Consider the following 70,016-nt stretch of genomic DNA (forward strand, 5'->3'; position numbering starts at 1 on the left):
AGTGTCCCGGGTTCGGTTCTGTTTACTGCCACAGTCTCACAGATCCGGTGACCTGGGTTCGGTTCTGTTTACTGCCACAGTCTCACAGCTCCAGTGACCTGGGTTCGGTTCTGTTTACTGTCACAGTCTCACAGCTCCAGTGACCCGGGTTCAGTTCTGTTTACTGCCACAGCCTCACTGCTCCAGTGATCTGGGTTCAGTTCTGTTTACTGCCACAGTCTCACAGCTCCAGTGACCCGGGTTCGGTTCTGTTTACTGCCACAGTCTCACAGCTCCGGTGACCTGGGTTCGGTTCTGTTTACTGCCACAGTCTCACAGCTCCAGTGACCTGGGTTCGGTTCTGTTTACTGTCACAGTCTCACAGCTCCAGTGACCCGGGTTCAGTTCTGTTTACTGCCACAGCCTCACAGCTCCAGTGATCTGGGTTCAGTTCTGTTTACTGCCACAGTCTCACAGCTCCAGTGACCCGGGTTCGGTTCTGTTTACTGCCACAGTCTCACAGCTCCAGTGACCCGGGTTCGGTTCTGTTTACTGCCACAGTCTCACAGCTCCAGTGACCCGGGTTCGGTTCTGTTTACTGCCACAGTCTCACAGCTCCAGTGACCCGGGTTCGGTTCTGTTTACTGCCACAGTCTCACAGCTCCAGTGTCCCGGGTTCGGTTCTGTTTACTGCCACAGTCTCACAGCTCCCGTGACCCGGGTTCGGTTCTGTTTACTGCCACAGTCTCACAGCTCCAGTGACCCGGGTTCGGTTCTGTTTACTGCCACAGTCTCACAGCTCCAGTGACCCGGGTTCGGTTCTGTTTACTGCCACAGTCTCACAGCTCCAGTGACCCGGGTTCGGTTCTGTTTACTGCCACAGTCTCACAGCTCCCGTGACCCGGGTTCGGTTCTGTTTACTGCCACAGTCTCACAGCTCCAGTGTCCCGGGTTCGGTTCTGTTTACTGCCACAGTCTCACAGCTCCCGTGACCCGGGTTCGGTTCTGTTTACTGCCACAGTCTCACAGCTCCAGTGACCCGGGTTCGGTTCTGTTTACTGCCACAGTCTCACAGCTCCAGTGACCCGGGTTCGGTTCTGTTTACTGCCACAGTCTCACAGCTCCAGTGACCCGGGTTCGGTTCTGTTTACTGCCACAGTCTCACAGCTCCCGTGACCCGGGTTCGGTTCTGTTTACTGCCACAGTCTCACAGCTCCAGTGTCCCGGGTTCGGTTCTGTTTACTGCCACAGTCTCACAGCTCCCGTGACCCGGGTTCGGTTCTGTTTACTGCCACAGTCTCACAGCTCCCGTGACCCGGGTTCGGTTCTGCTAACTGCCACAGTCTCAGAGCTCCAGTGACCTGGGTTCGGTTCTGTTTACTGCCACAGTCTCACAGCTCCAGTGTCCCGGGTTCGGTTCTGTTTACTGCCACAGTCTCACAGCTCCAGTGTCCTGGGTTCAGTTCTGTTTACTGCCACAGTCTCACAGCTCCAGTGTCCTGGGTTCGGTTCTGGGGACTGCCACAGTCTCACAGCTCCAGTGACCTGGGTATGGTTCTGTTTACTGCCACAGTCTCACAGCTCCAGTGACCTGGGTTCGGTTCTGTTTACTGCCACAGCCTCACAGCTCCAGTGACCCGGGTTCGGTTCTGTTTACTGCCACAGTCTCACAGCTCCAGAGACCTGGGTTCGGTTCTGTTTACTGCCACAGTCTCACAGCTCCAGTGACCCGGGTTCGGTTCTGTTTACTGCCACAGTCTCACAGCTCCAGTGACCTGGGTTCGGTTCTGTTTACTGCCACAGTCTCACAGCTCCAGTGACCTGGGTTCGGTTCTGTTTACTGCCACAGTTTCACAGCTCCAGTGACCTGGGTTCGGTTCTGTTTACTGCCACAGTCTCACAGCTCCAGTGTCCCGGGTTCGGTTCTGTTTACTGCCACAGTCTCACAGCTCCAGTGTCCTGGGTTCAGTTCTGTTTACTGCCACAGTCTCACAGCTCCAGTGTCCTGGGTTCGGTTCTGTTTACTGCCACAGTCTCACAGCTCCAGTGACCCGGGTTCGGTTCTGTTTACTGCCACAGTCTCACAGCTCCAGTGTCCTGGGTTCAGTTCTGTTTACTGCCACAGTCTCACAGCTCCAGTGTCCTGGGTTCGGTTCTGTTTACTGCCACAGTCTCACAGCTCCAGTGACCCGGGTTCGGTTCTGTTTACTGCCACAGTCTCACAGCTCCAGTGACCTGGGTTCGGTTCTGTTTACTGCCACAGTCTCACAGCTCCAGTGACCTGGGTTCGGTTCTGTTTACTGCCACAGTCTCACAGCTCCAGTGTCCCGGGTTCGGTTCTGTTTACTGCCACAGTCTCACAGCTCCAGTGTCCCGGGTTCGGTTCTGTTTACTGCCACAGTCTCACAGCTCCAGTGACCTGGGTTCGGTTCTGTTTACTGCCACAGTCTCTAAGCTCCAGTGACCTGGGTTCGGTTCTGTTTACTGCCACAGTCTCACAGCTCCAGTGTCCCGGGTTCGGTTCTGTTTACTGCCACAGTCTCACAGCTCCAGTGTCCCGGGTTCGGTTCTGTTTACTGCCACAGTCTCACAGCTCCAGTGACCCGGGTTCGGTTCTGTTTACTGCCACAGTCTCACAGCTCCAGTGACCCGGGTTCGGTTCTGTTTACTGCCACAGTCTCACAGCTCCAGTGTCCCGGGTTCGGTTCTGTTTACTGCCACAGTCTCACAGCTCCCGTGACCCGGGTTCGGTTCTGTTTACTGCCACAGTCTCACAGCTCCAGTGACCCGGGTTCGGTTCTGTTTACTGCCACAGTCTCACAGCTCCAGTGACCCGGGTTCGGTTCTGTTTACTGCCACAGTCTCACAGCTCCAGTGACCCGGGTTCGGTTCTGTTTACTGCCACAGTCTCACAGCTCCCGTGACCCGGGTTCGGTTCTGTTTACTGCCACAGTCTCACAGCTCCAGTGTCCCGGGTTCGGTTCTGTTTACTGCCACAGTCTCACAGCTCCCGTGACCCGGGTTCGGTTCTGTTTACTGCCACAGTCTCACAGCTCCAGTGACCCGGGTTCGGTTCTGTTTACTGCCACAGTCTCACAGCTCCAGTGACCCGGGTTCGGTTCTGTTTACTGCCACAGTCTCACAGCTCCAGTGACCCGGGTTCGGTTCTGTTTACTGCCACATTCTCACAGCTCCCGTGACCCGGGTTCGGTTCTGTTTACTGCCACAGTCTCACAGCTCCAGTGTCCCGGGTTCGGTTCTGTTTACTGCCACAGTCTCACAGCTCCCGTGACCCGGGTTCGGTTCTGTTTACTGCCACAGTCTCACAGCTCCCGTGACCCGGGTTCGGTTCTGCTAACTGCCACAGTCTCAGAGCTCCAGTGACCTGGGTTCGGTTCTGTTTACTGCCACAGTCTCACAGCTCCAGTGTCCCGGGTTCGGTTCTGTTTACTGCCACAGTCTCACAGCTCCAGTGTCCTGGGTTCAGTTCTGTTTACTGCCACAGTCTCACAGCTCCAGTGTCCTGGGTTCGGTTCTGGGGACTGCCACAGTCTCACAGCTCCAGTGACCTGGGTATGGTTCTGTTTACTGCCACAGTCTCACAGCTCCAGTGACCTGGGTTCGGTTCTGTTTACTGCCACAGCCTCACAGCTCCAGTGACCCGGGTTCGGTTCTGTTTACTGCCACAGTCTCACAGCTCCAGAGACCTGGGTTCGGTTCTGTTTACTGCCACAGTCTCACAGCTCCAGTGACCCGGGTTCGGTTCTGTTTACTGCCACAGTCTCACAGCTCCAGTGACCTGGGTTCGGTTCTGTTTACTGCCACAGTCTCACAGCTCCAGTGACCTGGGTTCGGTTCTGTTTACTGCCACAGTTTCACAGCTCCAGTGACCTGGGTTCGGTTCTGTTTACTGCCACAGTCTCACAGCTCCAGTGTCCCGGGTTCGGTTCTGTTTACTGCCACAGTCTCACAGCTCCAGTGTCCTGGGTTCAGTTCTGTTTACTGCCACAGTCTCACAGCTCCAGTGTCCTGGGTTCGGTTCTGTTTACTGCCACAGTCTCACAGCTCCAGTGACCCGGGTTCGGTTCTGTTTACTGCCACAGTCTCACAGCTCCAGTGTCCTGGGTTCAGTTCTGTTTACTGCCACAGTCTCACAGCTCCAGTGTCCTGGGTTCGGTTCTGTTTACTGCCACAGTCTCACAGCTCCAGTGACCCGGGTTCGGTTCTGTTTACTGCCACAGTCTCACAGCTCCAGTGACCTGGGTTCGGTTCTGTTTACTGCCACAGTCTCACAGCTCCAGTGACCTGGGTTCGGTTCTGTTTACTGCCACAGTCTCACAGCTCCAGTGTCCCGGGTTCGGTTCTGTTTACTGCCACAGTCTCACAGCTCCAGTGTCCCGGGTTCGGTTCTGTTTACTGCCACAGTCTCACAGCTCCAGTGACCTGGGTTCGGTTCTGTTTACTGCCACAGTCTCACAGCTCCAGTGACCTGGGTTCGGTTCTGTTTACTGCCACAGTCTCACAGCTCCAGTGTCCCGGGTTCGGTTCTGTTTACTGCCACAGTCTCACAGCTCCAGTGTCCCGGGTTCGGTTCTGTTTACTGCCACAGTCTCACAGCTCCAGTGACCCGGGTTCAGTTCTGTTTACTGCCACAGTCTCACAGCTCCAGTGACCTGGGTTCGGTTCTGTTTACTGTCACAGTCTCACAGCTCCAGTGACCCGGGTTCAGTTCTGTTTACTGCCACAGTCTCACAGCTCCAGTGACCCGGGTTCAGTTCTGTTTACTGCCACAGTCTCACAGCTCCAGTGACCTGGGTTCGGTTCTGTTTACTGTCACAGTCTCACAGCTCCAGTGACCCGGGTTCAGTTCTGTTTACTGCCACAGTCTCACAGCTCCAGTGTCCCGGGTTCGGTTCCGTTTACTGCCACAGTCTCACAGCTCCAGTGACCCGGGTTCGGTTCTGTTTACTGCCACAGTCTCACAGCTCCAGTGTCCCGGGTTCGGTTCTGTTTACTGCCACAGTCTCACAGCTCCAGTGACCTGGGTTCGGTTCTGTTTACTGCCACAGCCTCACAGCTCCAGTGTCCCGGGTTCGGTTCTGGGGACTGCCACAGTCTCACAGCTCCAGTGACCTGGGTTCGGTTCTGTTTACTGCCACAGTCTCACAGCTCCCGTGACCTGGGTTCGGTTCTGTTTACTGCCACAGTCTCACTGCTCCAGTGACCTGGGTTCGGTTCTGTTTACGGCCACAGTCTCACAGCTCCAGTGACCTGGGTTCGGTTCTGTTTACTGCCACAGTCTCACAGCTCCAGTGACCCGGGTTCGGTTCTGTTTACTGCCACAGTCTCACAGCTCCAGTGTCCCGGGTTCGGTTCTGTTTACTGCCACAGTCTCACAGCTCCAGTGTCCTGGGTTCGGTTCTGTTTACTGCCACAGTCTCACAGCTCCAGTGTCCTGGGTTCGGTTCTGTTTACTGCCACAGTCTCACAGCTCCAGTGACCCGGGTTCGGTTCTGTTTACTGCCACAGTCTCACAGCTCCAGTGACCTGGGTTCGGTTCTGTTTACTGCCACAGTCTCACAGCTCCAGTGACCTGGGTTCGGTTCTGTTTACTGCCACAGTCTCACAGCTCCAGTGACCCGGGTTCGGTTCTGTTTACTGCCACAGTCTCACAGCTCCAGTGACCCGGGTTCAGTTCTGTTTACTGCCACAGTCTCACAGCTCCAGTGACCCGGGTTCGGTTCTGTTTACTGCCACAGTCTCACAGCTCCAGTGACCCGGGTTCAGTTCTGTTTACTGCCACAGTCTCACAGCTCCAGTGACCCGGGTTCGGTTCTGTTTACTGCCACAGTCTCACAGCTCCAGTGACCCGGGTTCTGTTCTGTTTACTGCCACAGTCTCACAGCTCCAGTGTCCTGGGTTCGGTTCTGTTTACTGCCACAGTCTCACAGCTCCAGTGACCCGGGTTCAGTTCTGTTTACTGCCACAGTCTCACAGCTCCGGTGACCCGGGTTCGGTTCTGTTTACTGCCACAGTCTCACAGCTCCAGTGACATGGGTTCGGTTCTGTTTACTGCCACAGTCTCACAGCTCCAGTGACCCGGGTTCGGTTCTGTTTACTGCCACAGTCTCACAGCTCCAGTGACCTGGGTTCGGTTCTGTTTACTGCCACAGTCTCACAGCTCCAGTGTCCCAGGTTCGGTTCTGTTTACTGCCACAGCCTCACAGCTCCAGTGACCCGGGTTCGGTTCTGTTTACTGCCACAGTCTCACAGCTCCAGTAACCCGGGTTCGGTTCTGTTTACTGCCACAGTCTCACAGCTCCAGTGACCTGGGTTCGGTTCTGTTTACTGCCACAGTCTCACAGCTCCAGTGTCCCGGGTTCGGTTCTGTTTACTGCCACAGTCTCACAGCTCCAGTGACCTGGGTTCGGTTCTGTTTACTGCCACAGTCTCACAGCTCCAGTGACCTGGGTTCGGTTCTGTTTACTGCCACAGTCTCACAGCTCCAGTGTCCCGGGTTCGGTTCTGTTTACTGCCACAGTCTCACAGCTCCAGTAACCCGGGTTCGGTTCTGTTTACTGCCACAGTCTCACAGCTCCAGTGACCTGGGTTCGGTTCTGTTTACTGCCACAGTCTCACAGCTCCAGTGACCTGGGTTCGGTTCTGTTTACTGCCACAGTCTCACAGCTCCCGTGACCCGGGTTCGGTTCTGTTTACTGCCACAGTCTCACAGCTCCAGTGACCCGGGTTCGGTTCTGTTTACTGCCACAGTCTCACAGCTCCAGTGACCCGGGTTCGGTTCTGCTAACTGCCACAGTCTCACAGCTCCAGTGTCCCGGGTTCGGTTCTGTTTACTGTCACAGTCTCACAGCTCCAGTGACCCGGGTTCAGTTCTGTTTACTGCCACAGTCTCACAGCTCCAGTGACCCGGGTTCAGTTCTGTTTACTGCCACAGTCTCACAGCTCCAGTGACCTGGGTTCGGTTCTGTTTACTGTCACAGTCTCACAGCTCCAGTGACCCGGGTTCAGTTCTGTTTACTGCCACAGTCTCACAGCTCCAGTGTCCCGGGTTCGGTTCCGTTTACTGCCACAGTCTCACAGCTCCAGTGACCCGGGTTCGGTTCTGTTTACTGCCACAGTCTCACAGCTCCAGTGTCCCGGGTTCGGTTCTGTTTACTGCCACAGTCTCACAGCTCCAGTGACCTGGGTTCGGTTCTGTTTACTGCCACAGCCTCACAGCTCCAGTGTCCCGGGTTCGGTTCTGGGGACTGCCACAGTCTCACAGCTCCAGTGACCTGGGTTCGGTTCTGTTTACTGCCACAGTCTCACAGCTCCCGTGACCTGGGTTCGGTTCTGTTTACTGCCACAGTCTCACTGCTCCAGTGACCTGGGTTCGGTTCTGTTTACGGCCACAGTCTCACAGCTCCAGTGACCTGGGTTCGGTTCTGTTTACTGCCACAGTCTCACAGCTCCAGTGACCTGGGTTCGGTTCTGTTTACTGCCACAGTCTCACAGCTCCAGTGTCCCGGGTTCGGTTCTGTTTACTGCCACAGTCTCACAGCTCCAGTGTCCTGGGTTCGGTTCTGTTTACTGCCACAGTCTCACAGCTCCAGTGTCCTGGGTTCGGTTCTGTTTACTGCCACAGTCTCACAGCTCCAGTGACCCGGGTTCGGTTCTGTTTACTGCCACAGTCTCACAGCTCCAGTGACCTGGGTTCGGTTCTGTTTACTGCCACAGTCTCACAGCTCCAGTGACCTGGGTTCGGTTCTGTTTACTGCCACAGTCTCACAGCTCCAGTGTCCCGGGTTCGGTTCTGTTTACTGCCACAGTCTCACAGCTCCAGTGTCCTGGGTTCGGTTCTGTTTACTGCCACAGTCTCACAGCTCCAGTGACCTGGGTTCGGTTCTGTTTACTGCCACAGTCTCACAGCTCCAGTGACCTGGGTTCGGTTCTGTTTACTGCCACAGTCTCACAGCTCCAGTGACCCGGGTTCTGTTCTGTTTACTGCCACAGTCTCACAGCTCCAGTGACCCGGGTTCAGTTCTGTTTACTGCCACAGTCTCACAGCTCCAGTGTCCTGGGTTCGGATCTGTTTACTGCCACAGTCTCACAGCTCCAGTGACCCGGGTTCTGTTCTGTTTACTGCCACAGTCTCACAGCTCCAGTGTCCTGGGTTCGGTTCTGTTTACTGCCACAGTCTCACAGCTCCAGTGACCCGGGTTCAGTTCTGTTTACTGCCACAGTCTCACAGCTCCAGTGACCCGGGTTCGGTTCTGTTTACTGCCACAGTCTCACAGCTCCAGTGACCCGGGTTCAGTTCTGTTTACTGCCACAGTCTCACAGCTCCAGTGACCCGGGTTCGGTTCTGTTTACTGCCACAGTCTCACAGCTCCAGTGACCCGGGTTCAGTTCTGTTTACTGCCACAGTCTCACAGCTCCAGTGACCCGGGTTCGGTTCTGTTTACTGCCACAGTCTCACAGCTCCAGTGACCCGGGTTCTGTTCTGTTTACTGCCACAGTCTCACAGCTCCAGTGTCCTGGGTTCGGTTCTGTTTACTGCCACAGTCTCACAGCTCCAGTGACCCGGGTTCAGTTCTGTTTACTGCCACAGTCTCACAGCTCCGGTGACCCGGGTTCGGTTCTGTTTACTGCCACAGTCTCACAGCTCCAGTGACATGGGTTCGGTTCTGTTTACTGCCACAGTCTCACAGCTCCAGTGACCCGGGTTCGGTTCTGTTTACTGCCACAGTCTCACAGCTCCAGTGACCTGGGTTCGGTTCTGTTTACTGCCACAGTCTCACAGCTCCAGTGTCCCAGGTTCGGTTCTGTTTACTGCCACAGCCTCACAGCTCCAGTGACCCGGGTTCGGTTCTGTTTACTGCCACAGTCTCACAGCTCCAGTAACCCGGGTTCGGTTCTGTTTACTGCCACAGTCTCACAGCTCCAGTGACCTGGGTTCGGTTCTGTTTACTGCCACAGTCTCACAGCTCCAGTGTCCCGGGTTCGGTTCTGTTTACTGCCACAGTCTCACAGCTCCAGTGACCTGGGTTCGGTTCTGTTTACTGCCACAGTCTCACAGCTCCAGTGACCTGGGTTCGGTTCTGTTTACTGCCACAGTCTCACAGCTCCAGTGTCCCGGGTTCGGTTCTGTTTACTGCCACAGTCTCACAGCTCCAGTAACCCGGGTTCGGTTCTGTTTACTGCCACAGTCTCACAGCTCCAGTGACCTGGGTTCGGTTCTGTTTACTGCCACAGTCTCACAGCTCCCGTGACCCGGGTTCGGTTCTGTTTACTGCCACAGTCTCACAGCTCCAGTGACCCGGGTTCGGTTCTGTTTACTGCCACAGTCTCACAGCTCCAGTGACCCGGGTTCGGTTCTGCTAACTGCCACAGTCTCACAGCTCCAGTGTCCCGGGTTCGGTTCTGTTTACTGTCACAGTCTCACGGCTCCAGTGTCCCGGGTTCGGTTCTGTTTACTGCCACAGTCTCGCAGCTCCAGTGTCCCGGGTTCAGTTCTGTTTACTGCCACAGTCTCACAGCTCCAGTGTCCTGGGTTCGGTTCTGTTTACTGCCACAGTCTCACAGCTCCAGTGTCCCGGGTTCGGTTCTGTTCACTGCCACAGTCTCACAGCTCCAGTGTCCCGGGTTCGGTTCTGTTTACTGCCACAGTCTCACAGCTCCAGTGACCTGGGTTCAGTTCTGTTTACTGCCACAGTCTCACAGCTCCAGTGTCCCGGGTTCGGTTCTGTTTACTGCCACAGTCTCACAGCTCCCGTGACCCGGGTTCGGTTCTGTTTACTGCCGCGGTCTCACAGCTCCAGTGTCCAGGGTTCTGTTCTGTTTACTGCCACAGTCTCACAGCTCCAGTCTCCCGGGTTCGGTTCTGTTTACTGCCACAGTCTCACAGCTCCAGTCTCCCGGGTTCGGTTCTGTTTACTGCCACAGTCTCACAGCTCCAGTGTCCCGGGTTCTGTTCTGTTTACTGCCACAGTCTCACAGCTCCAGTGTCCCGGGTTCGGTTCTGTTTACTGTCACAGTCTCACAGCTCCAGTGTCCTGGGTTCGGTTCTGTTTACTGCCACAGTCTCACAGCTCCAGTGTCCCGGGTTCGGTTCTGTTTACTGTCACAGTCTTACAGCTCCAGTGACCTGGGTTCGGTTCTGTTTACTGTCACAGTCTCACAGCTCCAGTGTCCTGGGTTCGGTTCTGTTTACTGCCACAGTCTCACAGCTCCAGTGTCCTGGGTTCGGTTCTGTTTACTGCCACAGTCTCACAGCTCCAGTGTCCCGGGTTCGGTTCTGTTTACTGTCACAGTCTCACAGCTCCAGTGTCCTGGGTTCGGTTCTGTTTACTGCCACAGTCTCACAGCTCCAGTGTCCCGGGTTCGGTTCTGTTTACTGCCACAGTCTCACAGCTCCAGTGTCCCGGGTTCGGTTCTGTTTACTGCCACAGTCTCACAGCTCCAGTGTCCCGGGTTCGGTTCTGTTTACTGTCACAGTCTCACAGCTCCAGTGTCCTGGGTTCGGTTCTGGGGACTGCCACAGTCACACAGCTCCAGTGACCCGGGTTCGGTTCTGTTTACTGCCACAGTCTCACAGCTCCAGTGACCTGGGTTCGGTTCTGTTTACTGCCACAGTCTCACAGCTCCAGTGACCCGGGTTCGGTTCTGTTTACTGCCACAGTCTCACAGCTCCAGTGTCCCGGGTTCGGTTCTGTTTACTGCCACAGTCTCACAGCTCCAGTGTCCCGGGTTCGGTTCTGTTTACTGCCACAGTCTCACAGCTCCAGTGACCTGGGTTCGGTTCTGTTTACTGCCACAGTCTCACAGCTCCAGTGACCTGGGTTCGGTTCTGTTTACTGCCACAGTCTCACAGCTCCAGTGTCCCGGGTTCGGTTCTGTTTACTGCCACAGTCTCACAGCTCCAGTGTCCCGGGTTCGGTTCTGTTCACTGCCACAGTCTCACAGCTCCAGTGTCCCGGGTTCGGTTCTGTTTACTGCCACAGTCTCACAGCTCCAGTGACCCGGGTTCGGTTCTGTTTACTGCCACAGTCTCACAGCTCCAGTGTCCCGGGTTCGGTTCTGTTTACTGCCAAAGTCTCACACCTCCAGTGTCCCGGGTTCGGTTCTGTTTACTGCCACAGTCTCACAGCTCCAGTGACCCGGGTTCAGTTCTGTTTACTGCCACAGTCTCACAGCTCCAGTGTCCCGGGTTCGGTTCTGTTTACTGTCACAGTCTCACAGCTCCAGTGACCCGGGTTCAGTTCTGTTTACTGCCCACAGTCTCACAGCTCCAGTGTCCCGGGTTCGGTTCTGTTTACTGCCACAGTCTCACAGCTCCAGTGACCTGGGTTCGGTTCTGTTTACTGCCACAGTCTCACAGCTCCAGTGACCCGGGTTCAGTTCTGTTTACTGCCACAGTCTCACAGCTCCAGTGTCCCGGGTTCGGTTCTGTTTACTGCCACAGTCTCACAGCTCCAGTGACCTGGGTTCGGTTCTGTTTACTGCCACAGTCTCACAGCTCCAGTGACCTGGGTTCGGTTCTGTTTACTGCCACAGTCTCACAGCTCCAGTGACCTGGGTTCGGTTCTGTTTACTGCCACAGTCTCACAGCTCCAGTGACCTGGGTTCGGTTCTGTTTACTGTCACAGTCTCACAGCTCCAGTGACCCGGGTTCAGTTCTGTTTACTGCCACAGTCTCACAGCTCCAGTGTCCCGGGTTCGGTTCTGTTTACTGCCACAGTCTCACAGCTCCAGTGACCTGGGTTCGGTTCTGTTTACTGCCACAGTCTCACAGCTCCAGTGACCTGGGTTCGGTTCTGTTTACTGCCACAGTCTCACAGCTCCAGTGACCCGGGTTCGGTTCTGTTTACTGCCACAGTCTCACCGCTCCAGTGACCTGGGTTCGGTTCTGTTTACTGCCACAGTCTCACTGCTCCAGTGACCTGGGTTCGGTTCTGTTTACTGCCACAGCCTCACAGCTCCAGTGTCCCGGGTTCGGTTCTGGGGACTGCCACAGTCTCACAGCTCCAGTGACCTGGGTTCGGTTCTGTTTACTGCCACAGTCTCACAGCTCCAGTGACCTGGGTTCGGTTCTGTTTACTGCCACAGTCTCACAGCTCCAGTGACCCGGGTTCGGTTCTGTTTACTGCCACAGTCTCACAGCTCCGGTGACCTGGGTTCGGTTCTGTTTACTGCCACAGTCTCACAGCTCCAGTGACCCGGGTTTGGTTCTGTTTACTGTCACAGTCTCACAGCTCCAGTGTCCTGGGTTCGGTTCTGTTTACTGCCACAGTCTCACACCTCCAGTGTCCCGGGTTCGGTTCCGTTTACTGCCACAGTCTCACAGCTCCAGTGTGCTGGGTTCGGTTCTGTTTACTGCCACAGTCTCACAGCTCCAGTGTCCTGGGTTCAGTTCTGTTTACTGCCACAGTCTCACAGCTCCAGTGTCCCGGGTTCGGTTCTGTTTACTGCCACAGTCTCACCGCTCCAGTGACCTGGGTTCGGTTCTGTTTACTGCCACAGTCTCACTGCTCCAGTGACCTGGGTTCGGTTCTGTTTACTGCCACAGCCTCACAGCTCCAGTGTCCCGGGTTCGGTTCTGGGGACTGCCACAGTCTCACAGCTCCAGTGACCTGGGTTCGGTTCTGTTTACTGCCACAGTCTCACAGCTCCAGTGACCTGGGTTCGGTTCTGTTTACTGCCACAGTCTCACAGCTCCAGTGACCCGGGTTCGGTTCTGTTTACTGCCACAGTCTCACAGCTCCGGTGACCTGGGTTCGGTTCTGTTTACTGCCACAGTCTCACAGCTCCAGTGACCCGGGTTTGGTTCTGTTTACTGTCACAGTCTCACAGCTCCAGTGTCCTGGGTTCGGTTCTGTTTACTGCCACAGTCTCACACCTCCAGTGTCCCGGGTTCGGTTCCGTTTACTGCCACAGTCTCACAGCTCCAGTGTGCTGGGTTCGGTTCTGTTTACTGCCACAGTCTCACAGCTCCAGTGTCCTGGGTTCAGTTCTGTTTACTGCCACAGTCTCACAGCTCCAGTGTCCTGGGTTCAGTTCTGTTTACTGCCACAGTCTCACAGCTCCAGTGACCTGGGTTCAGTTCTGTTTACTGCCACAGTCTCACAGCTCCAGTGACCTGGGTTCGGTTCTGTTTACTGCCACAGTCTCACAGCTCCAGTGTCCCGGGTTCGGTTCTGTTTACTGCCACAGTCTCACAGCTCCAGTGTCCCGGGTTCGGTTCTGTTCACTGCCACAGTCTCACAGCTCCAGTGTCCCGGGTTCGGTTCTGTTTACTGCCACAGTCTCACAGCTCCAGTGACCCGGGTTCGGTTCTGTTTACTGCCACAGTCTCACAGCTCCAGTGTCCCGGGTTCGGTTCTGTTTACTGCCACAGTCTCACACCTCCAGTGTCCCGGGTTCGGTTCTGTTCACTGCCACAGTCTCACAGCTCCAGTGACCCGGGTTCAGTTCTGTTTACTGCCACAGTCTCACAGCTCCAGTGTCCCGGGTTCGGTTCTGTTTACTGTCACAGTCTCACAGCTCCAGTGACCCGGGTTCAGTTCTGTTTACTGCCACAGTCTCACAGCTCCAGTGACCTGGGTTCGGTTCTGTTTACTGCCACAGTCTCACAGCTCCAGTGACCCGGGTTCAGTTCTGTTTACTGCCACAGTCTCACAGCTCCAGTGTCCCGGGTTCGGTTCTGTTTACTGCCACAGTCTCACAGCTCCAGTGACCTGGGTTCGGTTCTGTTTACTGCCACAGTCTCACAGCTCCAGTGACCTGGGTTCGGTTCTGTTTACTGCCACAGTCTCACAGCTCCAGTGACCTGGGTTCGGTTCTGTTTACTGCCACAGTCTCACAGCTCCAGTGACCTGGGTTCGGTTCTGTTTACTGTCACAGTCTCACAGCTCCAGTGACCCGGGTTCAGTTCTGTTTACTGCCACAGTCTCACAGCTCCAGTGTCCCGGGTTCGGTTCTGTTTACTGCCACAGTCTCACAGCTCCAGTGACCTGGGTTCGGTTCTGTTTACTGCCACAGTCTCACAGCTCCAGTGACCTGGGTTCGGTTCTGTTTACTGCCACAGTCTCACAGCTCCAGTGACCCGGGTTCGGTTCTGTTTACTGCCACAGTCTCACCGCTCCAGTGACCTGGGTTCGGTTCTGTTTACTGCCACAGTCTCACTGCTCCAGTGACCTGGGTTCGGTTCTGTTTACTGCCACAGCCTCACAGCTCCAGTGTCCCGGGTTCGGTTCTGGGGACTGCCACAGTCTCACAGCTCCAGTGTCCTGCGTTCGGTTCTGGGGACTGCCACAGTCTCACAGCTCCAGTGACCTGGGTTCGGTTCTATTTACTGCCACAGTCTCACAGCTCCAGTGACCTGGGTTCGGTTCTGTTTACTGCCACAGTCTCACAGCTCCAGTGACCCGGGTTCGGTTCTGTTTACTGCCACAGTCTCACAGCTCCGGTGACCTGGGTTCGGTTCTGTTTACTGCCACAGTCTCACAGCTCCAGTGACCCGGGTTTGGTTCTGTTTACTGTCACAGTCTCACAGCTCCAGTGTCCTGGGTTCGGTTCTGTTTACTGCCACAGTCTCACAGCTCCAGTGACCCGGGTTTGGTTCTGTTTACTGTCACAGTCTCACAGCTCCAGTGTCCTGGGTTCGGTTCTGTTTACTGCCACAGTCTCACAGCTCCAGTGTCCTGGGTTCAGTTCTGTTTACTGCCACAGTCTCACAGCTCCAGTGTCCTGGGTTCAGTTCTGTTTACTGCCACAGTCTCACAGCTCCAGTGACCTGGGTTCAGTTCTGTTTACTGCCACAGTCTCACAGCTCCAGTGTCCCGGGTTCGGTTCTGTTTACTGCCACAGCCTCACAGCTCCAGTGACCTGGGTTCGGTTCTGTTTACTGCCACAGTCTCACAGCTCCAGTGACCTGGGTTCGGTTCTGTTTACTGCCACAGTCTCACAGCTCCAGTGACCCGGGTTCGGTTCTGTTTACTGCCACAGTCTCACAGCTCCGGTGACCTGGGTTCGGTTCTGTTTACTGCCACAGTCTCACAGCTCCAGTGACCCGGGTTTGGTTCTGTTTACTGTCACAGTCTCACCGCTCCAGTGTCCTGGGTTCGGTTCTGTTTACTGCCACAGTCTCACACCTCCAGTGTCCCGGGTTCGGTTCTGTTTACTGCCACAGTCTCACAGCTCCAGTGTCCTGGGTTCGGTTCTGTTTACTGCCACAGTCTCACAGCTCCAGTGTCCTGGGTTCAGTTCTGTTTACTGCCACAGTCTCACAGCTCCAGTGTCCCGGGTTCGGCTCTGTTTACTGTCACAGTCTCACAGCTCCAGTGACCCGGGTTCATTTCTGTTTACTGCCACAGTCTCACAGCTCCAGTGTCCCGGGTTCGGTTCTGTTTACTGCCACAGTCTCACAGCTCCAGTGACCTGGGTTCGGTTCTGTTTACTGCCACAGTCTCACAGCTCCAGTGACCTGGGTTCGGTTCTGTTTACTGCCACAGTCTCACAGCTCCAGTGACCCGGGTTCAGTTCTGTTTACTGCCACAGTCTCACAGCTCCAGTGTCCCGGGTTCGGTTCTGTTTACTGCCACAGTCTCACAGCTCCAGTGACCTGGGTTCGGTTCTGTTTACTGCCACAGTCTCACAGCTCCAGTGACCTGGGTTCGGTTCTGTTTACTGCCACAGTCTCACAGCTCCAGTGACCTGGGTTCGGTTCTGTTTACTGTCACAGTCTCACAGCTCCAGTGACCTGGGTTCGGTTCTGTTTACTGCCACAGTCTCACAGCTCCAGTGACCTGGGTTCGGTTCTGTTTACTGCCACAGTCTCACAGCTCCAGTGACCTGGGTTCGGTTCTGTTTACTGCCACAGTCTCACAGCTCCAGTGACCTGGGTTCGGTTCTGTTTACTGCCACAGTCTCACAGCTCCAGTGACCTGGGTTCGGTTCTGTTTACTGCCACAGTCTCACAGCTCCAGTGACCTGGGTTCGGTTCTGTTTACTGCCACAGTCTCACAGCTCCAGTGACCTGGGTTCGGTTCTGTTTACTGCCACAGTCTCACAGCTCCAGTGACCCGGGTTCAGTTCTGTTTACTGCCACAGTCTCACAGCTCCAGTGTCCCGGGTTCGGTTCTGTTTACTGCCACAGTCTCACAGCTCCAGTGACCTGGGTTCGGTTCTGTTTACTGTCACAGTCTCACAGCTCCAGTGACCCGGGTTCAGTTCTGTTTACTGCCACAGTCTCACAGCTCCAGTGTCCCGGGTTCGGTTCCGTTTACTGCCACAGTCTCACAGCTCCAGTGACCCGGGTTCGGTTCTGTTTACTGCCAAAGTCTCACAGCTCCAGTGTCCCGGGTTCGGTTCTGTTTACTGCCACAGTCTCACAGCTCCAGTGACCTGGGTTCGGTTCTGTTTACTGCCACAGCCTCACAGCTCCAGTGTCCCGGGTTCGGTTCTGGGGACTGCCACAGTCTCACAGCTCCAGTGACCTGGGTTCGGTTCTGTTTACTGCCACAGTCTCATAGCTCCCGTGACCTGGGTTCGGTTCTGTTTACTGCCACAGTCTCACTGCTCCAGTGACCTGGGTTCGGTTCTGTTTACTGCCACAGTCTCACAGCTCCAGTGACCCGGGTTCGGTTCTGTTTACTGCCACAGTCTCACAGCTCCAGTGACCTGGGTTCGGTTCTGTTTACTGCCACAGTCTCACAGCTCCAGTGTCCCGGGTTCGGTTCTGTTTACTGCCACAGTCTCACAGCTCCAGTGACCTGGGTTCGGTTCTGTTTACTGCCACAGTCTCACAGCTCCAGTGTCCTGGGTTCGGTTCTGTTTACTGCCACAGTCTCACAGCTCCAGTGACCCGGGTTCGGTTCTGTTTACTGCCACAGTCTCACAGCTCCGGTGACCTGGGTTCGGTTCTGTTTACTGCCACAGTCTCACAGCTCCAGTGACCCGGGTTTGGTTCTGTTTACTGTCACAGTCTCACAGCTCCAGTGTCCTGGGTTCGGTTCTGTTTACTGTCACAGTCTCACAGCTCCAGTGACCTGGGTTCGGTTCTGTTTACTGCCACAGTCTCACAGCTCCAGTGACCTGGGTTCGGTTCTGTTTGCTGCCACAGCCTCACAGCTCCAGTGACCTGGGTTCAGTTCTGTTTACTGCCACAGTCTCACAGCTCCAGTGACCCGGGTTCGGTTCTGTTTACTGCCACAGCCTCACAGCTCCAGTGACCTGGGTTCGGTTCTGTTTACTGTCACAGTCTCACAGCTCCAGTGACCTGGGTTCGGTTCTGTTTACTGCCACAGTCTCACAGCTCCAGTGACCCGGGTTCAGTTCTGTTTACTGCCACAGTCTCACAGCTCCAGTGACCCGGGTTCTGTTCTGTTTACTGCCACAGTCTCACAGCTCCGGTGACCCGGGTTCGGTTCTGTTTACTGCCACAGTCTCACAGCTCCAGTGACCCGGGTTCGGTTCTGTTTACTGCCACAGTCTCACAGCTCCGGTGACCCGGGTTCGGTTCTGTTTACTGCCACAGTCTCACAGCTCCAGTGACCCGGGTTCGGTTCTGTTTACTGCCACAGTCTCACAGCTCCGGTGACCCGGGTTCGGTTCTGTTTACTGCCACAGTCTCACAGCTCCAGTGACATGGGTTCGGTTCTGTTTACTGCCACAGTCTCACAGCTCCAGTGACCTGGGTTCGGTTCTGTTTACTGCCACAGTCTCACAGCTCCAGTGACATGGGTTCGGTTCTGTTTACTGCCACAGTCTCACAGCTCCGGTGACCCGGGTTCGGTTCTGTTTACTGCCACAGTCTCACAGCTCCAGTGACCCGGGTTCGGTTCTGTTTACTGCCACAGTCTCACAGCTCCAGTGACCCGGGTTCAGTTCTGTTTACTGCCACAGTCTCACAGCTCCAGTGTCCCGGGTTCGGTTCTGTTTACTGCCACAGTCTCACAGCTCCAGTGTCCCGGGTTCGGTTCTGTTTACTGCCACAGTCTCACAGCTCCAGTGTCCCGGGTTCGGTTCTGTTTACTGCCACAGTCTCACAGCTCCCGTGATCCGGGTTCGGTTCTGTTTACTGCCACAGTCTCACAGCTCCCGTGACCCGGGTTCGGTTCTGCTAACTGCCACAGTCTCACAGCTCCAGTGTCCCGGGTTCGGTTCTGTTTACTGTCACAGTCTCACAGCTCCAGTGTCCCGGGTTCGGTTCTGTTTACTGTCACAGTCTCACAGCTCCAGTGTCCTGGATTCGGTTCTGTTTACTGCCACAGTCTCAGAGCTCCAGTGTCCCGGGTTCGGTTCTGTTTACTGCCACAGTCTCACAGCTCCAGTGTCCCGGGTTCGGTTCTGTTTACTGCCACAGTCTCACAGCTCCAGTGACCCGGGTTCGGTTCTGTTTACTGCCACAGTCTCACAGCTCCAGTGACCCGGGTTCGGTTCTGTTTACTGTCACAGTCTCACAGCTCCAGTGTCCTGGGTTCGGTTCTGTTTACTGCCACAGTCTCACAGCTCCAGTGTCCCGGGTTCGGTTCTGTTTACTGTCACAGTCTCACAGCTCCAGTGTCCTGGGTTCGGTTCTGTTTACTGCCACAGTCTCACAGCTCCAGTGTCCCGGGTTCGGTTCTGTTTACTGCCACAGTCTCACAGCTCCAGTGTCCCGGGTTCGGTTCTGTTTACTGTCACAGTCTCACAGCTCCAGTGTCCTGGGTTCAGTTCTGTTTACTGCCACAGTCTCACAGCTCCAGTGTCCTGGGTTCGGTTCTGGGGACTGCCACAGTCACACAGCTCCAGTGACCCGGGTTCGGTTCTGTTTACTGCCACAGTCTCACAGCTCCAGTGTCCCGGGTTCGGTTCTGTTTACTGTCACAGTCTCACAGCTCCAGTGACCTGGGTTCGGTTCTGTTTACTGCCACAGTCTCACAGCTCCAGTGACCTGGGTTCGGTTCTGTTTACTGCCACAGTCTCACAGCTCCAGTGACCTGGGTTCAGTTCTGTTTACTGCCACAGTCTCACAGCTCCAGTGACCTGGGTTCGGTTCTGTTTACTGCCACAGTCTCACAGCTCCAGTGACCTGGGTTCGGTTCTGTTTACTGCCACAGTCTCACAGCTCCAGTGACCTGGGTTCGGTTCTGTTTACTGCCACAGTCTCACAGCTCCAGTGACCTGGGTTCGGTTCTGTTTACTGCCACAGTCTCACAGCTCCAGTGACCCGGGTTCAGTTCTGTTTACTGCCACAGTCTCACAGCTCCAGTGTCCCGGGTTCGGTTCTGTTTACTGCCACAGTCTCACAGCTCCAGTGACCTGGGTTCGGTTCTGTTTACTGTCACAGTCTCACAGCTCCAGTGACCCGGGTTCAGTTCTGTTTACTGCCACAGTCTCACAGCTCCAGTGTCCCGGGTTCGGTTCCGTTTACTGCCACAGTCTCACAGCTCCAGTGACCCGGGTTCGGTTCTGTTTACTGCCAAAGTCTCACAGCTCCAGTGTCCCGGGTTCGGTTCTGTTTACTGCCACAGTCTCACAGCTCCAGTGACCTGGGTTCGGTTCTGTTTACTGCCACAGTCTCACAGCTCCCGTGACCTGGGTTCGGTTCTGTTTACTGCCACAGTCTCACTGCTCCAGTGACCTGGGTTCGGTTCTGTTTACTGCCACAGTCTCACAGCTCCAGTGACCCGGGTTCGGTTCTGTTTACTGCCACAGTCTCACAGCTCCAGTGACCTGGGTTCGGTTCTGTTTACTGCCACAGTCTCACAGCTCCAGTGTCCCGGGTTCGGTTCTGTTTACTGCCACAGTCTCACAGCTCCAGTGACCTGGGTTCGGTTCTGTTTACTGCCACAGTCTCACAGCTCCAGTGTCCTGGGTTCGGTTCTGTTTACTGCCACAGTCTCACAGCTCCAGTGACCCGGGTTCGGTTCTGTTTACTGCCACAGTCTCACAGCTCCGGTGACCTGGGTTCGGTTCTGTTTACTGCCACAGTCTCACAGCTCCAGTGACCCGGGTTTGGTTCTGTTTACTGTCACAGTCTCACAGCTCCAGTGTCCTGGGTTCGGTTCTGTTTACTGTCACAGTCTCACAGCTCCAGTGACCTGGGTTCGGTTCTGTTTACTGCCACAGTCTCACAGCTCCAGTGACCTGGGTTCGGTTCTGTTTGCTGCCACAGCCTCACAGCTCCAGTGACCTGGGTTCAGTTCTGTTTACTGCCACAGTCTCACAGCTCCAGTGACCCGGGTTCGGTTCTGTTTACTGCCACAGCCTCACAGCTCCAGTGACCTGGGTTCGGTTCTGTTTACTGTCACAGTCTCACAGCTCCAGTGACCTGGGTTCGGTTCTGTTTACTGCCACAGTCTCACAGCTCCAGTGACCCGGGTTCAGTTCTGTTTACTGCCACAGTCTCACAGCTCCAGTGACCCGGGTTCTGTTCTGTTTACTGCCACAGTCTCACAGCTCCGGTGACCCGGGTTCGGTTCTGTTTACTGCCACAGTCTCACAGCTCCAGTGACCCGGGTTCGGTTCTGTTTACTGCCACAGTCTCACAGCTCCGGTGACCCGGGTTCGGTTCTGTTTACTGCCACAGTCTCACAGCTCCAGTGACCCGGGTTCGGTTCTGTTTACTGCCACAGTCTCACAGCTCCGGTGACCCGGGTTCGGTTCTGTTTACTGCCACAGTCTCACAGCTCCAGTGACATGGGTTCGGTTCTGTTTACTGCCACAGTCTCACAGCTCCAGTGACCTGGGTTCGGTTCTGTTTACTGCCACAGTCTCACAGCTCCAGTGACATGGGTTCGGTTCTGTTTACTGCCACAGTCTCACAGCTCCGGTGACCCGGGTTCGGTTCTGTTTACTGCCACAGTCTCACAGCTCCAGTGACCCGGGTTCGGTTCTGTTTACTGCCACAGTCTCACAGCTCCAGTGACCCGGGTTCAGTTCTGTTTACTGCCACAGTCTCACAGCTCCAGTGTCCCGGGTTCGGTTCTGTTTACTGCCACAGTCTCACAGCTCCAGTGTCCCGGGTTCGGTTCTGTTTACTGCCACAGTCTCACAGCTCCAGTGTCCCGGGTTCGGTTCTGTTTACTGCCACAGTCTCACAGCTCCCGTGATCCGGGTTCGGTTCTGTTTACTGCCACAGTCTCACAGCTCCCGTGACCTGGGTTCGGTTCTGCTAACTGCCACAGTCTCACAGCTCCAGTGTCCCGGGTTCGGTTCTGTTTACTGTCACAGTCTCACAGCTCCAGTGTCCTGGATTCGGTTCTGTTTACTGCCACAGTCTCACAGCTCCAGTGTCCCGGGTTCGGTTCTGTTTACTGCCACAGTCTCACAGCTCCAGTGTCCCGGGTTCGGTTCTGTTTACTGCCACAGTCTCACAGCTCCAGTGACCCGGGTTCGGTTCTGTTTACTGCCACAGTCTCACAGCTCCAGTGACCCGGGTTCGGTTCTGTTTACTGTCACAGTCTCACAGCTCCAGTGTCCTGGGTTCGGTTCTGTTTACTGCCACAGTCTCACAGCTCCAGTGTCCCGGGTTCGGTTCTGTTTACTGTCACAGTCTCACAGCTCCAGTGTCCCGGGTTCGGTTCTGTTTACTGTCACAGTCTCACAGCTCCAGTGTCCTGGGTTCAGTTCTGTTTACTGCCACAGTCTCACAGCTCCAGTGTCCTGGGTTCGGTTCTGGGGACTGCCACAGTCACACAGCTCCAGTGACCCGGGTTCGGTTCTGTTTACTGCCACAGTCTCACAGCTCCAGTGTCCCGGGTTCGGTTCTGTTTACTGCCACAGTCTCACAGCTCCAGTGACCTGGGTTCGGTTCTGTTTACTGCCACAGTCTCACAGCTCCACTGTCCCGGGTTCAGTTCTGTTTACTGCCACAGTCTCACAGCTCCAGTGTCCTGGGTTCGGTTCTGGGGACTGCCACAGTCACACAGCTCCAGTGACCCGGGTTCGGTTCTGTTTAATGCCACAGTCTCACAGCTCCAGTGTCCCGGGTTCGGTTCTGTTTACTGCCACAGTCTCACAGCTCCAGTGACCTGGGTTCGGTTCTGTTTACTGCCACAGTCTCACAGCTCCACTGTCCCGGGTTCAGTTCTGTTTACTGCCACAGTCTCACAGCTCCAGTGTCCCGGGTTCGGTTCTGTTTACTGCCACAGTCTCACAGCTCCAGTGTCCCGGGTTCGGTTCTGTTTACTGCCACAGTCTCACAGCTCCAGTGTCCCGGGTTCGGTTCTGTTTACCGCCACAGTCTCACAGCTCCAGTGACCCGGGTTCGGTTCTGTTTACTGCCACAGTCTCACAGCTCCAGTGTCCCGGGTTCGGTTCTGTTTACTGCCACAGTCTCACAGCTCCAGTGTCCCGGGTTCAGTTCTGTTTACTGCCACAGTCTCACAGCTCCAGTGACCCGGGTTCAGTTTTGTTTACTGCCACAGTCTCACAGCTCCAGTGTCCCGGGTTCGGTTCTGTTTACTGTCACAGTCTCACAGCTCCAGTGACCCGGGTTCAGTTCTGTTTACTGCCACAGTCTCACAGCTCCAGTGACCCGGGTTCGGTTCTGTTTACTGCCACAGTCTCACAGCTCCAGTGACCTGGGTTCGGTTCTGTTTACTGCCACAGTCTCACAGCTCCAGTGACCTGGGTTCGGTTCTGTTTACTGCCACAGTCTCACAGCTCCAGTGACCTGGGTTCGGTTCTGTTTACTGCCACAGTCTCACAGCTCCAGTGACCTGGGTTCGGTTCTGTTTACTGCCACAGTCTCACAGCTCCAGTGTCCCGGGTTCGGTTCTGTTTACTGCCACAGTCTCACAGCTCCAGTGACCTGGGTTCGGTTCTGTTTACTGCCACAGTCTCACAGCTCCAGTGTCCCGGGTTCGGTTCTGTTTACTGCCACAGCCTCACAGCTCCAGTGACCTGGGTTCGGTTCTGTTTACTGCCACAGTCTCACAGCTCCAGTGACCTGGGTTCGGTTCTGTTTACTGTCACAGTCTCACAGCTCCAGTGACCTGGGTTCGGTTCTGTTTACTGCCACAGTCTCACAGCTCAAGTGACCCGGGTTCGGTTCTGTTTACTGCCACAGTCTCACCGCTCCAGTGACCTGGGTTCGGTTCTGTTTACTGCCACAGTCTCACAGCTCCAGTGACCTGGGTTCGGTTCTGTTTACTGCCACAGCCTCACAGCTCCAGTGTCCCGGGTTCGGTTCTGGGGACTGCCACAGTCTCACAGCTCCAGTGACCTGGGTTCGGTTCTGTTTACTGCCACAGTCTCACAGCTCCAGTGACCCGGGTTTGGTTCTGTTTACTGCCAGAGTCTCACAGCTCCGGTGACCTGGGTTCGGTTCTGTTTACTGCCACAGTCTCACAGCTCCAGTGACCCGGGTTTGGTTCTGTTTACTGTCACAGTCTCACAGCTCCAGTGACCTGGGTTCGGTTCTGTTTACTGCCACAGTCTCACAGCTCCAGTGTCCTGGGTTCGGTTCTGTTTACTGTCACAGTCTCACAGCTCCAGTGACCTGGGTTCGGTTCTGTTTACTGCCACAGTCTCACAGCTCCAGTGACCTTGATTCGGTTCTGTTTACTGCCACAGTCTCACAGCTCCAGTGACCCGGGTTCGGTTCTGTTTACTGCCACAGCCTCACAGCTCCAGTGACCTGGGTTCGGTTCTGTTTACTGTCACAGTCTCACAGCTCCAGTGACCCGGGTTCGGTTCTGTTTACTGCCACAGTCTCACAGCTCCAGTGACCCGGGTTCAGTTCTGTTTACTGCCACAGTCTCACAGCTCCAGTGACCCGGGTTCGGTTCTGTTTACTGCCACAGTCTCACAGCTCCGGTGACCCGGGTTCGGTTCTGTTTACTGCCACAGTCTCACAGCTCCAGTGACCCGGGTTCGGTTCTGTTTACTGCCACAGTCTCACAGCTCCGGTGACCCGGGTTCGGTTCTGTTTACTGCCACAGTCTCACAGCTCCAGTGACATGGGTTCGGTTGTGTTTACTGCCACAGTCTCACAGCTCCGGTGACCCGGGTTCGGTTCTGTTTAATGCCACAGTCTCACAGATCCAGTGACCCGGGTTCGGTTCTGTTTACTGCCACAGTCTCACAGCTCCGGTGACCCGGGTTCGGTTCTGTTTACTGCCACAGTCTCACAGCTCCAGTGACCCGGGTTCGGTTCTGTTTACTGCCACAGTCTCACAGCTCCAGTGTCCCGGGTTCGGTTCTGTTTACTGCCACAGTCTCACAGCTCCAGTGTCCCGGGTTCGGTTCTGTTTACTGTCACAGTCTCACAGCTCCAGTGTCCTGGGTTCAGTTCTGTTTACTGCCACAGTCTCACAGCTCCAGTGTCCTGGGTTCGGTTCTGGGGACTGCCACAGTCACACAGCTCCAGTGACCCGGGTTCGGTTCTGTTTACTGCCACAGTCTCACAGCTCCAGTGTCCCGGGTTCGGTTCTGTTTACTGCCACAGTCTCACAGCTCCAGTGACCTGGGTTCGGTTCTGTTTACTGCCACAGTCTCACAGCTCCACTGTCCCGGGTTCAGTTCTGTTTACTGCCACAGTCTCACAGCTCCAGTGTCCTGGGTTCGGTTCTGGGGACTGCCACAGTCACACAGCTCCAGTGACCCGGGTTCGGTTCTGTTTAATGCCACAGTCTCACAGCTCCAGTGTCCCGGGTTCGGTTCTGTTTACTGCCACAGTCTCACAGCTCCAGTGACCTGGGTTCGGTTCTGTTTACTGCCACAGTCTCACAGCTCCACTGTCCCGGGTTCAGTTCTGTTTACTGCCACAGTCTCACAGCTCCAGTGTCCCGGGTTCGGTTCTGTTTACTGCCACAGTCTCACAGCTCCAGTGTCCCGGGTTCGGTTCTGTTTACTGCCACAGTCTCACAGCTCCAGTGTCCCGGGTTCGGTTCTGTTTACCGCCACAGTCTCACAGCTCCAGTGACCCGGGTTCGGTTCTGTTTACTGCCACAGTCTCACAGCTCCAGTGTCCCGGGTTCGGTTCTGTTTACTGCCACAGTCTCACAGCTCCAGTGTCCCGGGTTCAGTTCTGTTTACTGCCACAGTCTCACAGCTCCAGTGACCCGGGTTCAGTTTTGTTTACTGCCACAGTCTCACAGCTCCAGTGTCCCGGGTTCGGTTCTGTTTACTGTCACAGTCTCACAGCTCCAGTGACCCGGGTTCAGTTCTGTTTACTGCCACAGTCTCACAGCTCCAGTGACCCGGGTTCGGTTCTGTTTACTGCCACAGTCTCACAGCTCCAGTGACCTGGGTTCGGTTCTGTTTACTGCCACAGTCTCACAGCTCCAGTGACCTGGGTTCGGTTCTGTTTACTGCCACAGTCTCACAGCTCCAGTGACCTGGGTTCGGTTCTGTTTACTGCCACAGTCTCACAGCTCCAGTGACCTGGGTTCGGTTCTGTTTACTGCCACAGTCTCACAGCTCCAGTGTCCCGGGTTCGGTTCTGTTTACTGCCACAGTCTCACAGCTCCAGTGACCTGGGTTCGGTTCTGTTTACTGCCACAGTCTCACAGCTCCAGTGTCCCGGGTTCGGTTCTGTTTACTGCCACAGCCTCACAGCTCCAGTGACCTGGGTTCGGTTCTGTTTACTGCCACAGTCTCACAGCTCCAGTGACCTGGGTTCGGTTCTGTTTACTGTCACAGTCTCACAGCTCCAGTGACCTGGGTTCGGTTCTGTTTACTGCCACAGTCTCACAGCTCCAGTGACCCGGGTTCGGTTCTGTTTACTGCCACAGTCTCACCGCTCCAGTGACCTGGGTTCGGTTCTGTTTACTGCCACAGTCTCACAGCTCCAGTGACCTGGGTTCGGTTCTGTTTACTGCCACAGCCTCACAGCTCCAGTGTCCCGGGTTCGGTTCTGGGGACTGCCACAGTCTCACAGCTCCAGTGACCTGGGTTCGGTTCTGTTTACTGCCACAGTCTCACAGCTCCAGTGACCCGGGTTTGGTTCTGTTTACTGCCAGAGTCTCACAGCTCCGGTGACCTGGGTTCGGTTCTGTTTACTGCCACAGTCTCACAGCTCCAGTGACCCGGGTTTGGTTCTGTTTACTGTCACAGTCTCACAGCTCCAGTGACCTGGGTTCGGTTCTGTTTACTGCCACAGTCTCACAGCTCCAGTGTCCTGGGTTCGGTTCTGTTTACTGTCACAGTCTCACAGCTCCAGTGACCTGGGTTCGGTTCTGTTTACTGCCACAGTCTCACAGCTCCAGTGACCTGGGTTCGGTTCTGTTTACTGCCACAGTCTCACAGCTCCAGTGACCCGGGTTCGGTTCTGTTTACTGCCACAGCCTCACAGCTCCAGTGACCTGGGTTCGGTTCTGTTTACTGTCACAGTCTCACAGCTCCAGTGACCCGGGTTCGGTTCTGTTTACTGCCACAGTCTCACAGCTCCAGTGACCCGGGTTCAGTTCTGTTTACTGCCACAGTCTCACAGCTCCAGTGACCCGGGTTCGGTTCTGTTTACTGCCACAGTCTCACAGCTCCGGTGACCCGGGTTCGGTTCTGTTTACTGCCACAGTCTCACAGCTCCAGTGACCCGGGTTCGGTTCTGTTTACTGCCACAGTCTCACAGCTCCGGTGACCCGGGTTCGGTTCTGTTTACTGCCACAGTCTCACAGCTCCAGTGACATGGGTTCGGTTGTGTTTACTGCCACAGTCTCACAGCTCCGGTGACCCGGGTTCGGTTCTGTTTAATGCCACAGTCTCACAGATCCAGTAACCCGGGTTCGGTTCTGTTTACTGCCACAGTCTCACAGCTCCGGTGACCCGGGTTCGGTTCTGTTTACTGCCACAGTCTCACAGCTCCAGTGACCCGGGTTCGGTTCTGTTTACTGCCACAGTCTCACAGCTCCAGTGACATGGGTTCGGTTCTGTTTACTGCCACAGCCTCACAGCTCCAGTGACCCGGGTTCGGTTCTGTTTACTGCCACAGCCTCACAGATCCAGTGACCCGGGTTCGGTTCTGTTTACTGCCACAGTCTCACAGCTCCAGTGACCTGGGTTCGGTTCTGTTTACTGCCACAGTCTCACAGCTCCAGTGACCCGGGTTCGGTTCTGTTTACTGCCACAGTCTCACAGCTCCAGTGACCTGGGTTCGGTTCTGTTTACTGCCACAGTCTCACAGCTCCAGTGTCCCGGGTTCGGTTCTGTTTACTGCCACAGTCTCACAGCTCCCGTGACCCGGGTTCGGTTCTGTTTACTGCCACAGTCTCACAGCTCCAGTGACCGGGTTCGGTTCTGCTAACTGCCACAGTCTCACAGCTCCAGTGTCCCGGGTTCGGTTCTGTTTACTGTCACAGTCTCACAGCTCCAGTGTCCTGGGTTCGGTTCTGTTTACTGCCACAGTCTCACAGCTCCAGTGTCCCGGGTTCGGTTCTGTTTACTGCCACAGTCTCACAGCTCCAGTGTCCCGGGTTCGGTTCTGTTTACTGTCACAGTCTCACAGCTCCAGTGTCCTGGGTTTGGTTCTGTTTACTGCCACAGTCTCACAGCTCCAGTGTCCCGGGTTCGGTTCTGTTTACTGCCACAGTCTCACAGCTCCAGTGTCCCGGGTTCGGTTCTGTTTACTGTCACAGTCTCACAGCTCCAGTGTCCTGGGTTCGGTTCTGTTTACTGCCACAGTCTCACAGCTCCAGTGTCCCGTGTTCGGTTCTGTTTACTGCCACAGTCTCACAGCTCCAGTGTCCTGGGTTCGGTTCTGGGGACTGCCACAGTCACACAGCTCCAGTGACCCGGGTTCGGTTCTGTTTAATGCCACAGTGTCACAGCTCCAGTGACCCGGGTTCGGTTCTGTTTAATGCCACAGTGTCACAGCTCCAGTGACCTGGGTTCGGTTCTGTTTACTGCCACAGTCTCACAGCTTCAGTGACCCGGGTTCGGTTCTGTTTACTGCCACAGTCTCACAGCTCCAGTGTCCCGGGTTCGGTTCTGTTTACTGCCACAGTCTCACAGCTCCAGTGACCTGGGTTCGGTTCTGTTTACTGCCACAGTCTCACAGCTCCAGTGACCCGGGTTCGGTTCTGTTTACTGCCACAGTCTCACAGCTCCAGTGTCCCCGGTTCGGTTCTGTTTACTGCCACAGTCTCACAGCTCCAGTGTCCCGAGTTCGGTTCTGTTTACTGCCACAGTCTCACAGCTCCAGTGACCTGGGTTCGGTTCTGTTTACTGCCACAGTCTCACAGCTCCAATGTCCCGGGTTCAGTTCTGTTTACTGCCACAGTCTCACAGCTCCAGTGTCCCGGGTTCGGTTCTGTTTACTGCCACAGTCTCACAGCTCCAGTGTCCCGGGTTCGGTTCTGTTTACTGCCACAGTCTCACAGCTCCAGTGACCCGGGTTCGGTTCTGTTTACTGCCACAGTCTCACAGCTCCAGTGTCCCGGGTTCGGTTCTGTTTACTGCCACAGTCTCACAGCTCCAGTGACCTGGGTTCGGTTCTGTTTACTGCCACAGTCTCACAGCTCCAGTGTCCCGGGTTCGGTTCTGTTTACTGCCACAGTCTCACACCTCCCGTGTCCCGGGTTCGGTTCTGTTTACTGCCACAGTCTCACAGCTCCAGTGACCCGGGTTCAGTTCTGTTTACTGCCACAGTCTCACAGCTCCAGTGTCCCGGGTTCGGTTCTGTTTACTGTCACAGTCTCACAGCTCCAGTGACCCGGGTTCAGTTCTGTTTACTGCCACAGTCTCACAGCTCCAGAGTCCCGGGTTCGGTTCTGTTTACTGCCACAGTCTCACAGCTCCAGTGACCTGGGTTCGGTTCTGTTTACTGCCACAGTCTCACAGCTCCAGTGACCCGGGTTCAGTTCTGTTTACTGCCACAGTCTCACAGCTCCAGTGTCCCGGGTTCGGTTCTGTTTACTGCCACAGTCTCACAGCTCCAGTGACCTGGGTTCGGTTCTGTTTACTGCCACAGTCTCACAGCTCCAGTGACCTGGGTTCGGTTCTGTTTACTGTCACAGTCTCACAGCTCCAGTGACCTGGGTTCGGTTCTGTTTACTGTCACAGTCTCACAGCTCCAGTGTCCCGGGTTCGGTTCTGTTTACTGCCACAGTCTCACAGCTCCAGTGTCCCGGGTTCGGTTCTGTTTTCTGCCACAGTCTCACAGCTCCAGTGACCTGGGTTCGGTTCTGTTTACTGCCACAGTCTCACAGCTCCAGTGACCCGGGTTCGGTTCTGTTTACTGCCACAGTCTCACCGCTCCAGTGACCTGGGTTCGGTTCTGTTTACTGCCACAGTCTCACAGCTCCAGTGACCTGGGTTCGGTTCTGTTTACTGCCACAGCCTCACAGCTCCAGTGTCCCGGGTTCGGTTCTGGGGACTGCCACAGTCTCACAGCTCCAGTGACCTGGGTTCGGTTCTGTTTACTGCCACAGTCTCACAGCTCCAGTGACCCGGGTTCGGTTCTGTTTACTGCCACTGTCTCACAGGTCCGGTGACCTGGGTTCGGTTCTGTTTACTGCCACAGTCTCACAGCTCCAGTGACCCGGGTTTGGTTCTGTTTACTGTCACAGTCTCACAGCTCCAGTGTCCTGGGTTCGGTTCTGTTTACTGTCACAGTGTCACAGCTCCAGTGACCTGGGTTCGGTTCTGTTTACTGCCACAGTCTCACAGCTCCAGTGACCTGGGTTCGGTTCTGTTTACTGCCACAGTCTCACAGCTCCAGTGACCCGGGTTCGGTTCTGTTTACTGCCCCAGCCTCACAGCTCCAGTGACCTGGGTTCGGTTCTGTTTACTGTCACAGTCTCACAGCTCCAGTGACCTGGGTTCGGTTCTGTTTACTGCCACAGTCTCACAGCTCCAGTGACCCGGGTTCAGTTCTGTTTACTGCCACAGTCTCACAGCTCCAGTGACCCGGGTTCGGTTCTGTTTACTGCCACAGTCTCACAGCTCCGGTGACCCGGGTTCGGTTCTGTTTACTGCCACAGTCTCACAGCTCCAGTGACCCGGGTTCAGTTCTGTTTACTGCCACAGTCTCACAGCTCCAGTGACCCGGGTTCGGTTCTGTTTACTGCCACAGTCTCACAGCTCCGGTGACCCGGGTTCGGTTCTGTTTACTGCCACAGTCTCACAGCTCCAGTGCCCCGGGTTCAGTTCTGTTTACTGCCACAGTCTCACAGCTCCAGTGACCCGGGTTCGGTTCTGTTTACTGCCACAGTCTCACAGCTCCGGTGACCCGGGTTCGGTTCTGTTTACTGCCACAGTCTCACAGCTCCGGTGACCCGGGTTCGGTTCTGTTTACTGCCACAGTCTCACAGCTCCAGTGACATGGGTTCGGTTCTGTTTACTGCCACAGTCTCACAGCTCCGGTGACCCGGGTTCGGTTCTGTTTACTGCCACAGTCTCACAGCTCCAGTGACCCGGGTTCGGTTCTGTTTACTGTCACAGTCTCACAGCTCCGGTGACCCGGGTTCGGTTCTGTTTACTGCCACAGTCTCACAGCTCCAGTGACCCGGGTTCGGTTCTGTTTACTCCCACAGTCTCACAGCTCCAGTGACATGGGTTCGGTTCTGTTTACTGCCACAGCCTCACAGCTCCAGTGACCCGGGTTCGGTGCTGTTTACTGCCACAGCCTCACAGCTCCAGTGACCCGGGTTCGGTTCTGTTTACTGCCACAGTCTCACAGCTCCAGTGACCTGGTTCGGTTCTGTTTACTGCCACAGTCTCACAGCTCCAGTGACCCGGGTTCAGTTCTGTTTACTGCCACAGTCTCACAGATCCAGTGACCGGGTTCGGTTCTGTTTACTGCCACAGTCTCACAGCTCCAGTGTCCCGGGTTCGGTTCTGCGTACTGCCACAGTCTCACAGCTCCAGTGACCTGGGTTCAGTTCTGTTTACTGCCACAGTCTCACAGATCCAGTGACCGGGTTCGGTTCTGCGTACTGCCACAGTCTCACAGCTCCAGTGTCCCGGGTTCAGTTCTGTTTACTGCCACAGTCTCACAGCTCCAGTGTCCTGGGTTCGGTTCTGGGGACTGCCACAGTCTCACAGCTCCAGTGACCCGGGTTCGGTCCTGTTTACTCCACAGTCTCACAGCTCCAGTGTCCCGGGTTCAGTTCTGTTTACTGCCACAGTCTCACAGCTCCAGTGACCTGGGTTCGGTTCTGTTTACTGCCACAGCCTCACAGCTCCAGTGACCCGGGTTCGGTTCTGTTTACTGCCACAGTCTCACAGCTCCAGTGACCCGGGTTCGGTTCTGTTTACTGCCACAGTCTCACAGCTCCAGTGTCCCGGGTTCGGTTCTGTTTCCTGCCACAGTCTCACAGCTCCAGTGACCCGGGTTCGGTTCTGTTTACTGCCACAGCCTCACAGCTCCAGTGTCCCGGGTTCGGTTCTGGGGACTGCCACAGTCTCACAGCTCCAGTGACCTGGGTTCGGTTCTGTTTACTGCCACAGTCTCACAGCTCCAGTGACCCGGGTTCGGTTCTGTTTACTGCCACTCTCTCACAGGTCCGGTGACCTGGGTTCGGTTCTGTTTACTGCCACAGTCTCACAGCTCCAGTGACCCGGGTTTGGTTCTGTTTACTGTCACAGTCTCACAGCTCCAGTGTCCTGGGTTCGGTTCTGTTTACTGTCACAGTGTCACAGCTCCAGTGACCTGGGTTCGGTTCTGTTTACTGCCACAGTCTCACAGCTCCAGTGACCTGGGTTCGGTTCTGTTTACTGCCACAGTCTCACAGCTCCAGTGACCCGGGTTCGGTTCTGTTTACTGCCCCAGCCTCACAGCTCCAGTGACCTGGGTTCGGTTCTGTTTACTGTCACAGTCTCACAGCTCCAGTGACCTGGGTTCGGTTCTGTTTACTGCCACAGTCTCACAGCTCCAGTGACCCGGGTTCAGTTCTGTTTACTGCCACAGTCTCACAGCTCCAGTGACCCGGGTTCGGTTCTGTTTACTGCCACAGTCTCACAGCTCCGGTGACCCGGGTTCGGTTCTGTTTACTGCCACAGTCTCACAGCTCCAGTGACCCGGGTTCGGTTCTGTTTACTGCCACAGTCTCACAGCTCCGGTGACCCGGGTTCGGTTCTGTTTACTGCCACAGTCTCACAGCTCCAGTGACATGGGTTCGGTTCTGTTTACTGCCACAGTCTCACAGCTCCGGTGACCCGGGTTCGGTTCTGTTTACTGCCACAGTCTCACAGCTCCAGTGACCCGGGTTCGGTTCTGTTTACTGTCACAGTCTCACAGCTCCGGTGACCCGGGTTCGGTTCTGTTTACTGCCACAGTCTCACAGCTCCAGTGACCCGGGTTCGGTTCTGTTTACTGCCACAGTCTCACAGCTCCAGTGACATGGGTTCGGTTCTGTTTACTGCCACAGCCTCACAGCTCCAGTGACCCGGGTTCGGTGCTGTTTACTGCCACAGCCTCACAGCTCCAGTGACCCGGGTTCGGTTCTGTTTACTGCCACAGTCTCACAGCTCCAGTGACCTGGTTCGGTTCTGTTTACTGCCACAGTCTCACAGCTCCAGTGACCCGGGTTCAGTTCTGTTTACTGCCACAGTCTCACAGATCCAGTGACCGGGTTCGGTTCTGTTTACTGCCACAGTCTCACAGCTCCAGTGTCCCGGGTTCGGTTCTGCGTACTGCCACAGTCTCACAGCTCCAGTGACCTGGGTTCGGTTCTGTTTACTGCCACAGCCTCACAGCTCCAGTGTCCCGGGTTCGGTTCTGCGTACTGCCACAGTCTCACAGCTCCAGTGTCCCGGGTTCAGTTCTGTTTACTGCCACAGTCTCACAGCTCCAGTGTCCTGGGTTCGGTTCTGGGGACTGCCACAGTCTCACAGCTCCAGTGACCCGGGTTCGGTCCTGTTTACTCCACAGTCTCACAGCTCCAGTGTCCCGGGTTCAGTTCTGTTTACTGCCACAGTCTCACAGCTCCAGTGACCTGGGTTCGGTTCTGTTTACTGCCACAGCCTCACAGCTCCAGTGACCCGGGTTCGGTTCTGTTTAATGCCACAGTCTCACAGCTCCAGTGACCCGGGTTCGGTTCTGTTTCCTGCCACAGTCTCACAGCTCCAGTGACCCGGGTTCGGTTCTGTTTACTGCCACAGTCTCACAGCTCCAGTGTCCCGGGTTCGTTTCTGTTTACTGCCACAGTCTCACAGCTCCAGTGACCCGGGTTCAGTTCTGTTTACTGCCACAGTCTCACAGCTCCAGTGTCCCGGGTTCGGTTCTGTTTACTGCCACAGTCTCACAGCTCCAGTGACCTGGGTTCGGTTCTGTTTACTGCCACAGTCTCACAGCTCCAGTGACCTGGGTTCGGTTCTGTTTACTGCCACAGTCTCACAGCTCCAGTGACCCGGGTTCGGTTCTGTTTACTGCCACAGTCTCACAGCTCCAGTGACCTGGGTTCGGTTCTGTTTACTGCCACAGTCTCACAGCTCCAGTGACCCGGGTTCGGTTCTGTTTACTGCCACAGTCTCACAGCTCCAGTGACCTGGGTTCGGTTCTGTTTACTGCCACAGTCTCACAGCTCCAGTGACCCGGGTTCGGTTCTGTTTACTGCCACAGTCTCACAGCACCAGTGTCCCGGGTTCGGTTCTGTTTACTGCCACAGTCTCACAGCTCCAGTGTCCTGGGTTCGGTTCTGTTTACTGTCACAGTCTCACAGCTCCAGTGACTCGGGTTCAGTTCTGTTTACTGCCACAGTCTCACAGCTCCAGTGTCCCGGGTTCGGTTCTGTTTACTGCCACAGTCTCACAGCTCCAGTGACCTGGGTTCGGTTCTATTTACTGCCACAGCCTCACAGCTCCAGTGACCTGGGTTCGGTTCTATTTACTGCCACAGCCTCACAGCTCCAGTGACCTGGGTTCGGTTCTGTTTACTGCCACAGTCTCACAGCTCCAGTGTCCCGGGTTCGGTTCTGTTTACTGCCACAGTCTCACAGCTCCAGTGTCCCGGGTTCGGTTCTGTTTACTGCCACAGTCTCACAGCTCCAGTGACCTGGGTTCAGTTCTGTTTACTGCCACAGTCTCACAGCTCCAGTGACCCGGGTTCAGTTCTGTTTACTGCCACAGTCTCACAGCTCCAGTGTCCCGGGTTCGGTTCAGTTTACTGCCACAGTCTCACAGCTCCAGTGACCTGGGTTCGGTTCTGTTTACTGCCACAGTCTCACAGCTCCAGTGACCCGGGATCGGTTCTGTTTACTGCCACAGTCTCACAGCTCCAGTGTCCTGGGTTCGGTTCTGTTTACTGCCACAGTCTCACAGCTCCAGTGTCCCGGGTTCAGTTCTGTTTACTGCCACAGTCTCACAGCTCCAGTGACCCGGGTTCAGTTCTGTTTACTGCCACAGTCTCACAGCTCCAGTGACCTGGGTTCGGTTCTGTTTACTGCCACAGTCTCACAGCTCCAGTGACCCGGGTTCAGTTCTGTTTACTGCCACAGTCTCACAGCTCCAGTGTCCCGGGTTCGGTTCTGTTTACTGCCACAGTCTCACAGCTCCAGTGACCTGGGTTCGGTTCTGTTTACTGCCACAGTCTCACAGCTCCAGTGACCTGGGTTCGGTTCTGTTTACTGTCACAGTCTCACAGCTCCAGTGACCTGGGTTCGGTTCTGTTTACTGTCACAGTCTCACAGCTCCAGTGTCCCGGGTTCGGTTCTGTTTACTGCCACAGTCTCACAGCTCCAGTGTCCCGGGTTCGGTTCTGTTTTCTGCCACAGTCTCACAGCTCCAGTGACCTGGGTTCGGTTCTGTTTACTGCCACAGTCTCACAGCTCCAGTGACCCGGGTTCGGTTCTGTTTACTGCCACAGTCTCACCGCTCCAGTGACCTGGGTTCGGTTCTGTTTACTGCCACAGTCTCACAGCTCCAGTGACCTGGGTTCGGTTCTGTTTACTGCCACAGCCTCACAGCTCCAGTGTCCCGGGTTCGGTTCTGGGGACTGCCACAGTCTCACAGCTCCAGTGACCTGGGTTCGGTTCTGTTTACTGCCACAGTCTCACAGCTCCAGTGACCCGGGTTCGGTTCTGTTTACTGCCACTGTCTCACAGGTCCGGTGACCTGGGTTCGGTTCTGTTTACTGCCACAGTCTCACAGCTCCAGTGACCCGGGTTTGGTTCTGTTTACTGTCACAGTCTCACAGCTCCAGTGTCCTGGGTTCGGTTCTGTTTACTGTCACAGTGTCACAGCTCCAGTGACCTGGGTTCGGTTCTGTTTACTGCCACAGTCTCACAGCTCCAGTGACCTGGGTTCGGTTCTGTTTACTGCCACAGTCTCACAGCTCCAGTGACCCGGGTTCGGTTCTGTTTACTGCCCCAGCCTCACAGCTCCAGTGACCTGGGTTCGGTTCTGTTTACTGTCACAGTCTCACAGCTCCAGTGACCTGGGTTCGGTTCTGTTTACTGCCACAGTCTCACAGCTCCAGTGACCCGGGTTCAGTTCTGTTTACTGCCACAGTCTCACAGCTCCAGTGACCCGGGTTCGGTTCTGTTTACTGCCACAGTCTCACAGCTCCGGTGACCCGGGTTCGGTTCTGTTTACTGCCACAGTCTCACAGCTCCAGTGACCCGGGTTCAGTTCTGTTTACTGCCACAGTCTCACAGCTCCAGTGACCCGGGTTCGGTTCTGTTTACTGCCACAGTCTCACAGCTCCGGTGACCCGGGTTCGGTTCTGTTTACTGCCACAGTCTCACAGCTCCAGTGCCCCGGGTTCAGTTCTGTTTACTGCCACAGTCTCACAGCTCCAGTGACCCGGGTTCGGTTCTGTTTACTGCCACAGTCTCACAGCTCCGGTGACCCGGGTTCGGTTCTGTTTACTGCCACAGTCTCACAGCTCCGGTGACCCGGGTTCGGTTCTGTTTACTGCCACAGTCTCACAGCTCCAGTGACATGGGTTCGGTTCTGTTTACTGCCACAGTCTCACAGCTCCGGTGACCCGGGTTCGGTTCTGTTTACTGCCACAGTCTCACAGCTCCAGTGACCCGGGTTCGGTTCTGTTTACTGTCACAGTCTCACAGCTCCGGTGACCCGGGTTCGGTTCTGTTTACTGCCACAGTCTCACAGCTCCAGTGACCCGGGTTCGGTTCTGTTTACTCCCACAGTCTCACAGCTCCAGTGACATGGGTTCGGTTCTGTTTACTGCCACAGCCTCACAGCTCCAGTGACCCGGGTTCGGTGCTGTTTACTGCCACAGCCTCACAGCTCCAGTGACCCGGGTTCGGTTCTGTTTACTGCCACAGTCTCACAGCTCCAGTGACCTGGTTCGGTTCTGTTTACTGCCACAGTCTCACAGCTCCAGTGACCCGGGTTCAGTTCTGTTTACTGCCACAGTCTCACAGATCCAGTGACCGGGTTCGGTTCTGTTTACTGCCACAGTCTCACAGCTCCAGTGTCCCGGGTTCGGTTCTGCGTACTGCCACAGTCTCACAGCTCCAGTGACCTGGGTTCAGTTCTGTTTACTGCCACAGTCTCACAGATCCAGTGACCGGGTTCGGTTCTGCGTACTGCCACAGTCTCACAGCTCCAGTGTCCCGGGTTCAGTTCTGTTTACTGCCACAGTCTCACAGCTCCAGTGTCCTGGGTTCGGTTCTGGGGACTGCCACAGTCTCACAGCTCCAGTGACCCGGGTTCGGTCCTGTTTACTCCACAGTCTCACAGCTCCAGTGTCCCGGGTTCAGTTCTGTTTACTGCCACAGTCTCACAGCTCCAGTGACCTGGGTTCGGTTCTGTTTACTGCCACAGCCTCACAGCTCCAGTGACCCGGGTTCGGTTCTGTTTACTGCCACAGTCTCACAGCTCCAGTGACCCGGGTTCGGTTCTGTTTACTGCCACAGTCTCACAGCTCCAGTGTCCCGGGTTCGGTTCTGTTTCCTGCCACAGTCTCACAGCTCCAGTGACCCGGGTTCGGTTCTGTTTACTGCCACAGCCTCACAGCTCCAGTGTCCCGGGTTCGGTTCTGGGGACTGCCACAGTCTCACAGCTCCAGTGACCTGGGTTCGGTTCTGTTTACTGCCACAGTCTCACAGCTCCAGTGACCCGGGTTCGGTTCTGTTTACTGCCACTCTCTCACTGGTCCGGTGACCTGGGTTCGGTTCTGTTTACTGCCACAGTCTCACAGCTCCAGTGACCCGGGTTTGGTTCTGTTTACTGTCACAGTCTCACAGCTCCAGTGTCCTGGGTTCGGTTCTGTTTACTGTCACAGTGTCACAGCTCCAGTGACCTGGGTTCGGTTCTGTTTACTGCCACAGTCTCACAGCTCCAGTGACCTGGGTTCGGTTCTGTTTACTGCCACAGTCTCACAGCTCCAGTGACCCGGGTTCGGTTCTGTTTACTGCCCCAGCCTCACAGCTCCAGTGACCTGGGTTCGGTTCTGTTTACTGTCACAGTCTCACAGCTCCAGTGACCTGGGTTCGGTTCTGTTTACTGCCACAGTCTCACAGCTCCAGTGACCCGGGTTCAGTTCTGTTTACTGCCACAGTCTCACAGCTCCAGTGACCCGGGTTCGGTTCTGTTTACTGCCACAGTCTCACAGCTCCGGTGACCCGGGTTCGGTTCTGTTTACTGCCACAGTCTCACAGCTCCAGTGACCCGGGTTCGGTTCTGTTTACTGCCACAGTCTCACAGCTCCGGTGACCCGGGTTCGGTTCTGTTTACTGCCACAGTCTCACAGCTCCAGTGACATGGGTTCGGTTCTGTTTACTGCCACAGTCTCACAGCTCCGGTGACCCGGGTTCGGTTCTGTTTACTGCCACAGTCTCACAGCTCCAGTGACCCGGGTTCGGTTCTGTTTACTGTCACAGTCTCACAGCTCCGGTGACCCGGGTTCGGTTCTGTTTACTGCCACAGTCTCACAGCTCCAGTGACCCGGGTTCGGTTCTGTTTACTGCCACAGTCTCACAGCTCCAGTGACATGGGTTCGGTTCTGTTTACTGCCACAGCCTCACAGCTCCAGTGACCCGGGTTCGGTGCTGTTTACTGCCACAGCCTCACAGCTCCAGTGACCCGGGTTCGGTTCTGTTTACTGCCACAGTCTCACAGCTCCAGTGACCTGGTTCGGTTCTGTTTACTGCCACAGTCTCACAGCTCCAGTGACCCGGGTTCAGTTCTGTTTACTGCCACAGTCTCACAGATCCAGTGACCGGGTTCGGTTCTGTTTACTGCCACAGTCTCACAGCTCCAGTGTCCCGGGTTCGGTTCTGCGTACTGCCACAGTCTCACAGCTCCAGTGACCTGGGTTCGGTTCTGTTTACTGCCACAGCCTCACAGCTCCAGTGTCCCGGGTTCGGTTCTGCGTACTGCCACAGTCTCACAGCTCCAGTGTCCCGGGTTCAGTTCTGTTTACTGCCACAGTCTCACAGCTCCAGTGTCCTGGGTTCGGTTCTGGGGACTGCCACAGTCTCACAGCTCCAGTGACCCGGGTTCGGTCCTGTTTACTCCACAGTCTCACAGCTCCAGTGTCCCGGGTTCAGTTCTGTTTACTGCCACAGTCTCACAGCTCCAGTGACCTGGGTTCGGTTCTGTTTACTGCCACAGCCTCACAGCTCCAGTGACCCGGGTTCGGTTCTGTTTAATGCCACAGTCTCACAGCTCCAGTGACCCGGGTTCGGTTCTGTTTACTGCCACAGTCTCACAGCTCCAGTGTCCCGGGTTCGGTTCTGTTTCCTGCCACAGTCTCACAGCTCCAGTGACCCGGGTTCGGTTCTGTTTACTGCCACAGTCTCACAGCTCCAGTGTCCCGGGTTCGTTTCTGTTTACTGCCACAGTCTCACAGCTCCAGTGACCCGGGTTCAGTTCTGTTTACTGCCACAGTCTCACAGCTCCAGTGTCCCGGGTTCGGTTCTGTTTACTGCCACAGTCTCACAGCTCCAGTGACCTGGGTTCGGTTCTGTTTACTGCCACAGTCTCACAGCTCCAGTGACCTGGGTTCGGTTCTGTTTACTGCCACAGTCTCACAGCTCCAGTGACCCGGGTTCGGTTCTGTTTACTGCCACAGTCTCACAGCTCCAGTGACCTGGGTTCGGTTCTGTTTACTGCCACAGTCTCACAGCTCCAGTGACCCGGGTTCGGTTCTGTTTACTGCCACAGTCTCACAGCTCCAGTGACCTGGGTTCGGTTCTGTTTACTGCCACAGTCTCACAGCTCCAGTGACCCGGGTTCGGTTCTGTTTACTGCCACAGTCTCACAGCACCAGTGTCCCGGGTTCGGTTCTGTTTACTGCCACAGTCTCACAGCTCCAGTGTCCTGGGTTCGGTTCTGTTTACTGTCACAGTCTCACAGCTCCAGTGACTCGGGTTCAGTTCTGTTTACTGCCACAGTCTCACAGCTCCAGTGTCCCGGGTTCGGTTCTGTTTACTGCCACAGTCTCACAGCTCCAGTGACCTGGGTTCGGTTCTATTTACTGCCACAGCCTCACAGCTCCAGTGACCTGGGTTCGGTTCTATTTACTGCCACAGCCTCACAGCTCCAGTGACCTGGGTTCGGTTCTGTTTACTGCCACAGTCTCACAGCTCCAGTGTCCCGGGTTCGGTTCTGTTTACTGCCACAGTCTCACAGCTCCAGTGTCCCGGGTTCGGTTCTGTTTACTGCCACAGTCTCACAGCTCCAGTGACCTGGGTTCAGTTCTGTTTACTGCCACAGTCTCACAGCTCCAGTGACCCGGGTTCAGTTCTGTTTACTGCCACAGTCTCACAGCTCCAGTGTCCCGGGTTCGGTTCAGTTTACTGCCACAGTCTCACAGCTCCAGTGACATGGGTTCGGTTCTGTTTACTGCCACAGTCTCACAGCTCCAGTGACCCGGGATCGGTTCTGTTTACTGCCACAGTCTCACAGCTCCAGTGTCCTGGGTTCGGTTCTGTTTACTGCCACAGTCTCACAGCTCCAGTGTCCCGGGTTCAGTTCTGTTTACTGCCACAGTCTCACAGCTCCAGTGACCCGGGTTCAGTTCTGTTTACTGCCACAGTCTCACAGCTCCAGTGTCCCGCGTTCGGTTCTGTTTACTGCCACAGTCTCACAGCTCCAGTGTCCTGGGTTCGGTTCTGGGGACTGCCACAGTCTCACAGCTCCAGTGACCCGGGTTCGGTTCTGTTTACTGCCACAGTCTCACAGCTCCAGTGTCCCGGGTTCAGTTCTGTTTACTGCCACAGTCTCACAGCTCCAGTGTCCCGGGTTCGGTTCTGTTTACTGCCACAGTCTCACAGCTCCAGTGTCCCGGGTTCGGTTCTGTTTACTGCCACAGTCTCACAGCTCCAGTGACCCGGGTTCGGTTCTGTTTACTGCCACAGTCTCACAGCTCCAGTGTCCCGGGTTCAGTTCTGTTTACTGCCACAGTCTCACAGCTCCAGTGTCCCGGGTTCAGTTCTGTTTACTGCCACAGTCTCACAGCTCCAGTGACCTGGGTTCAGTTCTGTTTACTGCCACAGTCTCACAGCTCCAGTGACCTGGGTTCGGTTCTGTTTACTGCCACAGCCTCACAGCTCCAGTGACCTGGGTTCGGTTCTGTTTACTGCCACAGTCTCACAGCTCCAGTGACCTGGGTTCGGTTCTGTTTACTGCCACAGTCTCACAGCTCCAGTGACCTGGGTTCGGTTCTGTTTACTGCCACAGTCTCACAGCTCCAGTGACCTGGGTTCGGTTCTGTTTACTGCCACAGTCTCACAGCTCCAGTGACCTGGGTTCGGTTCTGTTTACTGCCACAGCCTCACAGCTCCAGTGTCCTGGGTTCAGTTCTGTTTACTGCCACAGTCTCACAGCTCCAGTGACATGGGTTCGGTTCTGTTTACTGCCACAGCCTCACAGCTCCAGTGACCTGGGTTCGGTTCTGTTTACTGCCACAGTCTCACAGCTCCAGTGACCTGGGTTCGGTTCTGTTTACTGCCACAGCCTCACAGCTCCAGTGTCCTGGGTTCAGTTCTGTTTACTGCCACAGTCTCACAGCTCCAGTGACATGGGTTCGGTTCTGTTTACTGCCACAGCCTCACAGCTCCAGTGACATGGGTTCGGTTCTGTTTACTGCCACAGCCTCACAGCTCCAGTGACCTGGGTTCGGTTCTGTTTACTGCCACAGTCTCACAGCTCCAGTGACCTGGGTTCGGTTCTGTTTACTGCCACAGCCTCACAGCTCCAGTGTCCTGGGTTCAGTTCTGTTTACTGCCACAGTCTCACAGCTCCAGTGACCCGGGTTCAGTTCTGTTTACTGCCACAGTCTCACAGCTCCAGTGTCCCGGGTTCGGTTCTGTTTACTGCCACAGTCTCACAGCTCCAGTGACCCGGGTTCGGTTCTGTTTTTTGCCACAGCCTCACAGCTCCAGTGTCCCGGGTTCGGTTCTGGGGACTGCCACAGTCTCACAGCTCCAGTGACCTGGGTTCGGTTCTGTTTACTGCCACAGTCTCACAGCTCCAGAGACCCGGGTTCGGTTCTGTTTACTGCCACAGTCTCACAGCTCCGGTGACCTGGGTTCGGTTCTGTTTACTGCCACAGTCTCACAGCTCCAGTGACCTGGGTTCGGTTCTGTTTACTGCCACAGTCTCACAGCTCCAGTCACCCGGGTTTGGTTCTGTTTACTGTCACAGTCTCACAGCTCCAGTGTCCTGGGTTCGGTTCTGTTTACTGTCACAGTCTCACAGCTCCAGAGACCTGGGTTCGGTTCTGTTTACTGCCACAGTCTCACAGCTCCAGTGACCTGGGTTCGGTTCTGTTTACTGCCACAGTCTCACAGCTCCAGTGACCCGGGTTCGGTTCTGTTTACTGCCACAGCCTCACAGCTCCAGTGACCTGGGTTCGGTTCTGTTTACTGTCACAGTCTCACAGCTCCAGTGACCTGGGTTCGGTTCTGTTTACTGCCACAGTCTCACAGCTCCAGTGACCCGGGTTCAGTTCTGTTTACTGCCACAGTCTCACAGCTCCAGTGACCCGGGTTCGGTTCTGTTTACTGCCACAGTCTCACAGCTCCGGTGACCCGGGTTCGGTTCTGTTTACTGCCACAGTCTCACAGCTCCAGTGTCCCGGGTTCGGTTCTGTTTACTGCCACAGTCTCACAGCTCCAGTGACCCGGGTTCGGTTCTGTTTACTGCCACAGCCTCACAGCTCCAGTGACCTGGGTTCGGTTCTGTTTACTGTCACAGTCTCACAGCTCCAGTGACCTGGGTTCGGTTCTGTTTACTGCCACAGTCTCACAGCTCCAGTGACCCGGGTTCAGTTCTGTTTACTGCCACAGTCTCACAGCTCCAGTGTCCCGAGTTCGGTTCTGTTTACTGCCACAGTCTCACAGCTCCAGTGTCCTGGGTTCGGTTCTGTTTACTGTCACAGTCTCACAGCTCCAGTGACTCGGGTTCAGTTCTGTTTACTGCCACAGTCTCACAGCTCCAGTGTCCCGGGTTCGGTTCTGTTTACTGCCACAGTCTCACAGCTCCAGTGACCTGGGTTCGGTTCTATTTACTGCCACAGCCTCACAGCTCCAGTGACCTGGGTTCGGTTCTATTTACTGCCACAGCCTCACAGCTCCAGTGACCTGGGTTCGGTTCTGTTTACTGCCACAGTCTCACAGCTCCAGTGTCCTGGGTTCGGTTCTGTTTACTGCCACAGTCTCACAGCTCCAGTGTCCCGGGTTCGGTTCTGGGGACTGCCACAGTCTCACAGCTCCAGTGACCCGGGATCGGTTCTGTTTACTGCCACAGTCTCACAGCTCCAGTGTCCTGGGTTCGGTTCTGTTTACTGCCACAGTCTCACAGCTCCAGTGTCCCGGGTTCAGTTCTGTTTACTGCCACAGTCTCACAGCTCCAGTGACCCGGGTTCAGTTCTGTTTACTGCCACAGTCTCACAGCTCCAGTGTCCCGCGTTCGGTTCTGTTTACTGCCACAGTCTCACAGCTCCAGTGTCCTGGGTTCGGTTCTGGGGACTGCCACAGTCTCACAGCTCCAGTGACCCGGGTTCGGTTCTGTTTACTGCCACAGTCTCACAGCTCCAGTGTCCCGGGTTCAGTTCTGTTTACTGCCACAGTCTCACAGCTCCAGTGTCCCGGGTTCGGTTCTGTTTACTGCCACAGTCTCACAGCTCCAGTGTCCCGGGTTCGGTTCTGTTTACTGCCACAGTCTCACAGCTCCAGTGACCCGGGTTCGGTTCTGTTTACTGCCACAGTCTCACAGCTCCAGTGTCCCGGGTTCAGTTCTGTTTACTGCCACAGTCTCACAGCTCCAGTGTCCCGGGTTCAGTTCTGTTTACTGCCACAGTCTCACAGCTCCAGTGACCTGGGTTCAGTTCTGTTTACTGCCACAGTCTCACAGCTCCAGTGACCTGGGTTCGGTTCTGTTTACTGCCACAGCCTCACAGCTCCAGTGACCTGGGTTCGGTTCTGTTTACTGCCACAGTCTCACAGCTCCAGTGACCTGGGTTCGGTTCTGTTTACTGCCACAGTCTCACAGCTCCAGTGACCTGGGTTCGGTTCTGTTTACTGCCACAGTCTCACAGCTCCAGTGACCTGGGTTCGGTTCTGTTTACTGCCACAGTCTCACAGCTCCAGTGACCTGGGTTCGGTTCTGTTTACTGCCACAGCCTCACAGCTCCAGTGTCCTGGGTTCAGTTCTGTTTACTGCCACAGTCTCACAGCTCCAGTGACATGGGTTCGGTTCTGTTTACTGCCACAGCCTCACAGCTCCAGTGACCTGGGTTCGGTTCTGTTTACTGTCACAGTCTCACAGCTCCAGTGACCCGGGTTCGGTTCTGTTTACTGCCACAGTCTCACAGCTCCAGTGACCCGGGTTCAGTTCTGTTTACTGCCACAGTCTCACAGCTCCAGTGTCCCGGGTTCGGTTCTGTTTACTGCCACAGTCTCACAGCTCCAGTGACCCGGGTTCGGTTCTGTTTACTGCCACAGTCTCACAGCTCCAGTGACCTGGGTTCAGTTCTGTTTACTGCCACAGCCTCACAGCTCCAGTGTCCCGGGTTCGGTTCTGGGGACTGCCACAGTCTCACAGCTCCAGTGACCTGGGTTCGGTTCTGTTTACTGCCACAGTCTCACAGCTCCAGTGACCCGGGTTCGGTTCTGTTTACTGCCACAGTCTCACAGCTCCGGTGACCTGGGTTCGGTTCTGTTTACTGCCACAGTCTCACAGCTCCAGTGACCTGGGTTCGGTTCTGTTTACTGCCACAGTCTCACAGCTCCAGTCACCCGGGTTTGGTTCTGTTTACTGTCACAGTCTCACAGCTCCAGTGTCCTGGGTTCGGTTCTGTTTACTGTCACAGTCTCACAGCTCCAGAGACCTGGGTTCGGTTCTGTTTACTGCCACAGTCTCACAGCTCCAGTGACCTGGGTTCGGTTCTGTTTACTGCCACAGTCTCACAGCTCCAGTGACCCGGGTTCGGTTCTGTTTACTGCCACAGCCTCACAGCTCCAGTGACCTGGGTTCGGTTCTGTTTACTGTCACAGTCTCACAGCTCCAGTGACCTGGGTTCGGTTCTGTTTACTGCCACAGTCTCACAGCTCCAGTGACCCGGGTTCAGTTCTGTTTACTGCCACAGTCTCACAGCTCCAGTGACCCGGGTTCGGTTCTGTTTACTGCCACAGTCTCACAGCTCCGGTGACCCGGGTTCGGTTCTGTTTACTGCCACAGTCTCACAGCTCCAGTGTCCCGGGTTCGGTTCTGTTTACTGCCACAGTCTCACAGCTCCAGTGACCCGGGTTCGGTTCTGTTTACTGCCACAGCCTCACAGCTCCAGTGACCCGGGTTCAGTTCTGTTTACTGCCACAGTCTCACAGCTCCAGTGACCCAGGTTCGGTTCTGTTTACTGCCACAGTCTCACAGCTCCGGTGACCCGGGTTCGGTTCTGTTTACTGCCACAGTCTCACAGCTCCAGTGACCCGGGTTCGGTTCTGTTTACTGCCACAGTCTCACAGCTCCGGTGACCCGGGTTCGGTTCTGTTTACTGCCACAGTCTCACAGCTCCATTGACCCGGGTTCGGTTCTGTTTACTGCCACAGTCTCACAGCTCCAGTGACATGGGTTCGGTTCTGTTTACTGCCACAGCCTCACAGCTCCAGTGACCCGGGTTCGGTTCTGTTTACTGCCACAGCCTCACAGCTCCAGTGACCCGGTTTCGGTTCTGTTTACTGCCACAGTCTCACAGCTCCAGTGACCTGGGTTCGGTTCTGTTTACTGCCACAGTCTCACAGCTCCAGTGACCCGGGTTCGGTTCTGTTTACTGCCACAGTCTCACAGCTCCAGTGACCTGGGTTCGGTTCTGTTTACTGCCACAGTCTCACAGCTCCAGTGTCCCGGGTTCAGTTCTGTTTACTGCCACAGTCTCACAGCTCCAGTGTCCCGGGTTCGGTTCTGTTCACTGCCACAGTCTCACAGCTCCAGTGTCCTGGGTTCGGTTCTGGGGACTGCCACAGTCTCACAGCTCCAGTGACCTGGGTTCGGTTCTGTTTACTGCCACAGTCTCACAGCTCCAGTGTCCCGGGTTCAGTTCTGTTTACTGCCACAGTCTCACAGCTCCAGTGACCCGGGTTCGGTTCTGTTTACTGCCACAGTCTCACAGCTCCAGTGTCCCGGGTTCGGTTCTGTTTACTGCCACAGTCTCACAGCTCCAGTGTCCCGCGTTCGGTTCTGTTTACTGCCACAGTCTCACAGCTCCAGTGACCCGGGTTCGGTTCTGTTTACTGCCACAGTCTCACAGCTCCAGTGTCCTGGGTTCGGTTCTGTTTACTGCCACAGCCTCACAGCTCCAGTGACCCGGGTTCGGTTCTGTTTACTGCCACAGTCTCACAGCTCCAGTGACCCGGGTTCGGTTCTGTTTACTGCCACAGTCTCACAGCTCCAGTGTCCCGGGTTCGGTTCTGTTTACTGCCACAGTCTCACAGCTCCAGTGACCCGGGTTCAGTTCTGTTTACTGCCACAGTCTCACAGCTCCAGTGTCCTGGGTTCGGTTCTGTTTACTGCCACAGTCTCACAGCTCCAGTGACCCGGGTTCGGTTCTGTTTACTGCCACAGTCTCACAGCTCCAGTGACCCAGGTTCGGTTGTGTTTACTGCCACAGTCTCACAGCTCCAGTGACCTGGGTTCGGTTCTGTTTACTGCCACAGTCTCACAGCTCCAGTGTCCCGGGTTCGGTTCTGTTTACTGCCACAGTCTCACAGCTCCAGTGACCTGGGTTCGGTTCTGTTTACTGCCACAGTCTCACAGCTCCAGTGTCCCGGGTTCGGTTCTGTTTACTGCCACAGTCTCACAGCTCCAGTGTCCCGGGTTCGGTTCTGTTTACTGCCACAGTCTCACAGCTCCAGTGACCCGGGTTCAGTTCTGTTTACTGCCACAGTCTCACAGCTCCAGTGTCCCGGGTTCGGTTCTGTTTACTGTCACAGTCTCACAGCTCCAGTGACCCGGGTTCAGTTCTGTTTTCTGCCACAGTCTCACAGCTCCAGTGTCCCGGGTTCGGTTCTGTTTACTGTCACAGTCTCACAGCTCCAGTGTCCCGGGTTCGGTTCTGTTTACTGCCACAGTCTCACAGCTCCAGTGACCCGGGTTCGGTTCTGTTTACTGCCACAGTCTCACAGCTCCAGTGTCCCGGGTTCAGTTCTGTTTACTTCCACAGTCTCACCGCTCCAGTGACCTGGGTTCAGTTCTGTTTACTGCCACAGTCTCACAGCTCCAGTGACCCGGTTTCGGTTCTGTTTACTGCCACAGTCTCACAGCTCCAGTGTCCTGGGTTCGGTTCTGTTTACTGCCACAGCCTCACAGCTCCAGTGACCCGGGTTCGGTTCTGTTTACAGCCACAGTCTCACAGCTCCAGTGACCCGGGTTCGGTTCTGTTTACTGCCACAGTCTCACAGCTCCAGTGTCCCGGGTTCGCTTCTGTTTACTGCCACAGTCTCACAGCTCCAGTGACCCGGATTCGGTTCTGTTTACTGCCACAGTCTCACAGCTCCAGTGTCCCGGGTTCGGTTCTGTTTACTGCCACAGTCTCACAGCTCCAGTGACCTGGGTTCGGTTCTGTTTACTGCCACAGCCTCACAGCTCCAGTGTCCTGGGTTCGGTTCTGGGGACTGCCACAGTCTCACAGCTCCAGTGTCCCGGGTTCGGTTCTGTTTACTGCCACAGTCTCACAGCTCCAGTGACCTGGGTTCGGTTCTGTTTACTGCCACAGTCTCACAGCTCCAGTGACCTGGGTTCGGTTCTGTTTACTGCCACAGTCTCACAGCTCCAGTGTCCCGGGTTCGGTTCTGTTTACTGCCACAGTCTCACAGCTCCAGTGACCTGGGTTCGGTTCTGTTTACTGCCACAGTCTCACAGCTCCAGTGTCCCGGGTTCGGTTCTGTTTACTGTCACAGTCTCACAGCTCCAGTGTCCCGGGTTCGGTTCTGTTTACTGCCACAGTCTCACAGCTCCAGTGACCTGGGTTCGGTTCTGTTTACTGCCACAGTCTCACAGCTCCAGTGACCTGGGTTCGGTTCTGTTTACTGCCACAGTCTCACAGCTCCAGTGACCGGGGTTCGGTTCTGTTTACTGCCACAGTCTCACAGCTCCAGTGTCCCGGGTTCGTTTCTGTTTACTGCCACAGTCTCACCGCTCCAGTGACCTGGGTTCGGTTCTGTTTACTGCCACAGTCTCACAGCTCCAGTGACCCGGGTTCGGTTCTGTTTACTGCCACAGTATCACAGCTCCAGTGACCTGGGTTCGGTTCTGTTTACTGTCACAGTCTCACAGCTCCAGTGACCCGAGTTCAGTTCTGTTTACTGCCACAGTCTCACAGCTCCAGTGCCCCGGATTCGGTTCTGTTTACTGCCACAGTCTCACAGCTCCAGTGACCTGGGTTCGGTTCTGTTTACTGCCACAGTCTCACAGCTCCAGTGACCTGGGTTCGGTTCTGTTTACTGCCACAGTCTCACAGCTCCAGTGACCCGGGTTCAGTTCTGTTTACTGCCACAGTCTCACAGCTCCAGTGTCCCGGGTTCGGTTCTGTTTACTGCCACAGTCTCACAGCTCCAGTGACCTGGGTTCGGTTCTGTTTACTGCCACAGTCTCACAGCTCCAGTGACCCGGGTTCGGTTCCGTTTACTGCCACAGTCTCACAGCTCCAGTGACCTGGGTTCGGTTCTGTTTACTGCCACAGTCTCACAGCTCCAGTGACCTGGGTTCGGTTCTGTTTACTGCCACAGTCTCACAGCTCCCGTGACCTGGGTTCGGTTCTGTTTACTGCCACAGTCTCACAGCTCCAGTGACCTGGGTTCGGTTCTGTTTACTGCCACAGTCTCACAGCTCCAGTGTCCCGGGTTCGGTTCTGTTTACTGCCACAGTCTCACAGCTCCAGTGTCCCGGGTTCGGTTCTGTTTACTGCCACAGTCTCACAGCTCCAGTGACCTGCGTTCGGTTCTGTTTACTGCCACAGTCTCACAGCTCCAGTGTCCCGGGTTCGGTTCTGTTTACTGCCACAGTCTCACAGCTCCAGTGACCCGGGTTCAGTTCTGTTTACTGCCACAGTCTCACAGCTCCAGTGTCCCGGGTTCGGTTCTGTTTACTGTCACAGTCTCACAGCTCCAGTGACCTGCGTTCGGTTCTGTTTACTGCCACAGTCTCACAGCTCCAGTGTCCCGGGTTCGGTTCTGTTCACTGCCACAGTCTCACAGATCCAGTGACCCGGGTTCAGTTCTGTTTACTGCCACAGTCTCACAGCTCCAGTGACCTGCGTTCGGTTCTGTTTACTGCCACAGTCTCACAGCTCCAGTGTCCCGGGTTCGGTTCTGTTTACTGCCACAGTCTCACAGCTCCAGTGACCCGGGTTCAGTTCTGTTTACTGCCACAGTCTCACAGCTCCAGTGTCCCGGGTTCGGTTCTGTTTACTGTCACAGTCTCACAGCTCCAGTGTCCCGGGTTCGGTTCTGTTTACTGCCACAGTCTCACAGCTCCAGTGACCCGGGTTCGGTTCTGTTTACTGCCACAGTCTCACAGCTCCAGTGACCTGGGTTCGGTTCTGTTTACTGCCACAGTCTCACAGCTCCAGTGTCCCGGGTTCGGTTCTGTTTACTGCCACAGTCTCACAGCTCCAGTGACCTGGGTTCGGTTCTGTTTACTGCCACAGTCTCACAGCTCCAGTGTCCCGGGTTCGGTTCTGTTTACTGCCACAGTCTCACAGCTCCAGTGACCCGGTTTCGGTTCTGTTTACTGCCACAGTCTCACAGCTCCAGTGTCCTGGGTTCGGTTCTGTTTACTGCCACAGCCTCACAGCTCCAGTGACCCGGGTTCGGTTCTGTTTACTGCCACAGTCTCACAGCTCCAGTGACCTGGTTTCGGTTCTGTTTACTGCCACAGTCTCACAGCTCCAGTGTCCCTGGTTCGGTTCTGTTTACTGTCACAGTCTCACAGCTCCAGTGTCCCGGGTTCGTTTCTGTTTACTGCCACAGTCTCACAGCTCCAGTGACCTGGGTTCGGTTCTGTTTACTGCCACAGTCTCACAGCTCCAGTGACCTGGGTTCGGTTCTGTTTACTGCCACAGTCTCACAGCTCCAGTGTCCGGGGTTCGGTTCTGTTTACTGCCACAGTCTCACAGCTCCAGTGTCCCGGGTTCGGTTCTGTTTACTGCCACAGTCTCACAGCTCCAGTGACCTGGGTTCGGTTCTGTTTACTGCCACAGTCTCACAGCTCCAGTGACCCGGGTTCGGTTCTGTTTACTGCCACAGTCTCACAGCTCCAGTGACCTGGGTTCGGTTCTGTTTACTGTCACAGTCTCACAGCTCCAGTGACCCGAGTTCGGTTCTGTTTACTGCCACAGTCTCACAGCTCCAGTGCCCCGGGTTCGGTTCTGTTTACTGCCACAGTCTCACTGCTCCAGTGACCTGGGTTCGGTTCTGTTTACTGCCACAGTCTCACAGCTCCAGTGACCTGGGTTCGGTTCTGTTTACTGCCACAGTCTCTCAGCTCCAGTGACCCGGGTTCAGTTCTGTTTACTGCCACAGTCTCACAGCTCCAGTGTCCCGGGTTCGGTTCTGTTTACTGCCACAGTCTCACAGCTCCAGTGACCTGGGTTCGGTTCTGTTTACTGCCACAGTCTCACAGCTCCAGTGACCTGGGTTCGGTTCTGTTTACTGCCACAGTCTCACAGCTCCAGTGACCTGGGTTCGGTTCTGTTTACTGCCACAGTCTCAAAGCTCCCGTGACCTGGGTTCGGTTCTGTTTACTGCCACAGTCTCACAGCTCCAGTGACCTGGGTTCGGTTCTGTTTACTGCCACAGTCTCACAGCTCCAGTGTCCCGGGTTCGGTTCTGTTTACTGCCACAGTCTCACAGCTCCAGTGTCCCGGGTTCGGTTCTGTTTACTGCCACAGTCTCACAGCTCCAGTGACTTGCGTTCGGTTCTGTTTACTGCCACAGTCTCACAGCTCCAGTGTCCCGGGTTCGGTTCTGTTTACTGCCACAGTCTCACAGCTCCAGTGACCCGGGTTCAGTTCTGTTTACTGCCACAGTCTCACAGCTCCAGTGTCCCGGGTTCGGTTCTGTTTACTGCCGCAGTCTCACAGCTCCAGTGTCCCGGGTTCGGTTCTGTTTACTGTCACAGTCTCACAGCTCCAGTGTCCCGGGTTCGGTTCTGTTTACTGCCACAGTCTCACAGCTCCAGTGACCCGGGTTCGGTTCTGTTTACTGCCACAGTCTCACAGCTCCAGTGTCCCGGGTTCGGTTCTGTTTACTGCCACAGTCTCACAGCTCCAGTGACCCGGTTTCGGTTCTGTTTACTGCCACAGTCTCACAGCTCCAGTGACCTGGGTTCGGTTCTGTTTACTGCCACAGTCTCACAGCTCCAGTGTCCCGGGTTCGGTTCTGTTTACTGCCACAGTCTCACAGCTCCAGTGACCCGGGTTCGGTTCTGTTTACTGCCACAGTCTCACAGCTCCAGTGTCCCGGGTTCGGTTCTGTTTACTGCCACAGTCTCACAGCTCCAGTGACCTGGGTTCAGTTCTGTTTACTGCCACAGTCTCACAGCTCCAGTGACCTGGGTTCGGTTCTGTTTACTGCCACAGTCTCACAGCTCCAGTGTCCCGGGTTCGGTTCTGTTTACTGCCACAGTCTCACAGCTCCAGTGACCTGGGTTCGGTTCTGTTTACTGCCACAGTCTCACAGCTCCAGTGTCCCGGGTTCGGTTCTGTTTACTGCCACAGTCTCACAGCTCCAGTGTCCTGGGTTCGGTTCTGTTTACTGCCACAGTCTCACAGCTCCATTGACCCGGGTTGGGTTCTGTTTACTGCCACAGTCTCACAGCTCCAGTGTCCCGGGTTCGGTTCTGTTTACTGTCACAGTCTCACAGCTCCAGTGTCCCGTGTTCGGTTCTGTTTACTGCCACAGTCTCACAGCTCCAGTGACCCGGGTTCGGTTCTGTTTACTGCCACAGTCTCACAGCTCCAGTGACCTGGGTTCGGTTCTGTTTACTGCCACAGTCTCACAGCTCCAGTGACCCGGGTTCGGTTCTGTTTACTGCCACAGTCTCACAGCTCCAGTGTCCCGGGTTCGGTTCTGTTTACTGCCACAGTCTCACAGCTCCAGTGACCTGGGTTCAGTTCTGTTTACTGCCACAGTCTCACAGCTCCAGTGACCCGGGTTCGGTTCTGTTTACTGCCACAGTCTCACAGCTCCAGTGACCTGGGTTCGGTTCTGTTTACTGTCACAGTCTCACAGCTCCAGTGACCCGAGTTCAGTTCTGTTTACTGCCACAGTCTCACAGCTCCAGTGACCTGGGTTCGGTTCTGTTTACTGCCACAGTCTCACAGCTCCAGTGTCCCGGGTTCGGTTCTGTTTACTGCCACAGTCTCACAGCTCCAGTGACCTGGGTTCGGTTCTGTTTACTGCCACAGTCTCACAGCTCCAGTGACCTGGGTTCGGTTCTGTTTACTGCCACAGTCTCACAGCTCCAGTGACCCGGGTTCAGTTCTGTTTACTGCCACAGTCTCACAGCTCCAGTGTCCCGGGTTCGGTTCTGTTTACTGCCACAGTCTCACAGCTCCAGTGTCCCGGGTTCGGTTCTGTTTACTGCCACAGTCTCACAGCTCCAGTGACCCGGGTTCAGTTCTGTTTACTGCCACAGTCTCACAGCTCCAGTGTCCCGGGTTCGGTTCTGTTTACTGCCACAGTCTCACAGCTCCAGTGACCCGGGTTCAGTTCTGTTTACTGCCACAGTCTCACAGCTCCAGTGTCCCGGGTTCGGTTCTGTTTACTGCCACAGTCTCACAGCTCCAGTGACCTGGGTTCGGTTCTGTTTACTGCCACAGTCTCACAGCTCCAGTGACCTGGGTTCGGTTCTGTTTACTGCCACAGACTCACAGCTCCAGTGTCCCGGGTTCGGTTCTGTTTACTGCCACAGTCTCACAGCTCCAGTGACCCGGGTTCAGTTCTGTTTACTGCCACAGTCTCACAGCTCCAGTGTCCCGGGTTCGGTTCTGTTTACTGCCACAGTCTCACAGCTCCAGTGACCTGGGTTCGGTTCTGTTTACTGCCACAGTCTCACAGCTCCAGTGACCTGGGTTCGGTTCTGTTTACTGCCACAGACTCACAGCTCCAATGTCCCGGGTTCGGTTCTGTTTACTGCCACAGTCTCACAGCTCCAGTGTCCCGGGTTCGGTTCTGTTTACTGCCACAGTCTCACAGCTGCAGTGACCTGGGTTCGGTTCTGTTTACTGCCACAGTCTCACAGCTCCAGTGTCCCGGGTTCAGTTCTGTTTACTGCCACAGTCTCACAGCTCCAGTGTCCCGGGTTAGGTTCTGTTTACTGCCACAGTCTCACAGCTCCAGTGTCCCGGGTTCGGTTCTGTTTACTGCCACAGTCTCACAGCTCCAGTGTCCCGGGTTCGGTTCTGTTTACTGCCACAGTCTCACAGCTCCAGTGACCTGGGTTCGGTTCTGTTTACTGCCACAGTCTCACAGCTCCAGTGTCCTGGGTTCGGTTCTGTTTACTGCCACAGTCTCACAGCTCCAGTGACCCGGGTTCGGTTCTGTTTACTGCCACAGTCTCACAGCTCCTGTGACCCAGGTTCGGTTCTGTTTACTGCCACAGTCTCACAGCTCCAGTGACCTGGGTTCGGTTCTGTTTACTGCCACAGTCTCACAGCTGCAGTGTCCCGGGTTCGGTTCTGCTTACTGCCACAGTCTCACAGCTCCAGTGACCCGGGTTCAGTTCTGTTTACTGCCACAGTCTCACAGCTCCAGTGTCCCGGGTTCGGTTCTGTTTACTGCCACAGTCTCACAGCTCCAGTGTCCCGGGTTCGGTTCTGTTTACTGCCACAGTCTCACAGCTCCAGTGACCCGGGTTCAGTTCTGTTTACTGCCACAGTCTCACAGCTCCAGTGTCCCGGGTTCGGTTCTGTTTACTGTCACAGTCTCACAGCTCCAGTGACCCGGGTTCAGTTCTGTTTACTGCCACAGTCTCACAGCTCCAGTGTCCCGGGTTCGGTTCTGTTTACTGTCACAGTCTCACAGCTCCAGTGTCCCGGGTTCAGTTCTGTTTACTGCCACAGTCTCACAGCTCCAGTGACCCGGGTTCGGTTCTGTTTACTGCCACAGTCTCACCGCTTCAGTGTCCCGGGTTCAGTTCTGTTTACTGCCACAGTCTCACCGCTCCAGTGACCTGGGTTCAGTTCTGTTTACTGCCACAGTCTCACCGCTCCAGTGACCTGGGTTCAGTTCTGTTTACTGCCACAGTCTCACAGCTCCAGTGACCTGGTTTCGGTTCTGTTTACTGCCACAGTCTCACAGCTCCAGTGACCCGGGTTCGGTTCTGTTTACTGCCACAGTCTCACCGCTTCAGTGTCCCGGGTTCAGTTCTGTTTACTGCCACAGTCTCACCGCTCCAGTGACTTGGGTTCAGTTCTGTTTACTGCCACAGTCTCACCGCTCCAGTGACCTGGGTTCAGTTCTGTTTACTGCCACAGTCTCACAGCTCCAGTGTCCCGGGTTCGGTTCTGTTTACTGCCACAGTCTCACCGCTCCAGTGACCTGGGTTCAGTTCTGTTTACTGCCACAGTCTCACAGCTCCAGTGACCCGGGTTTGGTTCTGTTTACTGCCACAGTCTCACAGCTCCAGTGTCCCGGGTTCGGTTCTGTTTACTGCCACAGTCTCATAGCTCCAGTGACCCGGGTTCGGTTCTGTTTACTGCCACAGTCTCACAGCTCCAGTGTCCCGGGTTCGGTTCTGTTTACTGCCACAGTCTCACAGCTCCAGTGACCTGGGTTCGGTTCTGTTTACTGCCACAGTCTCACAGCTCCAGTGACCCGGGTTCGGTTCTGTTTACTGCCACAGTCTCACAGCTCCAGTGTCCCGGGTTCGGTTCTGTTTACTGCCACAGTCTCACAGCTCCAGTGACCTGGGTTCGGTTCTGTTTACTGCCACAGTCTCACAGCTCCAGTGACCTGAGTTCGGTTCTGTTTACTGCCACAGTCTCACAGCTCCAGTGACCTGGGTTCGGTTCTGTTTACTGCCACAGTCTCACAGCTCCAGTGACCCGGGTTCGGTTCTGTTTACTGCCACAGTCTCACAGCTCCAGTGACCTGGGTTCGGTTCTGTTTACTGCCACAGTCTCACAGCTCCAGTGACCTGGGTTCGGTTCTGTTTACTGCCACAGTCTCACAGCTCCAGTGACCGGGGTTCGGTTCTGTTTACTGCCACAGTCTCACAGCTCCAGTGTCCCGGGTTCGGTTCTGTTTACTGCCACAGTCTCACAGCTCCAGTGACCTGGGTTCGGTTCTGTTTACTGCCACAGTCTCACAGCTCCAGTGACCTGGGTTCGGTTCTGTTTACTGCCACAGTCTCACAGCTCCAGTGTCCCGGGTTCGGTTCTGTTTACTGCCACAGTCACACAGCTCCAGTGACCTGGGTTCGGTTCTGTTTACTGTCACAGTCTCACAGCTCCAGTGACCCGAGTTCAGTTCTGTATACTGCCACAGTCTCACAGCTCCAGTGCCCCGGGTTCGGTTCTGTTTACTGCCACAGTCTCACAGCTCCAGTGACCTGGGTTCGGTTCTGTTTACTGCCACAGTCTCACAGCTCCAGTGACCTGGGTTCGGTTCTGTTTACTGCCACAGTCTCACAGCTCCAGTGACCTGGGTTCGGTTCTGTTTTCTGCCACAGTCTCACAGCTCCAGTGACCTGGGTTCGGTTCTGTTTACTGCCACAGTCTCACAGCTCCCGTGACCTGGGTTCGGTTCTGTTTACTGCCACAGTCGCACAGCTCCAGTGACCTGGGTTCGGTTCTGTTTACTGCCACAGTCTCACAGCTCCAGTGTCCCGGGTTCGGTTCTGTTTACTGCCACAGTCTCACAGCTCCAGTGACCTGCGTTCGGTTCTGTTTACTGCCACAGTCTCACAGCTCCAGTGTCCCGGGTTCGGTTCTGTTTACTGCCACAGTCTCACAGCTCCAGTGACCCGGGTTCAGTTCTGTTTACTGCCACAGTCTCACAGCTCCAGTGTCCCGGGTTCGGTTCTGTTTACTGTCACAGTCTCACAGCTCCAGTGACCCGGGTTCAGTTCTGTTTACTGCCACAGTCTCACAGCTCCAGTGTCCCGGGTTCGGTTCTGTTTACTGTCACAGTCTCACAGCTCCAGTGTCCCGGGTTCGGTTCTGTTTACTGCCACAGTCTCACAGCTCCAGTGACCCGGGTTCGGTTCTGTTTACTGCCACAGTCTCACAGCTCCAGTGTCCCGGGTTCAGTTCTGTTTACTGCCACAGTCTCACAGCTCCAGTGTCCCGGGTTCGGTTCTGTTTACTGCCACAGTCTCACAGCTCCAGTGACCCGGTTTCGGTTCTGTTTACTGCCACAGTCTCACAGCTCCAGTGTCCTGGGTTCGGTTCTGTTTACTGCCACAGCCTCACAGCTCCAGTGACCCGGGTTCGGTTCTGTTTACTGCGACAGTCTCACAGCTCCAGTGTCCTGGGTTCGGTTCTGTTTACTGCCACAGTCTCACAGCTCCAGTGTCCTGGGTTCGGTTCTGTTTACTGCCACAGCCTCACAGCTCCAGTGACCCGGGTTCGGTTCTGTTTACTGCCACAGTCTCACAGCTCCAGTGTCCCGGGTTCGGTTCTGTTTACTGCCACAGTCTCACAGCTCCAGTGACCCGGGTTCGGTTCTGTTTACTGCCACAGTCTCACAGCTCCAGTGTCCCGGGTTCGGTTCTGTTTACTGCCACAGTCTCACAGCTCCAGTGTCCCGGGTTCGGTTCTGTTTACTGTCACAGTCTCACAGCTCCAGTGACCTGGGTTCGGTTCTGTTTACTGCCACAGTCTCACAGCTCCAGTGACCCGGGTTCGGTTCTGTTTACTGCCAGAGACTCACAGCTCCAGTGACCTGGGTTCGGTTCTGTTTACTGCCACAGTCTCACAGCTCCAGTGTCCCGGGTTCGGTTCTGTTTACTGCCACAGTCTCACAGCTCCAGTGACCCGGGTTCGGTTCTGTTTACTGCCACAGTCTCACAGCTCCAGTGTCCCGGGTTCGGTTCTGTTTACTGCCACAGTCTCACAGCTCCAGTGACCTGGGTTCGGTTCTGTTTACTGCCACAGTCTCACAGCTCCAGTGTCCCGGGTTCGGTTCTGTTTACTGCCACAGTCTCACAGCTCCAGTGACCCGGGTTCGGTTCTGTTTACTGCCACAGTCTCACAGCTCCAGTGTCCCGGGTTCTGTTCTGTTTACTGTCACAGTCTCACAGCTCCAGTGTCCCAGGTTCGGTTCTGTTTACTGCCACAGTCTCACAGCTCCAGTGACCTGGGTTCGGTTCTGTTTACTGCCACAGTCTCACAGCTCCAGTGACCTGGGTTCGGTTCTGTTTACTGCCACAGTCTCACAGCTCCAGTGTCCCGGGTTCGGTTCTGTTTACTGCCACAGTCTCACAGCTCCAGTGACCTGGGTTCGGTTCTGTTTACTGCCACAGTCTCACAGCTCCAGTGACCCGGGTTCGGTTCTGTTTACTGCCACAGTCTCACAGCTCCAGTGACCTGGGTTCGGTTCTGTTTACTGTCACAGTCTCACAGCTCCAGTGACCCGAGTTCAGTTCTGTTTACTGCCACAGTCTCACAGCTCAAGTGACCTGGGTTCGGTTCTGTTTACTGCCACAGTCTCACAGCTCCAGTGTCCCGGGTTCGGTTCTGTTTACTGCCACAGTCTCACAGCTCCAGTGACCTGGGTTCGGTTCTGTTTACTGCCACAGTCTCACAGCTCCAGTGACCCGGGTTCGGTTCTGTTTACTGCCACAGTCTCACAGCTCCAGTGACCTGGGTTCGGTTCTGTTTACTGCCACAGTCTCACAGCTCCAGTGACCTGGGTTCGGTTCTGTTTACTGCCACAGTCTCACAGCTCCAGTGACCTGGGTTCGGTTCTGTTTACTGCCACAGCCTCACAGCTCCAGTGACCCGGGTTCAGTTCTGTTTACTGCCACAGTCTCACAGCTCCAGTGACCCGGGTTCGGTTCTGTTTACTGCCACAGTCTCACAGCTCCAGTGACCTGGGTTCGGTTCTGTTTACTGCCACAGTCTCACAGCTCCAGTGACCTGGGTTCGGTTCTGTTTACTGCCACAGTCTCACAGCTCCAGTGACCTGGGTTCGGTTCTGTTTACTGCCACAGTCTCACAGCTCCAGTGACCCGGGTTCAGTTCTGTTTACTGCCACAGTCTCACAGCTCCAGTGTCCCGGGTTCGGTTCTGTTTACTGCCACAGTCTCACAGCTCCAGTGTCCCGGGTTCGGTTCTGTTTACTGCCACAGTCTCACAGCTCCAGTGACCCGGGTTCAGTTCTGTTTACTGCCACAGTCTCACAGCTCCAGTGTCCCGGGTTCAGTTCTGTTTACTGCCACAGTCTCACAGCTCCAGTGTCCCAGGTTCAGTTCTGTTTACTGCCACAGTCTCACAGCTCCAGTGACCTGGGTTCGGTTCTGTTTACTGCCACAGTCTCACAGCTCCAGTGACCTGGGTTCGGTTCTGTTTACTGCCACAGTCTCACAGCTCCAGTGACCCGGGTGCGGTTCTGTTTACTGCCACAGTCTCACAGCTCCAGTGACCCGGGTTCGGTCCTGTTTACTGCCACAGTCTCACAGCTCCAGTGACCTGGGTTCGGTTCTGTTTACTGTCACAGTCTCACAGCTCCAGTCACCCGGGTTCAGTTCTGTTTACTGCCACAGTCTCACAGCTCCAGTGACCCGGGTTCGGTTCTGTTTACTGCCACAGTCTCACAGCTCCAGTGTCCCGGGTTCGGTTCTGTTTACTGCCACAGTCTCACAGCTCCAGTGACCCGGGTTCGGTTCTGTTTCCTGCCACAGTCTCACAGCTCCTGTGTCCCGGGTTCGGTTCTGTTTACTGCCACAGTCTCACAGCTCCAGTGACCTGGGTTCGGTTCTGTTTACTGCCACAGTCTCACAGCTCCAGTGTCCCGGGTTCGGTTCTGTTTACTGCCACAGTCTCACAGCTCCAGTGACCCGGGTTCGGTTCTGTTTACTGCCACAGTCTCACAGCTCCAGTGACCCAGGTTCGGTTCTGTTTACTGCCACAGTCTCACAGCTCCAGTGACCTGGGTTCGGTTCTGTTTACTGCCACAGTCTCACAGCTCCAGTGTCCCGGGTTCGGTTCTGTTTACTGCCACAGTCTCACAGCTCCAGTGTCCCGGGTTCGGTTCTGTTTCCTGCCACAGTCTCACAGCTCCAGTGACCTGGGTTCGGTTCTGTTTACTGCCACAGTCTCACAGCTCCAGTGACCCGGGTTCAGTTCTGTTTACTGCCACAGTCTCACAGCTCCAGTGACCCGGGTTCAGTTCTGTTTACTGCCACAGTCTCACAGCTCCAGTGACCTGGGTTCGGTTCTGTTTACTGCCACAGTCTCACAGCTCCAGTGACCCGGGTTCGGTTCTGTTTACTGCCACAGTCTCACAGCTCCAGTGTCCCGGGTTCGGTTCTGTTTACTGTCACAGTCTCACAGCTCCAGTGTCCCGGGTTCGGTTCTGTTTACTGCCACAGTCTCACAGCTCCAGTGACCTGGGTTCGGTTCTGTTTACTGCCACAGTCTCACAGCTCCAGTGTCCCGGGTTTGGTTCTGTTTACTGCCACAGTCTCACAGCTCCAGTGACCCGGGTTCAGTTCTGTTTACTGCCACAGTCTCACAGCTCCAGTGTCCCGGGTTCGGTTCTGTTTACTGTCACAGTCTCACAGCTCCAGTGACCCGGGTTCAGTTCTGTTTACTGCCACAGTCTCACAGCTCCAGTGTCCCGGGTTCGGTTCTGTTTACTGTCACAGTCTCACAGCTCCAGTGACCCGGGTTCGGTTCTGTTTACTGCCACAGTCTCACAGCTCCAGTGTCCCGGGTTCAGTTCTGTTTACTGCCACAGTCTCACAGCTCCAGTGTCCCGGGTTCGGTTCTGTTTACTGCCACAGTCTCACAGCTCCAGTGACCCGGTTTCGATTCTGTTTACTGCCACAGTCTCACAGCTCCAGTCTCCTGGGTTCGGTTCTGTTTACTGCCACAGTCTCACAGCTCCAGTGTCCCGGGTTCAGTTCTGTTTACTGTCACAGTCTCACAGCTCCAGTGTCCCGGGTTCAGTTCTGTTTACTGCCACAGTCTCACAGCTCCAGTGTCCCGGGTTCGGTTCTGTTTACTGCCACAGTCTCACAGCTCCAGTGTCCCGGGTTCGGTTCTGTTTACTGCCAAGGTCTCACAGCTCCAGTGACCCGGGTTCGGTTCTGTTTACTGCCACAGTCTCACAGCTCCAGTGACCCAGGTTCGGTTCTGTTTACTGCCACAGTCTCACAGCTCCAGTGACCTGGGTTCGGTTCTGTTTACTGCCACAGTCTCACAGCTCCAGTGTCCCGGGTTCGGTTCTGTTTACTGCCACAGTCTCACAGCTCCAGTGTCCCGGGTTCGGTTCTGTTTCCTGCCACAGTCTCACAGCTCCAGTGACCTGGGTTCGGTTCTGTTTACTGCCACAGTCTCACAGCTCCAGTGTCCCGGGTTCGGTTCTGTTTACTGCCACAGTCTCACAGCTCCAGTGACCCGGGTTCAGTTCTGTTTACTGCCACAGTCTCACAGCTCCAGTGTCCCGGGTTCGGTTCTGTTTACTGTCACAGTCTCACAGCTCCAGTGTCCCGGGTTCGGTTCTGTTTACTGCCACAGTCTCACAGCTCCAGTGACCTGGGTTCGGTTCTGTTTACTGCCACAGTCTCACAGCTCCAGTGTCCCGGGTTCGGTTCTGTTTACTGCCACAGTCTCACAGCTCCAGTGACCCGGGTTCAGTTCTGTTTACTGCCACAGTCTCACAGCTCCAGTGTCCCGGGTTCGGTTCTGTTTACTGTCACAGTCTCACAGCTCCAGTGACCCGGGTTCGGTTCTGTTTACTGCCACAGTCTCACAGCTCCAGTGTCCCGGGTTCAGTTCTGTTTACTGCCACAGTCTCACAGCTCCAGTGTCCCGGGTTCGGTTCTGTTTACTGCCACAGTCTCACAGCTCCAGTGACCCGGTTTCGGTTCTGTTTACTGCCACAGTCTCACAGCTCCAGTCTCCTGGGTTCGGTTCTGTTTACTGCCACAGTCTCACAGCTCCAGTGACCTGGGTTCGGTTCTGTTTACTGCCACAGCCTCACAGCTCCAGTGTCCCGGGTTCAGTTCTGTTTACTGCCACAGTCTCACAGCTCCAGTGTCCCGGGTTCGGTTCTGTTTACTGCCACAGTCTCACAGCTCCAGTGTCCCGGGTTCGGTTCTGTTTACTGCCACAGTCTCACAGCTCCAGTGACCCGGGTTCGGTTCTGTTTACTGCCACAGTCTCACAGCTCCAGTGTCCCGGGTTCGGTTCTGTTTACTGCCACAGTCTCACAGCTCCAGTGACCCGGGTTCGGTTCTGTTTACTGCCACAGTCTCACAGCTCCAGTGTCCCGGGTTCGGTTCTGTTTACTGCCACAGTCTCACAGCTCCAGTGTCCCGGGTTTGGTTCTGTTTCCTGCCACAGTCTCACAGCTCCAGTGACCCGGGTTCAGTTCTGTTTACTGCCACAGTCTCACAGCTCCAGTGTCCCGGGTTCGGTTCTGTTTACTGCCACAGTCTCATAGCTCCAGTGACCCGGGTTCGGTTCTGTTTACTGCCACAGTCTCACAGCTCCAGTGTCCCGGATTCAGTTCTGTTTACTGCCACAGTCTCACAGCTCCAGTGTCCCGGGTTCGGTTCTGTTTACTGCCACAGTCTCACAGCTCCAGTGACCCGGTTTCGGTTCTGTTTACTGCCACAGTCTCACAGCTCCAGTGACCTGGGTTCGGTTCTGTTTACTGCCACAGCCTCACTGCTCCAGTGACCCGGGTTCGGTTCTGTTTACTGCCACAGTCTCACAGCTCCAGTGTCCTGCGTTCGGTTCTGTTTACTGCCACAGCCTCACAGCTCCAGTGACCTGGGTTCGGTTCTGTTTACTGCCACAGTCTCACAGCTCCAGTGTCCCGGGTTCGGTTCTGTTTACTGCCACAGTCTCACAGCTCCAGTGACCCGGGTTCGGTTCTGTTTACTGCCACAGTCTCACAGCTCCAGTGTCCCGGGTTCGGTTCTTTTTACTGCCACAATCTCACAGCTCCAGTGACCTGGGTTCGGTTCTGTTTACTGCCACAGTCTCACAGCTCCAGTGTCCCGGGTTCGGTTCTGTTTACTGCCACAGTCTCACAGCTCCAGTGACCCGGGTTCGGTTCTGTTTACTGCCACAGTCTCACAGCTCCAGTGTCCCGGGTTCGGTTCGGTTTACTGCCACAGTCTCACAGCTCCAGTGACCTGGGTTCGGTTCTGTTTACTGCCACAGTCTCACAGCTCCAGTGTCCCGGGTTCGGTTCTGTTTACTGCCACAGTCTCACAGCTCCAGTGTCCCGGGTTCGGTTCTGTTTACTGTCACAGTCTCACAGCTCCAGTGTCCCGGGTTCGGTTCTGTTTACTGCCACAGTCTCACAGCTCCAGTGACCTGGGTTCGGTTCTGTTTACTGCCACAGTCTCACAGCTCCAGTGACCTGGGTTCGGTTCTGTTTACTGCCACAGTCTCACAGCTCCAGTGACCCGGGTTCGGTTCTCTTTACTGCCACAGTCTCACAGCTCCAGTGTCCCGGGTTCGGTTCTGTTTACTGCCACAGTCTCACAGCTCCAGTGTCCCGGGTTCGGTTCTGTTTACTGCCACAGTCTCACAGCTCCAGTGTCCCGGGTTCGGTTCTGTTTACTGCCACAGTCTCACAGCTCCAGTGTCCCGGGTTCGGTTCTGTTTACTGTCACAGTCTCACAGCTCCAGTGACCCGAGTTCAGTTCTGTTTACTGCCACAGTCTCACAGCTCCAGTGTCCCGGGTTCGGTTGTGTTTACTGCCACAGTCTCACAGCTCCAGTGACCTGGGTTCGGTTCTGTTTACTGCCACAGTCTCATAGCTCCAGTGACCTGGGTTCGGTTCTGTTTACTGCCACAGTCTCACAGCTCCAGTGACCCGGGTTCAGTTCTGTTTACTGCCACAGTCTCACAGCTCCAGTGTCCCGGGTTCGGTTCTGTTTACTGCCACAGTCTCACAGCTCCAGTGACCTGGGTTCGGTTCTGTTTACTGCCACAGTCTCACAGCTCCAGTGTCCCGGGTTCGGTTCTGTTTACTGCCACAGTCTCACAGCTCCAGTGACCTGCGTTCGGTTCTGTTTACTGCCACAGTCTCACAGCTCCAGTGTCCCGGGTTCGGTTCTGTTTACTGCCACAGTCTCACAGCTCCAGTGACCCGGGTTCAGTTCTGTTTACTGCCACAGTCTCACAGCTCCAGTGACCTGCGTTCGGTTCTGTTTACTGCCACAGTCTCACAGCTCCAGTGTCCCGGGTTCGGTTCTGTTTACTGCCACAGTCTCACAGCTCCAGTGTCCCGGGTTCGGTTATGTTTACTGTCACAGTCTCACAGCTCCAGTGACCCGGGTTCAGTTCTGTTTACTGCCACAGTCTCACAGCTCCAGTGTCCCGGGTTCGGTTCTGTTTACTGCCACAGTCTCACAGCTCCAGTGTCCCGGGTTCGGTTCTGTTTACTGCCACAGTCTCACAGCTCCAGTGACCCGGGTTCGGTTCTGTTTACTGCCACAGTCTCACAGCTCCAGTGTCCCGGGTTCAGTTCTGTTTACTGCCACAGTCTCACAGCTCCAGTGTCCCGGGTTCAGTTCTGTTTACTGCCACAGTCTCAAAGCTCCAGTGTCCCGGGTTCAGTTCTGTTTACTGCCACAGTCTCACAGCTCCAGTGACCTGGGTTCGGTTCTGTTTACTGCCACAGTCTCACAGCTCCAGTGACCTGGGTTCGGTTCTGTTTACTGCCACAGTCTCACAGCTCCAGTGACCCGGGTTCGGTTCTGTTTACTGCCACAGTCTCACAGCTCCAGTGTCCCGGGTTCGGTTCTGTTTACTGCCACAGTCTCACAGCTCCAGTGTCCCGGGTTCGGTTCTGTTTACTGCCACAGTCTCACAGCTCCAGTGTCCCGGGTTCGGTTCTGTTTACTGCCACAGTCTCACAGCTCCAGTGACCCGGGTTCAGTTCTGTTTACTGCCACAGTCTCACAGCTTCAGTGACCTGGGTTCAGTTCTGTTTACTGCCACAGTCTCACAGCTCCAGTGTCCCGGGTTCGGTTCTGTTTACTGCCACAGTCTCACAGCTCCAGTGACCCGGGTTCAGTTCTGTTTACTGCCACAGTCTCACAGCTTCAGTGACCTGGGTTCAGTTCTGTTTACTGCCACAGTCTCACAGCTCCAGTGTCCCGGGTTCGGTTCTGTTTACTGCCACAGTCTCACAGCTCCAGTGACCCGGGTTCAGTTCTGTTTACTGCCACAGTCTCACAGCTTCAGTGACCTGGGTTCAGTTCTGTTTACTGCCACAGTCTCACAGCTCCAGTGACCCGGGTTCAGTTCTGTTTACTGCCACAGTCTCACAGCTTCAGTGACCTGGGTTCAGTTCTGTTTACTGCCACAGTCTCACAGCTCCAGTGTCCCGGGTTCGGTTCTGTTTACTGTCACAGTCTCACAGCTCCAGTGACCCGAGTTCAGTTCTGTTTACTGCCACAGTCTCACAGCTCCAGTGTCCCGGGTTCGGTTGTGTTTACTGCCACAGTCTCACAGCTCCAGTGACCTGGGTTCGGTTCTGTTTACTGCCACAGTCTCATAGCTCCAGTGTCCCGGGTTCGGTTGCGTTTACTGCCACAGTCTCACAGCTCCAGTGACCTGGGTTCGGTTCTGTTTACTGCCACAGTCTCATAGCTCCAGTGTCCCGGGTTCGGTTCTGTTTACTGCCACAGTCTCACAGCTCCAGTGACCTGGGTTCGGTTCTGTTTACTGCCACAGTCTCACAGCTCCAGTGTCCCGGGTTCGGTTCTGTTTACTGCCACAGTCTTACAGCTCCAGTGACCTGGGTTCGGTTCTGTTTACTGCCACAGTCTCACAGCTCCAGTGACCCGGGTTCGGTTCTGTTTACTGCCACAGTCTCACAGCTCCAGTGTCCCGGGTTCGGTTCTGTTTACTGTCACAGTCTCACAGCTCCAGTGTCCCGGGTTCGGTTCTGTTTACTGCCACAGTCTCACAGCTCCAGTGACCTGGGTTCGGTTCTGTTTACTGCCACAGTCTCACAGCTCCAGTGACCTGGGTTCGGTTCTGTTTACTGCCACAGTCTCACAGCTCCAGTGACCCGGGTTCGGTTCTCTTTACTGCCACAGTCTCACAGCTCCAGTGTCCCGGGTTCGGTTCTGTTTACTGCCACAGTCTCACAGCTCCAGTGTCCCGGGTTCGGTTCTGTTTACTGCCACAGTCTCACAGCTCCAGTGTCCCGGGTTCGGTTCTGTTTACTGCCACAGTCTCACAGCTCCAGTGTCCCGGGTTCGGTTCTGTTTACTGTCACAGTCTCACAGCTCCAGTGACCCGAGTTCAGTTCTGTTTACTGCCACAGTCTCACAGCTCCAGTGTCCCGGGTTCGGTTGTGTTTACTGCCACAGTCTCACAGCTCCAGTGACCTGGGTTCGGTTCTGTTTACTTCCACAGTCTCATAGCTCCAGTGACCTGGGTTCGGTTCTGTTTACTGCCACAGTCTCACAGCTCCAGTGACCCGGGTTCAGTTCTGTTTACTGCCACAGTCTCACAGCTCCAGTGTCCCGGGTTCGGTTCTGTTTACTGCCACAGTCTCACAGCTCCAGTGACCTGGGTTCGGTTCTGTTTACTGCCACAGTCTCACAGCTCCAGTGACCTGGGTTCGGTTCTGTTTACTGCCACAGTCTCACAGCTCCAGTGACCTGGGTTCGGTTCTGTTTACTGCCACAGTCTCACAGCTCCCGTGACCTGGGTTCGGTTCTGTTTACTGCCACAGTCTCACAGCTCCAGTGACCTGGGTTCGGTTCTGTTTACTGCCACAGTCTCACAGCTCCAGTGACCCGGGTTCGGTTCTGTTTACTGCCACAGTCTCACAGCTCCAGTGTCCCGGGTTCGGTTCGGTTTACTGCCACAGTCTCACAGCTCCAGTGACCTGGGTTCGGTTCTGTTTACTGCCACAGTCTCACAGCTCCAGTGTCCCGGGTTCGGTTCTGTTTACTGCCACAGTCTCACAGCTCCAGTGACCCGGGTTCGGTTCTGTTTACTGCCACAGTCTCACAGCTCCAGTGTCCCGGGTTCGGTTCTGTTTACTGTCACAGTCTCACAGCTCCAGTGTCCCGGGTTCGGTTCTGTTTACTGCCACAGTCTCACAGCTCCAGTGACCTGGGTTCGGTTCTGTTTACTGCCACAGTCTCACAGCTCCAGTGACCTGGGTTCGGTTCTGTTTACTGCCACAGTCTCACAGCTCCAGTGACCCGGGTTCGGTTCTCTTTACTGCCACAGTCTCACAGCTCCAGTGTCCCGGGTTCGGTTCTGTTTACTGCCACAGTCTCACAGCTCCAGTGTCCCGGGTTCGGTTCTGTTTACTGCCACAGTCTCACAGCTCCAGTGTCCCGGGTTCGGTTCTGTTTACTGCCACAGTCTCACAGCTCCAGTGTCCCGGGTTCGGTTCTGTTTACTGTCACAGTCTCACAGCTCCAGTGACCCGAGTTCAGTTCTGTTTACTGCCACAGTCTCACAGCTCCAGTGTCCCGGGTTCGGTTGTGTTTACTGCCACAGTCTCACAGCTCCAGTGACCTGGGTTCGGTTCTGTTTACTGCCACAGTCTCATAGCTCCAGTGACCTGGGTTCGGTTCTGTTTACTGCCACAGTCTCACAGCTCCAGTGACCCGGGTTCAGTTCTGTTTACTGCCACAGTCTCACAGCTCCAGTGTCCCGGGTTCGGTTCTGTTTACTGCCACAGTCTCACAGCTCCAGTGACCTGGGTTCGGTTCTGTTTACTGCCACAGTCTCACAGCTCCAGTGACCTGGGTTCGGTTCTGTTTACTGCCACAGTCTCACAGCTCCAGTGACCTGGGTTCGGTTCTGTTTACTGCCACAGTCTCACAGCTCCCGTGACCTGGGTTCGGTTCTGTTTACTGCCACAGTCTCACAGCTCCAGTGACCTGGGTTCGGTTCTGTTTACTGCCACAGTCTCACAGCTCCAGTGTCCCGGGTTCGGTTCTGTTTACTGCCACAGTCTCACAGCTCCAGTGTCCCGGGTTCGGTTCTGTTTACTGCCACAGTCTCACAGCTCCAGTGACCTGCGTTCGGTTCTGTTTACTGCCACAGTCTCACAGCTCCAGTGTCCCGGGTTCGGTTCTGTTTACTGCCACAGTCTCACAGCTCCAGTGACCCGGGTTCAGTTCTGTTTACTGCCACAGTCTCACAGCTCCAGTGACCTGCGTTCGGTTCTGTTTACTGCCACAGTCTCACAGCTCCAGTGTCCCGGGTTCGGTTCTGTTTACTGCCACAGTCTCACAGCTCCAGTGTCCCGGGTTCGGTTATGTTTACTGTCACAGTCTCACAGCTCCAGTGACCCGGGTTCAGTTCTGTTTACTGCCACAGTCTCACAGCTCCAGTGTCCCGGGTTCGGTTCTGTTTACTGCCACAGTCTCACAGCTCCAGTGTCCCGGGTTCGGTTCTGTTTACTGCCACAGTCTCACAGCTCCAGTGACCCGGGTTCGGTTCTGTTTACTGCCACAGTCTCACAGCTCCAGTGTCCCGGGTTCAGTTCTGTTTACTGCCACAGTCTCACAGCTCCAGTGTCCCGGGTTCAGTTCTGTTTACTGCCACAGTCTCAAAGCTCCAGTGTCCCGGGTTCAGTTCTGTTTACTGCCACAGTCTCACAGCTCCAGTGACCTGGGTTCGGTTCTGTTTACTGCCACAGTCTCACAGCTCCAGTGACCTGGGTTCGGTTCTGTTTACTGCCACAGTCTCACAGCTCCAGTGACCCGGGTTCGGTTCTGTTTACTGCCACAGTCTCACAGCTCCAGTGACCTGGGTTCGGTTCTGTTTACTGTCACAGTCTCACAGCTCCAGTGACCCGAGTTCAGTTCTGTTTACTGCCACAGTCTCACAGCTCCAGTGTCCCGGGTTCGGTTCTGTTTACTGCCACAGTCTCACAGCTCCAGTGTCCCGGGTTCGGTTCTGTTTACTGCCACAGTCTCACAGCTCCAGTGACCTGGGTTCGGTTCTGTTTACTGCCACAGACTCACAGCTCCAGTGACCCGGGTTCAGTTCTGTTTACTGCCACAGCCTCACAGCTCCAGTGTCCTGGGTTCGGTTCTGTTTACTGCCACAGTCTCACAGCTCCAGTGACCTGGGTTCGGTTCTGTTTACTGCCACAGTCTCACAGCTCCAGTGTCCCGGGTTCGGTTCTGTTTACTGCCACAGTCTCACAGCTCCAGTGACCCGGGTTCAGTTCTGTTTACTGCCACAGTCTCACAGCTTCAGTGACCTGGGTTCAGTTCTGTTTACTGCCACAGTCTCACAGCTCCAGTGTCCCGGGTTCGGTTCTGTTTACTGTCACAGTCTCACAGCTCCAGTGACCCGAGTTCAGTTCTGTTTACTGCCACAGTCTCACAGCTCCAGTGTCCCGGGTTCAGTTGTGTTTACTGCCACAGTCTCACAGCTCCAGTGACCTGGGTTCGGTTCTGTTTACTGCCACAGTCTCATAGCTCCAGTGTCCCGGGTTCGGTTGCGTTTACTGCCACAGTCTCACAGCTCCAGTGACCTGGGTTCGGTTCTGTTTACTGCCACAGTCTCATAGCTCCAGTGTCCCGGGTTCGGTTCTGTTTACTGCCACAGTCTCACAGCTCCAGTGACCTGGGTTCGGTTCTGTTTACTGCCACAGTCTCACAGCTCCAGTGTCCCGGGTTCGGTTCTGTTTACTGCCACAGTCTCACAGCTCCAGTGACCTGGGTTCGGTTCTGTTTACTGCCACAGTCTCACAGCTCCAGTGACCCGGGTTCGGTTCTGTTTACTGCCACAGTCTCACAGCTCCAGTGTCCCGGGTTCGGTTCTGTTTACTGTCACAGTCTCACAGCTCCAGTGTCCCGGGTTCGGTTCTGTTTACTGCCACAGTCTCACAGCTCCAGTGACCTGGGTTCGGTTCTGTTTACTGCCACAGTCTCACAGCTCCAGTGACCCGGGTTCGGTTCTGTTTACTGCCACAGTCTCACAGCTCCAGTGTCCCGGGTTCGGTTCTGTTTACTGCCACAGTCTCACAGCTCCAGTGTCCCGGGTTCGGTTCTGTTTACTGCCACAGTCTCACAGCTCCAGTGTCCCGGGTTCGGTTCTGTTTACTGCCACAGTCTCACAGCTCCAGTGTCCCGGGTTCGGTTCTGTTTACTGTCACAGTCTCACAGCTCCAGTGACCCGAGTTCAGTTCTGTTTACTGCCACAGTCTCACAGCTCCAGTGTCCCGGGTTCGGTTGTGTTTACTGCCACAGTCTCACAGCTCCAGTGACCTGGGTTCGGTTCTGTTTACTTCCACAGTCTCATAGCTCCAGTGACCTGGGTTCGGTTCTGTTTACTGCCACAGTCTCACAGCTCCAGTGACCCGGGTTCAGTTCTGTTTACTGCCACAGTCTCACAGCTCCAGTGTCCCGGGTTCGGTTCTGTTTACTGCCACAGTCTCACAGCTCCAGTGACCTGGGTTCGGTTCTGTTTACTGCCACAGTCTCACAGCTCCAGTGACCTGGGTTCGGTTCTGTTTACTGCCACAGTCTCACAGCTCCAGTGACCTGGGTTCGGTTCTGTTTACTGCCACAGTCTCACACCTCCCGTGACCTGGGTTCGGTTCTGTTTACTGCCACAGTCTCACAGCTCCAGTGACCTGGGTTCGGTTCTGTTTACTGCCACAGTCTCACAGCTCCAGTGTCCCGGGTTCGGTTCTGTTTACTGCCACAGTCTCACAGCTCCAGTGTCCCGGGTTCGGTTCTGTTTACTGCCACAGTCTCACAGCTCCAGTGACCTGCGTTCGGTTCTGTTTACTGCCACAGTCTCACAGCTCCAGTGTCCCGGGTTCGGTTCTGTTTACTGCCACAGTCTCACAGCTCCAGTGAACCGGGTTCAGTTCTGTTTACTGCCACAGTCTCACAGCTCCAGTGTCCCGGGTTCGGTTATGTTTACTGTCACAGTCTCACAGCTCCAGTGACCCGGGTTCAGTTCTGTTTACTGCCACAGTCTCACAGCTCCAGTGTCCCGGGTTCGGTTATGTTTACTGCCACAGTCTCACAGCTCCAGTGTCCCGGGTTCGGTTCTGTTTACTGCCACAGTCTCACAGCTCCAGTGTCCCGGGTTCGGTTCTGTTTACTGCCACAGTCTCACAGCTCCAGTGACCCGGGTTCGGTTCTGTTTACTGCCACAGTCTCACAGCTCCAGTGTCCCGGGTTCAGTTCTGTTTACTGCCACAGTCTCACAGCTCCAGTGTCCCGGGTTCAGTTCTGTTTACTGCCACAGTCTCAAAGCTCCAGTGTCCCGGGTTCAGTTCTGTTTACTGCCACAGTCTCACAGCTCCAGTGACCTGGGTTCAGTTCTGTTTACTGCCACAGTCTCACAGCTCCAGTGTCCCGGGTTCGGTTCTGTTTACTGCCACAGTCTCACAGCTCCAGTGACCTGGGTTCGGTTCTGTTTACTGCCACAGTCTCACAGCTCCAGTGACCTGGGTTCGGTTCTGTTTACTGCCACAGTCTCACAGCTCCAGTGACCCGGGTTCGGTTCTGTTTACTGCCACAGTCTCACAGCTCCAGTGACCTGGGTTCGGTT

Source organism: Heterodontus francisci, unplaced genomic scaffold (assembly GCF_036365525.1).
Source record: "Heterodontus francisci isolate sHetFra1 unplaced genomic scaffold, sHetFra1.hap1 HAP1_SCAFFOLD_176, whole genome shotgun sequence".
In the NCBI taxonomy this organism is placed as follows: Eukaryota; Metazoa; Chordata; class Chondrichthyes; order Heterodontiformes; family Heterodontidae; genus Heterodontus; species Heterodontus francisci.